This window comes from Salvelinus namaycush, chromosome 9 (genome assembly GCF_016432855.1).
Source record: "Salvelinus namaycush isolate Seneca chromosome 9, SaNama_1.0, whole genome shotgun sequence".
Lineage (NCBI taxonomy): Eukaryota > Metazoa > Chordata > Actinopteri > Salmoniformes > Salmonidae > Salvelinus > Salvelinus namaycush.
Window position 1 is genome coordinate 1,959,354 of NC_052315.1, and position 61,184 is coordinate 2,020,537.

Genomic DNA, 61,184 nt, shown 5'->3' on the forward strand with positions numbered 1-61,184 from the left:
CCATTAGGATGATAGATGTAATCTACTCCTCCATTAGGATGATAGATGTAATCTACTCCTCCATTAGGATGATAGATGTAATCTACTCCTCCATTAGGATGATAGATGTAATCTACACCTCCATTAGGATGATAGATGATAGATGTAATCTACTCCTCCATTAGGATGATAGATGTAATCTACTCCTCCATTAGGATGATAGATGTAATCTACTCCTCCATTAGGATGATAGATGTAATCTACTCCTCCATTAGGATGATATATGTAATCTACTCCTCCATTAGGATGATAGATGTAATCTACTCCTCCATTAGGATGATAGATGTAATCTACACCTCCATTAGGATGACAGATGTAATCTACTCCTCCATTAGGATGACAGATGTAATCTACTCCTCCATTAGGATGATAGATGATAGATGTAATCTACTCCTCCATTAGGATGATAGATGTAATCTACTCCTCCATTAGGATGATAGATGTAATCTACTCCTCCATTAGGATGATAGATGTAATCTACTCCTCCATTAGGATGACAGATGTAATCTACATTAGGATGATGTATAATCTGAGCTTCATTATTAGTATATGGTCTAGATGTTCTGAACTGCTAAGGAGAGTGGGGCGGCCGTGGCTTCGTGACAATCGCAAGAGCAGCTGCTCACCGATTTGACAGCTCCAATACCAAAACGTCTGCTACCAACGGTTAACGCTGATCTGATTTGAACCTATACACATACTGTTAGATGACACATACACTTTATAGTCATAGAGAGATGCTTTGAGTTTCTGTGGGGTGCTTCAATTTAATCATTTCCGATAATGTTGAAAACACCATTGGCGTGCAAGAGATTCATGTTTGAGAATAACATTAGCTACACAATCTGTCAAAAATGATTACCTAACCTCATCAATGTTAACTATACTGAACAGTAAAACTTACATGTTGTTTACCACTGTATGTAACTAACAGGCAGGTTAACCCTTTGTCGTTAAAGATGGGATCTCTGGGGCGATGAGAGTAACGGCCTGTACCCTCCTCTCTCCTGCCCCAGGAGCGCCATGGCCCCCCAGCCCCAGTATGGCTCCAGCTCCCCTCCTCCCCCCCACGGCAAGGTCAACAAGCTGCCCTCCGTCAGCCAACTCATCAACCCCCAGCAACGCAACACCCTCACCCCCTCCTCCATGGTCCAAGGCCTGACTGACAGTAAGTGTGTGCCTTACCCCTTTGTATAGAGAGATTCTGCTTGTCCTGTCTAGGCCCCCGTCCTGTCTAGGCCCCCGTCCTGTCTAGGCCCCCGTCCTGTCTAGGCCCCCGTCCTGTCTAGGCCCCCTGTCCTGTCTAGGCCCCCGTCCTGTCTAGGCCCCCGTCCTGTCTAGGCCCCTGTCCTGTCTAGGCCCCTGTCCTGTCTAGGCCCCCGTCCTGTCTAGGCCCCCGTCCTGTCTAGGCCCCTGTCCTGTCTAGGCCCCCGTCCTGTCTAGGCCCCCTGTCCTCCCTCCTTCCACTACCCCTGCTTGTTTTTCTCCCAGTCTTTGTGTCTGGGTCCTTGTCATAACTCCCCTGTCCCGCCAACTCCAGTACCACGTCCCCTCTGGGCCGATCGTGCGACACGCGTCAGGGAGGATAACGGTATCAGGCTGGGCACAAGTGGCGCTGGGGAGGGGTGTGTAGGTTGCCACTGTACAATTCTCAGCCCCCTGTCAGAATGCTTCCTCCCCTGGGTCAATGGGGCGGCAGCGTAGCCTAGCGGTAAGAGCGTTGGACTAGTAACCGAAAGGTTGCAAGCTCGAATCCCCGAGCTGACAAGGTACAAATCTGTCGTTCTGCCCCTGAACAAGACAGTTAACCCACTGTTCCTAGGCCGTCATTGAAAATAAGAATTTGTTCTTAACTGACTTGCCTAGTTAAATAAAGGTAAAATAAAAAAAACATTTAAAAATCCCTGAGGGACTCTGCTCCTCCATTCTGGGGCCTCTCTCCAGGGCTGCAGGTCCTGTTCTCAGGTCATATATTGTTGTTGGCGTTACCAGTTCACTGTTTTAGTAAGACAGTAGATGGCTGAGCATGTTCCCCTTCTCCTCCTTCACCTCATGTATTGTTGTCGAGATGCCCCCCCCTCGCGTCTATCTTATGTAGATAATACACAATCTCAGAGAACGTTAAGAGTTCTTACATTTGTCCAGCCTCATCCCTTAGGGCTGAAAAGACAGATTGTGGCTTTAAAGAGTACTGCTCACAGAAGCTTGTTTTCTGGAGTGACACTATGATGCTCACTGCCCCTAATCTACATAAATATGGTAACCATGGTGCTGGAGATACATTTGACATTTTAAAAACGTCAAATTGCCCCCCTTTAAGAGTCACTCACACTAGTCTATGTGACTCTGATGATTGGCCACATTGGCTAACAGTAGATTGCTTCCTTTTATAGAGATAAAACGATGATCTCTATGGTTTCTCTAGTGACTCCGATGATGGGCCACATGGCTATGAATGCTGACATGTCGGCCCTGAGCCCCGCACACATCCTGCAGCCCCAGTTACCCATGGTGCCCAGCTCCCACTGCACCCCACCGCCTCCCTACCCCATGGACAGCAGCATCTCCAGGTACCTAGCTAAACAACCACCAGTGGAGGCTGGTGAAGGAAGGACGACTTATAGTAATGGCAGTAATGGCTTATAGTATCCATCTCTGTTTGATAATGTTCCATTCATTCCATTACTATGAGCCCGTCCTCCGATTTAAAGTGGCACCAGCCACCACTGATAACCACCCGTCTGTTGATGCTCTTGGACAGTTGTGGGCACTATAAAGTCAGGACGAGACGCAATATTGACAGAAAAATTTCAACGCGGCTCTAAAGCGTCTCCTAGCGATAGTTTGTCACCAAAACCGCTCTAACATGTTCTAAATAAATGGAGTGTCTGCACCTGCTCTCTGAATTGTTGAACGTTCTTGCCTAACACAGTTATTACAAGAATGCTAAGGTGCTATTTTCACTACTAACCTGTTTCCCTTCTCTGTGTCCCAGCTTTCTTCTGCGGCTGGGCTGCGCAGCCTGCCTGGACTGTTTCACAGCACAGGGCCTGACCAACATCTACCAGATCGAGAACTATAACTTGGAGGTGAGGCCTTGCCTGTCGCACGCACCGCACCTGTGTGGTTAAACTCAGAGAGAAGGGTCAGCTGGCTTCAAGAGGCCTGAGCCTTCGTGTAAGGCAAGAAAAAAAAACATTTATGAAAAAGGAACGTTTTATCTGCAGTCATCTTGTCTATTTTTTGTATGCAATCAGAACTACTCATTTTTTTTGGGGCTGCCTGGCGCTGAGCCTAGCCTGAGAGCATTGTCTTCTGGGAGATGGTGTCATTAACACGTCAGCGTTGCCATGAACTATCATTGCAGACGGATTTATCGCGCTATCTGACGTAAGACAATGGTCTTTTTGGGCTGCCTGCTGGGGGCCCTGGGCCTAGCCTGAGAGAGAAGACTAAAACAAGGCTAAAGAGACTAACCCCCAGTGTGTGATGTCATCCCCGTCCACAGGACCTGTCCCGGCTGAAGATCCCGCAGGAGTTCCAGCACGTCATCTGGAAGGGCATAATGGAGCATCGGCAGAGCATGGAGTTCTCCCCTCCTCCCCACATCCTGCGTACCTCCAGCGGGGCCTCCACCGTCAGCGTAGGGTCCTCCGAGGCCCGCGGCGAGCGGGTCATCGACGCCGTGCGCTTCACCCTGCGCCAGACCATCTCCTTCCCTCCGCGTGACGACTGGTCCGACTTCTCCTTCGACCTGGACTCCCGACGCAACAAGCAGCAACGCATCAAGGAAGAGGGGGAATAGGAAAAACTCTCACTCTGGATGGAGTTTCAATCTAAGGTGCCCTGTTGACAAGCGCACTGCACCAATGGGTCTGTAAAAAGGCCATTTCCCTGACGTTCAGAGATCACTTTTACAGTAAACGCTGTGGATGTCGGCTCAAGCGCACATTATCATTAAAAGTGCAGTACGCTTGTCGGCAATGGGCCTTGGATTGAAGCCCCGCCTCTGTCTGTCATACACCTGTTGAAGCCCTTTCTCTGTGCCCTTCTGATGTCATACACCTGTTGACCAACCACACTCCCGTATCACGGTACAGAACTAGAAAATCTCTGCTTCAAAAGTTCTCTGGGTCCGTTTTCCTCAAAAGCATCTTAATAAGGCTAAGTTCATTGTTAGAACCCTCGTTTTGGAGCAGAACCAAAAAAAAAACATTGTTGGAAGTTGTTTACCGACCCACCTCAGACCAGCTAAGTGCGTCGTCATAAGACTCGAGTTATATCGCGAAGCGGGAAAACCAGACCCTGGTCCTTAGTTCAGATATCCTAAATAGCAAATAAAAATGCACTTATTTTATTTTATTGAAAAGCCAGCTAGAGGATGAGACAATTGTGTTTTTAGAAAAGATACATTTCATAATTGATATATATATTTTTTTTAATCAAATTTCTTGAGACAAAGCTCTTAAATGCTTTTGTGATTTGCTTTGATATTGTTTTAATACGTTTTATAATCCATTCCAATGTTAAAGCATGACTTGAGAGGAAACCTTTTGGGGGATTTGTTGTTGTTGTTGTTGTTGTTGTTGGGCCATAGAAGGTGTATGACCAGGATTCAATCCAAAGTGCGTTAGATGAGCTTCAAAATAAAGATAGAAAAATGTAGGTGCTTCTGTCTTGCTGTTGACCCACTTAGCAAACATCTGTCAACTGCTACCATTTCATAAATAATAATAATATACAATTATAAATGCACAAATATTGCAAAATACAACAAGATACTCATTGGACAGTTTATTAGGTACACCCATTTAGTACCAGGTCAGAACCCCTTTGCCTCCAGAACAGCCTGAATTCTTCAGGAAATTGATTATACAAGGTGTGGTGTTCAAACGTTGCTCAATTGGTATCAAGAGACCTACACGTGTGCCAGGAACACATTCCCCATACCTTCACACCACCAGCCTGTGCTGGGGGCGATGGGTTCACGCCAAATCCATCCGTGACAAGGACCAACGAGTTGTGCGTTCCGAGATGCCGTTCCGCACACCACTGTTGTACTGTGTCGTTAATTGTCTGTTAGCTTGCACGATTCTTGTCGTTCTCCTTCGACCTCTCATTTCGTCCACAGGTCTCCCGCTGACTGTATGTTTTGTTGCACCATTCTCGTTAAGCCCTAGATACTGTAATGCACGAAACACCCAGGAGATCGGACATTTCTGACATACTGGAAGTGGCGCGCGCGTGGCACCAATGATCATACCATGCTCAGTCACAACGAGCGACCTAACGTTCAATCGAACAGTACATGACTGCCTCAATGCCCGTCTGCCTGCTTTTATATACCGAGCCACAGCCACGTTACTCACCGTCTGTAGGAGCGAACCATTTTCGTGAACGGGGTGCTGTACCTAACAAACTGGCCACTGAGTACATTCATCAATATAACACTTCAGCTCCGCTATAAGCTTGCTGTTGCTTTGCCAATGTGACATTCTACCAGCTACAGTGTATATAGAGCCGAGGGGGGAAATTATTCTATTTTCACCTACTCTACCATATTAACCGATTATGCGTAAGTACAATAGCTTTGGTCCAATTAAATGTTACATTGTTGCTAGTGGTTGTACTAAACAATCCTCTATATACACACGTTGCTTTAGTTTACATTGTGAACCTAGCTAGCCAATATAGCTAGTAGTAGTAGCTTCTTGACTTAGTAAAATAATCAGTGGTGTGTGTGTGTGTATATAGTCGAGGTCATATGCAACCAAATTTAACTTTTATTTTCGTATTTCAATTCACATGATCTAATGAATGCGTGGGTCAACAATTGACGCAAAGCAAGCGCAACACGGGCAGAGAAGCAGCTTTCATTGATTTCAAAGCATTTTTCCTCAAATGCTGATGCTCAATATCGGACGCCCGATAGCTAATAGTAGCAGGGAGGTTACCATCCAGTAGTAATCTGGTTACATTGTTTAATTTGGTTTCATTATCTAGATCGCCAGTTGTCTCATTCATTCACCGTTGCTGATCAAGGACCGCTACTAGAGAAGCTAGTGTTGCTGATCAAGGACCGTTACTAAGGAAGCTAGTGTTGCTGATCAAGGACCGTTACTAGAGAAGCTAGTGTTGCTGATCAAGGACCGTTACTAGAGAAGCTAGTGTTGCTGATCAAGGACCGTTACTAGAGAAGCTAGTGTTGCTGATCAAGGACCGTTACTAGAGAAGCTAGTGTTGCTGATCAAGGACCGTTACTAGAGAAGCTAGTGTTGCTGATCAAGGACCGTTACTAGAGAAGCTAGTGTTGCTGATCAAGGACCGTTACTAGAGAAGCTAGTGTTGCTGATCAAGGACCGTTACTAAGGAAGCTAGTGTTTCTATGGGGCTACCAGCTACATTAGCTTGTAGGCTAGCGGACTTTTCATACGTTTTGTGAAAACATATGTACGACCTCCGAAAACATTACTGAATTGAATATGGTGCTTTTCCACCCGCTTACCTTCAATATAAAGATATATATATATATATTTATCACCGATAAATACACCGATACATGTATTTATCGGTGCTGTTGACCGATAATGGCAAACTTCTCAACTGCCGTAGTGCAAAGCCCACCAGAAGAAGTAACCTCACATAACAGGCGAGTGGAGGCCTCTAGTGGTCATATTGGTACTTTACCATATACTGCTAAACACGGGCCAACAAATGATGAATACTCATTACAGTTCGGCTCAAGCCTAAATTACCATTAAAAGTATAATGCTCTGCTCTTTACCGCGCCTTGGGTTGAATCCCGATCTGTTGCTCTAGACTGGACTGTCATGATTGCCTGCTGTTTTTAGTCCACGACACTGTTTTTACCTGCTGGTCATAAGCCGGTCTTGATTGTATACATTTCAAGATATTTTTTACTTCGTGTCAGAGAAAAGTGTTATTATATAATTTGTTTGGTTGGATTGGTTGATTATTTTTTTTACCACAGAACAAGTTATTGCCTTGTATTGTGCGCCTGTGTTAACCCTTCTGCTTCCAGGATTTTCAGAAACCTGGGGATTTTGCAACCCTATTGTTAGTTAAACCATTGTGTTTATAACTCTTGGGGGAAGTTACTGGAATAATTTTAGTTAAATCGTGTTTATAACTCTTGGGGAAATTACTGTAATTTTGCTACCCTAGTGTTGGTTAAACCATCGTGTTTATGACTGCTTACTGTATTTCTACGTGCATGAGAATGCATCATCACACAAACTTTTATCTGAAGTATTTACGTTACTCATTACGTAACTGAATTTAACAGCTCAACACGTTCATGACCCTTGAGGTGATATCAATAACGTTACAGATCTTGATATTGTCCAAAATAGCACCCTACGGTCGAAAGTAGTACACTGTATAGGGTGCCATTTGGGACGAATATTAATTGCCTGCTTGTTCTGCAGTCTGTAACGCGTTGTACAGTCTTTTGTATTTTGTGGGTCTGTTGAACATTTACTGGGCTATATTTCTGTATTACAAAACGATCCTTGAGATTTGTATTGTTGGATTTTTGGAACCACATTTTGTAAACAGTTTTTTTTTTGTTACGGATTAACTTGATGGCCCAAACTATTGAGATCATTGTATATACATTTGTATAGAGTTCTTTTCTAAAAACTAGATGCTGTTATGTATTTTTTACTAAAAATAACAAAAGGATTTGGCTTAGAATAGTGCATGGTTAAAAGCCATTATGGTACAAAAGGGGGTTAGGTTATTTGTATTCATTTAAATGAATACATCGAGGTCTCACAAGTGGTCTGTGTAGTGTTGCCATAAACATAGTTATATAATTTCAATATTAAAAAGTGTGATAACCACTGAATGAACATGCTATGAATGACCCCTAGTATGTCATTCTGTTGGTACATTGAAAGCAGAACCTAGGTACTGTAATCTGCTGTTCCACAATTTTTGTAAAATGAATTGTAAATATGTTGCAATGTACTTATTTTGATAAACAAAAAAATAAAATATCCCAAGTTATCAAATGCTGTTGGAGTTTGTAATATTTCATATTCATAGGGTCAGTCCCCCCCCATCCCCATTAGTGACACTAAAGAGTGCAGGTGGCCTTACATTAAGCACAATAGTCATTTCTTGGCAGTACTAAGTCAGCCTGTGTACAGTGTGTGGTCTTTGAGAGAAAGACAGACACGATTAACATAAGCAATAGGTTTATTATGTTTCCCCTGTGGCCAGGGGAGGTGCTAGTGGAGTGGCCAGGGGAGGTGCTAGTGGAGTGGCCAGGGGAGGTGCTAGTGGAGTGGCCAGGGGAGGTGCTAGTGGAGTGGCCAGGGGAGGTGCTAGTGGAGTGGCCAGGGGAGGTGCTAGTGGAGTGGCCAGGGGAGGTGCTAGTTGAGTGGCCAGGGGAGGTGCTAGTTGAGTGGCCAGGGGAGGTGTGGCCAGGGGAGGTGCTAGTTGAGTGGCCAGGGGAGGTGCGGCCAGGGGAGGTGTGGCCAGGGGAGGTGTTAGTGTAGTGGCCAGGGGAGGTGTGGCCAGGGGAGGTGCTAGTGTAGTGGCCAGGGGAGGTGTGGCCAGGGGAGGTGCTAGTTGAGTGGCCAGGGGAGGTGCTAGTTGAGTGGCCAGGGGAGGTGCGGCCAGGGGAGGTGTGGCCAGGGGAGGTGCTAGTGTAGTGGCCAGGGGAGGTGTGGCCAGGGGAGGTGCTAGTTGAGTGGCCAGGGGAGGTGCTAGTTGAGTGGCCAGGGGAGGTGCGGCCAGGGGAGGTGCTAGTGTAGTGGCCAGGGGAGGTGTGGCCAGGGGAGGTGCTAGTTGAGTGGCCAGGGGAGGTGCTAGTTGAGTGGCCAGGGGAGGTGCGGCCAGGGGAGGTGTTAGTGTAGTGGCCAGGGGAGGTGTGGCCAGGGGAGGTGCTAGTTGAGTGGCCAGGGGAGGTGCTAGTGGAGTGGCCAGGGGAGGTGCTAGTGGAGTGGCCAGGGGAGGTGCTAGTGGAGTGGCCAGGGGAGGTGCTAGTGGAGTGGCCAGGGGAGGTGTGGCCAGGGGAGGTGCTAGTGGAGTGGCCAGGGGAGGTGCTAGTGGAGTGGCCAGGGGAGGTGCTAGTGGAGTGGCCAGGGGAGGTGCTAGTGGAGTGGCCAGGGGAGGTGTGGCCAGGGGAGGTGCTAGTGGAGTGGCCAGGGGAGGTGCTAGTGGAGTGGCCAGGGGAGGTGCTAGTGGAGTGGCCAGGGGAGGTGCTAGTGGAGTGGCCAGGGGAGGTGTGGCCAGGGGAGGTGCTAGTGTAGTGGCCAGGGGAGGTGCGGCCAGGGGAGGTGCTAGTTGAGTGGCCAGGGGAGGTGCTAGTGGAGTGGCCAGGGGAGGTGCGGCCAGGGGAGGTGCTAGTGGAGTGGCCAGGGGAGGTGTGGCCAGGGGAGGTGCTAGTGTAGTGGCCAGGGGAGGTGCTAGTTGAGTGGCCAGGGGAGGTGCGGCCAGGGGAGGTGTGGCCAGGGGAGGTGCTAGTTGAGTGGCCAGGGGAGGTGCGGCCAGGGGAGGTGTGGCCAGGGGAGGTGCTAGTGGAGCTTCAACTAGTAAAAGAGGGGAAGAAACCTTGTGAAACCAGACTGTGTTGCAGATCAGGCAGATGTTAAAAAAAGGCTAGAACAAAGCTGTACGACATGGGAAATAAAAATTGGTCCTGAAGGAAAAGTAAAGTCTGGATTCTTTTATAATTTAATAAAACATCTGAGATTCATGAATGCAGCAAATTGATCCAGATTAATACAGAATATTTTTAATGACTGCCACTATTTACACACAAGATTGGATTGAGCTTTAAATCAATTCAGTTCGTTCAATGTATATATATTCAGTAAAAAAATTGTCAACGTTGTACCTTCTGTCCCACTGTAGACAGAGGGGCCTGTTCAATTGGGGAAAAACAAGGGAACAGTACCTGAATTTGTCTAATAAGAACACATTGTTTTCCATTGCAGAATGCTTTGCTACAGTGTGTCCCTACTGAACATCACCCAGGTATCTGACAGATTCCCTGTTCCTCCACCTCAGGACAGAGTGTAATAGGCCTGTGTTCAGTCTACCGGTCACTCAACCTGTCCACCTGGGTTCTGATAGGTTAGGGATACTAGAGTCACTTCGGCTTTCCACCTGGTTCAGTGTTAGGGATACTAGTGACTATGCGAGTCATTCTTCCTGTCCACTAGGTGGTCTGTCACGTCCCTCCGCCTGGTCTGTCACGTCCCTCCGCCTGGTCTGTCACGTCCCTCCGCCTGGTCTGTCACGTCCCTCCGCCTGGTCTGTCACGTCCCTCCGCCTGGTCTGTCACGTCCCTCCGCCTGGTCTGTCACGTCCCTCCGCCTGGTCTGTCACGTCCCTCCGCCTGGTCTGTCACGTCCCTCCGCCTGGTCTGTCACGTCCCTCCGCCTGGTCTGTCACGTCCCTCCGCCTGGTCTGTCACGTCCCTCCGCCTGGTCTGTCACGTCACTCCGCCTGGTCTGTCACGTCACTCCGCCTGGTCTGTCACGTCACTCCGCCTGGTCTGTCACGTCACTCCGCCTGGTCTGTCACGTCACTCCGCCTGGTCTGTCACGTCACTCCGCCTGGTCTGTCACGTCACTCCGCCTGGTCTGTCACGTCACTCCGCCTGGTCTGTCACGTCACTCCGCCTGGTCTGTCACATCACTCCACCTGGTCTGTCACATCACTCCACCTCTGCCATGTGTACCACCTCCATGGTCTGTATAACCTCCTGCTCCTCCATCTTCACCCCCCCAGGCAGTACACTCTGCTGAGACAGCACATAGTTCACCACCTGCATTATGCTCTGGTCCGACAAGGTCGCGACCCCGTCACCCTGAACGGCCTGAACCGCTTCTACCGCCTCCACAGTCTCCTCCGTGATCAGCACAGTCTCGATCTCCTCGGCCGGCGGCGGCTGGACGGGCCGGAGCTCGGGGGGGAGATCGGACGCCAAGATGGAGATGGCGTGTTCGACCTGAGTACCCTGGTTGTGAAACTGTAGAGTATCTTTCTCCAGCATGATCTTCCCCGGCAGAAGGTCGCCGTGGTACTTGGTCATGTGCTTCCGTAGGGAGCGGGCATCGATGTGGGCCTCCTGGCACTCGGGGCACACGTAAGGGCGCTCGCCGGTGTGGGTACGTACGTGTCTCTTCAGAGAGCGGGCGTCGGCCCAGGCTACGCCGCACGTCAGGCACTCGAAGGGTTTGACTCCTGAGAGAAGAGGACGTGTGTTAGAAGACAGGGAAACGCACAGCTCTACGTAGTAATCCTACAGACTCCTTATCCTCCAGCCAGCCAATCAACGCCTGTCTGTAGGGTGAGTGTATTTATTAACATTAGAAAGGCCTCGTTGGACCCCCCCCCCACCTTCCTGACAAAGACATCCGGTCAAATGAAGAAAACTAAATCAGTAGCCTGAACATCATGATAAGCACCAGGCGTGCTTGACAAATAGTGAAAATCAGCACAGATGCAATAATGGCATTATAATGAATACAAGTGTCGATATCACCAGCAGTCAAAAAATAGTCCGTTGTCAGTTATTGGCCGCGTGCTTACAGAATGGTGTTCGTCTTCATGAAGCGGCATCAGTTGGATCTCATTTAGCTGTTGTCATTTACAACAACAAACTGACATACCCTCCTAAAACTGGTTATAACTCAGCCTTTCTAGTGTTAAGGCCACATGCCTATTTCCATCTTTGGATTAAAAAAATAAACAAAAAAACATTTTCTGCTATTTAATATTTAAAAAAATTGATCTGGTTATTCTAAGCCAATCAGATGATGTCTCCATAACAGTGGTTATTCTAAGCCAATCAGATGATGTATCCATAACAGTGGTTATTCTAAGCCAATCAGATGATGTCTCCATAACAGTGGTTATTCTAAGCCAATCAGATGATGTATCCATAACAGTGGTTATTCTAAGCCAATCAGATGATGTATCCATAACAGTTGTTATTCTAAGCCAATCAGATGATGTATCCATAACAGTTGTTATTCTAAGCCAATCAGATGATGTATCCATAACAGTGGTTATTCTAAGCCAATCAGATGTTGTATTATTAAGTTGTATAAGTTCCCACTAGTGGCCAATTTCAAAGCTGCAAAGAAACAGTGTTGAGGCGACCCTCAGATACATACTTGTTTAGTACCTTCTCAGGTGAGTGATCATACTTTATGTAAAACAAAGAGATATATGCTCATGGGCATTAATTACCATTTCTTGCCGATTGAAAATGTTTTTGTTTTTTTTATGCTAGTGGTCGTGCCTGCTTGTCAGTCACACAGTAGCAACATCACTTAAAACAAGTTTCACAGCTTGCATTTTGTCTTATTAGTGTAAAAAGGAACATTTTATTGTTATACTCAATAGGACTAAATCACATCTATTTCAGGTGGGCTTAGACTTTGCTATTCCCTTTTTATCACCGTTCAAATTAAGGTCGGTTTACATTGAACCACATGGGGATAGTGTGTTGATATGCATAATATTAAATAAACACGGGCATAAATGTTCTGTTCAGATTTAAGTTGATTAAAACACACAAACTACAGTGATGCATCTAGCCACGGTGCCTTTACCAAGATGAGAAACCTCTGTACTGTCGTCAACACGTTTAGAGTGGACGGATAGCGGTTGACGCAGAGAGAGAGCGACGAGTAGCGGTTGACGCAGAGAGAGAGCGACGAGTAGCGGTTGACGCAGAGAGAGAGCGACGGGTAGCGGTTGACGCAGAGAGAGAGCGACGGGTAGCGGTTGACGCAGAGAGAGAGCGACGGGTAGCGGTTGACGCAGAGAGAGAGCGACAGGTAGCGGTTGACGCAGAGAGAGAGCGACAGATAGTGGTTGACGCAGAGAGAGAGCGACGGGTAGCGGTTGACGCAGAGAGAGAGCGACGAGTAGCGGTTGACGCAGAGAGAGAGCGACGGGTAGCGGTTGACGCAGAGAGAGAGCGACGGGTAGCGGTTGACGCAGAGAGAGAGCGACGGGTAGCGGTTGACGCAGAGAGAGAGCGACGGGTAGCGGTTGACGCAGAGAGAGAGCGACGGGTAGCGGTTGACGCAGAGAGAGCGACGGGTAGCGGTTGACGCAGAGAGAGAGCGACGGGTAGCGGTTGATGCAGAGAGAGCGACGGGTAGCGGTTGACGCAGAGAGAGAGCGACGGGTAGCGGTTGATGCAGAGAGAGAGCGACGGGTAGCGGTTGACGCAGAGAGAGAGCGACGAGTAGCGGTTGACGCAGAGAGAGAGCGACGGGTAGCGGTTGACGCAGAGAGAGAGCGACGAGTAGCGGTTGATGCAGAGAGAGAGCGACGGGTAGCGGTTGACGCAGAGAGAGAGCGACGAGTAGCGGTTGACGCAGAGAGAGAGCGACGGGTAGCGGTTGACGCAGAGAGAGAGCGACGAGTAGCGGTTGACGCAGAGAGAGAGCGACGAGTAGCGGTTGACGCAGAGAGAGAGCGACGGGTAGCGGTTGATGCAGAGAGAGAGCGACGGGTAGCGGTTGATGCAGAGAGAGAGCGACGGGTAGCGGTTGACGCAGAGAGAGAGCGACGGGTAGCGGTTGACGCAGAGAGAGAGCGACGGGTAGCGGTTGACGCAGAGAGAGAGCGACGAGTAGCGGTTGACGCAGAGAGAGAGCGACGGGTAGCGGTTGACGCAGAGAGAGAGCGACGGGTAGCGGTTGACGCAGAGAGAGAGCGACGGGTAGCGGTTGACGCAGAGAGAGAGCGACGGGTAGCGGTTGACGCAGAGAGAGCGACGGGTAGCGGTTGACGCAGAGAGAGCGACGGGTAGCGGTTGACGCAGAGAGAGAGCGACGGGTAGCGGTTGACGCAGAGAGAGAGCGACGAGTAGCGGTTGACGCAGAGAGAGAGCGACGGGTAGCGGTTGACGCAGAGAGAGAGCGACGGGTAGCGGTTGACGCAGAGAGAGAGCGACGGGTAGCGGTTGACGCAGAGAGAGAGCGACGGGTAGCGGTTGACGCAGAGAGAGAGCGACGGGTAGCGGTTGACGCAGAGAGAGAGCGACGAGTAGCGGTTGACGCAGAGAGAGAGCGACGGGTAGCGGTTGATGCAGAGAGAGAGCGACGAGTAGCGGTTGACGCAGAGAGAGAGCGACGGGTAGCGGTTGACGCAGAGAGAGAGCGACGGGTAGCGGTTGACGCAGAGAGAGCGCGACGGGTAGCGGTTGACGCAGAGAGAGAGCGACGGGTAGCGGTTGACGCAGAGAGAGCGACGGGTAGCGGTTGACGCAGAGAGAGCGACGGGTAGCGGTTGACGCAGAGAGAGCGACGGGTAGCGGTTGACGCAGAGAGAGAGCGACGGGTAGCGGTTGACGCAGAGAGAGAGCGACGGGTAGCGGTTGACGCAGAGAGAGAGCGACGGGTAGCGGTTGACGCAGAGAGAGAGCGACGGGTAGCGGTTGACGCAGAGAGAGAGCGACGGGTAGCGGTTGACGCAGAGAGAGAGCGACGGGTAGCGGTTGACGCAGAGAGAGAGCGACGGGTAGCGGTTGACGCAGAGAGAGAGCGACGGGTAGCGGTTGACGCAGAGAGAGAGCGACAGGTAGCGGTTGACGCAGAGAGAGAGCGACGGGTAGCGGTTGACGCAGAGAGAGAGCGACGGGTAGCGGTTGACGCAGAGAGAGCGACAGGTAGCGGTTGACGCAGAGAGAGAGCGACGGGTAGCGGTTGACGCAGAGAGAGAGCGACGGGTAGCGGTTGACGCAGAGAGAGAGCGACGGGTAGCGGTTGACGCAGAGAGAGAGCGACGGGTAGCGGTTGATGCAGAGAGAGAAGTGGTGGACAAAAACACAGACAAATGAGGGAGAAGAAGACTATTAGATGACTACTTCCGGGTTAGGGGCATTGTCATATTGTTGTCCTTCATTCATCCATGTGTAAAGGGAGATTTAAAACTGTCTGTCTTCATATTGTTGTCCTTCATTCATCCATGTGTAAAGGGAGATTTAAAACTGTCTGTCTTCATATTGTTGTCCTTCATTCATCCATGTGTAAAGGGAGATTTAAAACGGTCTGTCTTCATATTGTTGTCCTTCATTCATCCATGTGTAAAGGGAGATTTGAAACGGTCTTCAGACGGCTTTAGGAAGACAAGGTGAACAACTGAAGTAAAGCAAATGTGACAGAGCTTTCAGATGGCTAATGGCAAGTTGTGTGTTATGGTGTGTATGCACAGAGGGCCAATGTGCTGCAGGTTCTAACCATCAATAAGACACCTGATTCAACTAAATCATGTCTTGATTGAAGACTGATTAGTTGAATCAGATGTGTACCGATTGGCAAGAACAAAAAGTCTAAAGGTGTCCGCATGCTTCCCAGCCGAAACAGTTGGGTAGAGTTCGTGCACACTGTATACTATGACGACATTGTGACGTTTCTGTTTGTTTAGTGAGTTTGTTTTCCTTTGTTTAACGAGGCAAGTCAGTTAAGAACAAATTCTTATTTACAATGACGGCCTACCAAAAGGCAAAAAGGCCTCCTGCAGGGACGGGGGCTCGGATTAAAAATAAAAACAAATTAAATAAAAATATAGGACAAAACACGCATCATGACAAGACTACATAAAGAGAGACCTAAGACAACAACATGGTAACAACACATGACAACAACATGGTAGCAGCACAACATGACAACAACATGGTAGCAGCACAACATGACAACAACATGGTAGCAGCACAACATGACAACAACATGGTAGCAGCACAACATGACAACAACATGGTAGTAACACAACATGACAACAACATGGCAGCAACACAACATGACAACAACATGGTAGCAACACAACATGACAACAACATGGTAGCAGCACAACATGACAACAACATGGTAGTAACACAACATGACAACAACATGGCAGCAACACAACATGACAACAACATGGTAGCAACACAACATGACAACAACATGGTAGCAGCACAACATGACAACAACATGGTAGCAACACAACATGACAACAACATGGTAGCAACACAACATGACAACAACATGGTAGCAGCACAACATGACAACAACATGGTAGCAACACAACATGACAACAACATGGTAGCAGCACAACATGACAACAACATGGTAGCAGCACAACATGACAACAACATGGTAGCAACATGACAACAACATGGTAGCAGCACAACATGGCTGCAGCACAACATGGTAGCAACACAACATGACAACATGGTCGCAACACAACATGACAACATGGTCGCAACACAACATGACAACATGGTAGCAACACAACATAACAACAACATGGTAGCAACACAACATGACAACAACATGGTCGCAACACAACATAACAACAACATGGTAGCAACACAACATAACAACAACATGGTAGCAACACAACAACAACATGGTAGCAACACAACATGACAACAACATGGTAGCAACACAACATGACAACAACATGGTAGCAACACAACATGACAACAACATGGTAGCAACACAACATGACAACAACATGGTAGCAACACAACATGACAACAACATGGTAGCAACACAACATGACAACAACATGGTAGCAACACAACATGACAACAACATGGTAGCAACACAACATGACAACAACATGGTAGCAGCACAACATGACAACAACATGGTCGCAGCACAACATGACAACAACATGGTAGCAGCACAACATGACAACAACATGGTAGCAGCACAACATGGCTGCAGCACAACATGGTAGCAACACAACATGACAACAACATGGTAGCAACATGACAACAACATGGTAACAACACATGACAACCACATGGTAGCAACACATGACAACAACATGGTAACAACACATGACAACCACATGGTAGCAACACAACATGACAACAACATGGTAGCAACACAACATGACAACAACATGGTAGCATCACAACATGACAACAACATGGTAGCAACACAACATGACAACAACATGGTAACAACACATGACAACAACATGGTAACACCACATGACAACCACATGGTAGCAACACATGACAACAACATGGTAACAACACATGACAACCACATGGTAGCAACACAACATGACAACAACATGGTAGCATCACAACATGACAACAACATGGTAGCAACACAACATGACAACAACATGGTAGCAACACATGACAACAACATGGTAGCAACACAACATGACAACAACATGGTAGCAACACAACATGACAACAACATGGTCGCAACACAACATGACAACAACATGGTAGCAACACAACATGACAACAACATGGTAGCAACACAACAACATGGTAGCAACACAACAACAACATGGTAGCAACACAACATGACAACAACATGGTAGCAACACAACATGACAACAACATGGTAGCAACACAACATGACAACAACATGGTAGCAACACAACATGACAACAACATGGTAGCAGCACAACATGACAACAACATGGTAGCAACATGACAACAACATGGTAGCATCACAACATGACAACAACATGGTAGCAGCACAACATGACAACAACATGGTAGCAACATGTTGTTCGGATGTTCAGGCACACATTTTTTCTGGAGGCAGTCTACGCCGCTTCGTCAGTGATTGGTCAACAGTAAGGATTTTTCAATACAGTCTGTTTTGTCATGCAAAAAATATATATATTTGAAAAATTCTGCACCAAACATCATAGTTAATGTAAAATTGCGCGACTAAGATCTCGTCGGCAAAAACGTCAAAATCAATGACAGATTTCTTGAGCGATCTTAGATTCATTCTGACTATTTTGAGGAGGTGTATACTGGCTACGGAGTCTCAAAATGTACAAACAGTACTATTGCCGCTTTTTTCATGTTTTTCAAGTGAAGGTCTTTTAGAGGAAGTATGCGAGCACATGAGTTTGGTTCGGCACCAGTGTTAGCATGCTAACACCTTATGACCACATGAGTTTGGTTCGGCACCAGCGTTAGCATGCTAACACCTTATGACCACATGAGTTCGGTTCGGCACCAGCGTTAGCATGCTAACACCTTATGACCACGAGTTTGGTTCGGCACCAGCGTTAGCATGCTAACACCTTATGACCACATTAGTTTGGTTCGGCACCAGCGTTAGCATGCTAACACCTTATGACCACATTAGTTTGGTTCGGCACCAGCGTTAGCATGCTAACACCTTATGACCACATTAGTTCGGTTCGGCACCAGCGTTAGCATGCTAACACCTTATGACCACATTAGTTCGGTTCGGCACCAGCGTTAGCATGCTAACACCTTATGACCACATTAGTTCGGTTCGGCACCAGCGTTAGCATGCTAACACCTTATGACCACATTAGTTCGGTTCGGCACCAGCGTTAGCATGCTAACACCTTATGACCACATTAGTTCGGTTCGGCACCAGCGTTAGCATGCTAACACCTTATGACCACATTAGTTTGGTTCGGCACCAGCGTTAGCATGCTAACACCTTATGACCACATTAGTTCGGTTCGGCACCAGCGTTAGCATGCTAACACCTTATGACCACATTAGTTCGGTTCGGCACCAGCGTTAGCATGCTAACACCTTATGACCACATGAGTTCGGTTCGGCACCAGCGTTAGCATGCTAACACCTTATGACCACATGAGTTCGGTTCGGCACCAGCGTTAGCATGCTAACACCTTATGACCACATTAGTTCGGTTCGGCACCAGCGTTAGCATGCTAACACCTTATGACCACATGAGTTCGGTTCGGCACCAGCGTTAGCATGCTAACACCTTATGACCACATGAGTTCGGTTCGGCACCAGCGTTAGCATGCTAACACCTTATGACCACATGAGTTCGGTTCGGCACCAGCGTTAGCATGCTAACACCTTATGACCACATGAGTTCGGTTCGGCACCAGCGTTAGCATGCTAACACCTTATGACCACATGAGTTCGGTTCGGCACCAGCGTTAGCATGCTAACACCTTATGACCACATTAGTTTGGTTCGGCACCAGCGTTAGCATGCTAACACCTTATGACCACATGAGTTCGGTTCGGCACCAGCGTTAGCATGCTAACACCTTATGACCACATTAGTTTGGTTCGGCACCAGCGTTAGCATGCTAACACCTTATGACCACATGAGTTCGGTTCGGCACCAGCGTTAGCATGCTAACACCTTATGACCACATTAGTTTGGTTCGGCACCAGCGTTAGCATGCTAACACCTTATGACCACATTAGTTTGGTTCGGCACCAGCGTTAGCATGCTAACACCTTATGACCACATGAGTTCGGTTCGGCACCAGCGTTAGCATGCTAACACCTTATGACCACATTAGTTTGGTTCGGCACCAGCGTTAGCATGCTAACACCTTATGACCACATTAGTTTGGTTCGGCACCAGCGTTAGCATGCTAACACCTTATGACCAGTTTGGTTCGGCACCAGCGTTAGCATGCTAACACCTTATGACCACATGAGTTCGGTTCGGCACCAGCGTTAGCATGCTAACACCTTATGACCACATTAGTTCGGTTCGGCACCAGCGTTAGCATGCTAACACCTTATGACCACATTAGTTTGGTTCGGCACCAGCGTTAGCATGCTAACACCTTATGACCACATTAGTTCGGTTCGGCACCAGCGTTAGCATGCTAACACCTTATGACCACATGAGTTCGGTTCGGCACCAGCGTTAGCATGCTAACACCTTATGACCACATTAGTTTGGTTCGGCACCAGCGTTAGCATGCTAACACCTTATGACCACATTAGTTTGGTTCGGCACCAGCGTTAGCATGCTAACACCTTATGACCACATTAGTTTGGTTCGGCACCAGCGTTAGCATGCTAACACCTTATGACCACATTAGTTTGGTTCGGCACCAGCGTTAGCATGCTAACACCTTATGACCACATTAGTTTGGTTCGGCACCAGCGTTAGCATGCTAACAACTTATGACCACATTGATCTCTGTGGATATGATTGGACATCCCCTCGTTATGAGAGCTACTTTAATGATAAATAGTAATGATCAGTTTATTTTAATAACTTTAGGGGAGATTAATAGAATCTAATTATACATAGGAAATGTCAGTTTGTATGTTTAATATTTGGAAATTAAATTAAAAATTGAATATTTAAGAACTGGGATTATATGGAACACCCATGGGCTTTTAACAGTACATCAGGTATCCATTAAGCCCAGTCTGGACTTTTCACATATTTGATCAAATATTTGTATGTCTTATAAAAAAATAAATAACAAAGTCATAAAACTTTGAAATTAATCTTTCATTTTATCGACACTTTTGACAAAAATTAGGCAAGTATATGTTAGAAATGTCTAAACTTAGATTTGTGGGCTTAAGTACACTTTACCCTATATCATCAAGGAGTAGTCCGTTTTACTTTTAGAGTACACTTTACCCTATATCATCGAGGAGTAGTCCGTTTTACTGTTCGAGAGAGACCATTTAGAGTACACTTTACCCTATATCATCAAGGAGTAGTCCGTTTTACTGTTCGAGAGAGACCATTTAGAGTACACTTTACCCTATATCATCAAGGAGTAGTCCGTTTTACTGTTCGAGAGAGACCATTTAGAGTACACTTTACCCTATATCATCGAGGAGTAGTCCGTTTTACTGTTCGAGAGAGACCATTTAGAGTACACTTTACCCTATATCATCGAGGAGTAGTCCGTTTTACTGTTCGAGAGAGACCATTTAGAGTACACTTTACCCTATATCATCAAGGAGTAGTCCGTTTTACTGTTCGAGTCCATTTAGAGTACACTTTACCCTATATCATCGAGGAGTAGTCCGTTTTACTGTTCGAGAGAGACCATTTAGAGTACACTTTACCCTATATCATCGAGGAGTAGTCCGTTTTACTGTTCGAGAGAGACCATTTAGAGTACACTTTACCCTATATCATCAAGGAGTAGTCCGTTTTACTGTTCGAGAGAGACCATTTAGAGTACACTTTACCCTATATCATCGATGAGTAGTCCGTTTTACTGTTCGAGAGAGACCATTTAGAGTACACTTTACCCTATATCATCGAGGAGTAGTCCGTTTTACTGTTCGAGAGAGACCATTTAGAGTACACTTTACCCTATATCATCAAGGAGTAGTCCGTTTTACTGTTCGAGTCCATTTAGAGTACACTTTACCCTATATCATCGAGGAGTAGTCCGTTTTACTGTTCGAGAGAGACCATTTAGAGTACACTTTACCCTATATCATCGAGGAGTAGTCCGTTTTACTGTTCGAGAGAGACCATTTAGAGTACACTTTACCCTATATCATCGAGGAGTAGTCCGTTTTACTGTTCGAGAGAGACCATTTAGAGTACACTTTACCCTATATCATCAAGGAGTAGTCCGTTTTACTGTTCGAGTCCATTTAGAGCAAGTTAAACAGTGCGGTTCACGTGTTAGATGTTGCCCGCATAGTAATTCCATGTATAGCTCCTCCAGCTACGAACTTGAGAGAGCTTACATTTCTCCAGCCCCATCCCCCAGGTTTATAGTAAACCAAGTGACATTAGGCCGAAGACATATTGTGGCTTTAAGTGTGTGTGTGTGTCTCACCCTGGTGGTTGTTCATGTGTCGTCTGTACTCTCTGAGCTGGGTGAACTTCCTGCCACAGTGTTCACACTCTCTCTCTAGGTTCTGCTTTACTCTGCCCTTCTTGCCGTGCGTGGCCTTCTTCACGTGTCTCCTGAACAGAGCCTTCTCAAAGAACTCCTTACCACAGACATTACACCTACAGGACAAAGGATTAACAATCACATATCATCTAGGAAATACTTTTTACATCAACAATTGTCACAAAGTGCTTTAATCATCCCTCCCTCGTTTAATCATCCCTCCCTCCCTCGTTTAATCCTCCCTCCCTCGTTTAATCCTCCCTCCCTCGTTTAATCAACCCTCCCTCGTTTAATCATCCCTCCATCGTTTAATCATCCCTCCATCGTTTAATCATCCCTCCATCGTTTAATCATCCCTCCATCCCTCCCTCATTAGAAAGAGACAAAATAAAGAACATATCTGAAAACTAATTAGTATGAAGATGTTTGTGTATGAATGTATGCCGTTTCCTGTTTGAACGTAAACTAAATGTGTCAGCTTTTGAAAACCCTGTTGTCAAGGCTGTGAACGTATTAGTGGTATCCTAACGTAGCAGGCTAAAAGAAACGCCTGAGCAAGATGCCCCGTATATTCTGGTCCTGACGAGAAAGAAAGAAAAGAGAGGGGGAGGTTCTCTTCTGCACTGTTCAACCAATCCAGTAAATATGGAGGAGGAGTTAAGATGGAGTGTCGCCTTGGTAACGGTTAATGTAGGTGTTTCTTGTATTGACTCTGCCAAAATAGTACACAGTCACTCTCCTTCTATATAACATGAAAACAGCCTAACCAATTCTTGTGTCTTGAAGTCGCCTAGGCTAGCGCTAGTCAACTTCTTTCACCCGGCTGGTGTGCGACCGCGGCAAAGTTGGTTTGACTTGGATAGCCCATCTCTGGGGCTAGATAGGGACCGCCTATAAATCTTTTAGTTGTCTCATTAAAATGCGTTCAATATTTGTATATGAATTTCTACAATTTCTAATTGGTTTGACGTTTTTAAATATATAAAAATATTGTCCCATGTACATTGTGTAATTTACTGATGGTTCCTAACTAGCCCCATAGGGATATCCAATGTCAAACCAAATTGACCATCAGGGCATTACAGTCAGGTTCCCTTGCAGCTGCGCTCCAAATTGACGATTACTTGCATGCTGCCAGCTGTGGGCAGGTTCGAGGCAAACTGTGACGGTTCCCTTCATTCTGTGACGGTTCCCTTCATTCTGTGACGGTTCCCTTCATTCTGTGACGGTACCCTTCATTCTGTGACGGTACCCTTCATTCTGTGACGGTTCCCTTCATTCTGTGACGGTACCCTTCATTCTGTGACGGTACCCTTCATTCTGTGACGGTTCCCTTCATTCTGTGACGGTTCCCTTCATTCTGTGACGGTTCCCTTCATTCTGTGACGGTTCCCTTCATTCTGTGACGGTTCCCTTCATTCTGTGACGGTACCCTTCATTCTGTGACGGTTCCCTTCATTCTGTGACGGTTCCCTTCATTCTGTGACGGTACCCTTCATTCTGTGACGGTACCCTTCATTCTGTGACGGTTCCCTTCATTCTGTGACGGTTCCCTTCATTCTGTGACGGTTCCCTTCATTCTGTGACGGTACCCTTCATTCTGTGACGGTTCCCTTCATTCTGTGACGGTTCCCTTCATTCTGTGACGGTTCCCTTCATTCTGTGACGGTACCCTTCATTCTGTGACGGTTCCCTTCATTCTGTGACGGTTCCCTTCATTCTGTGACGGTTCCCTTCATTCTGTGACGGTACCCTTCATTCTGTGACAATTTTTTTCCCTATCATCTCACAAATCTCTTTTGACCAAAATTACCCTATTTACACTGTAGTCAATTTCTCAAAACGAGAAGTTGCTTTTTAGGGGCAGTCGCTGCCAAAACAGGTTATATCCAAGTTGAGTCCTCCACGCCGTCCAACTACCCATCAAACATTCAAAGCGTCAATACAAATACTAAGCTCAAATCCTATTACACCAACTCTGACCCTCGTCGGATGTGGCAGGGCTTGCAAACTATCACTGCTGCGAGCTTCCCAGTGACGCAAGCTTACCAGTTAAGCTAAATGCCTTCTATGCTCGCTTCGAGGCAAGCAACACTGAACCATGCGAGAGAGCACCAGCTGTTCCGGACGACTGTGATCACGCTCTCCATAGCAGATGTGAGTAAGACCTTTAAAAACAGGTTAACATTCACAAACCAATTACCAGGACGCGTACTCAGAGCATGTGCTGACCAGCTGGAAAGTGTCTTCACTGACATTTTCAACCTCTCCCTGTCCGAGTCTGTAATACCAACATGTTTCAGGCAGACCACCATAGTCCCTATGCCCAAGAACGCCAAGGTAACCTGTCTAAATGACTATCGCCCCGTAGCATTCACATCTGTAGCCATGAAATGCTTTGAAAAGGCAGGTCATGGCTCAAACACCATTATCCCAGACAGCCTGAACCCACACCAATTCACATACCGCCCCAACAGAGCCACAGATGACACAATATCTATTGCACTCCACACTGTTCTTTCCCAATTGGACAAAAGGATCACCGACGTGACAATGCTGTTCATTGACTACACCTCAGCATTCACCACCCTAGTGCCCTACAAGGTCATCACTAAGCTAAGGACCCTGGGACACCTCCCTCTGCAACTGGATCCTGGCCTTCCTGACGGGACACCCCCAGGTGGTGAGGGGATCTATTGTTGTCATGGTCCAAAACACACCAAGACAGTCGTGAAGAAGGCACGACAATGCCTCTCCCCCTCAGGAGGCTGAAAAGATTTGGCATGGGTCCTCAGATCCTCAAAATGTTCTACAGCTGCAGCATCGAGAGCATCCTGACTGGTTGCATCACCGCTCGGTATGGTGACTGCAAGGCGCTTCAGAGGGTAGTGCGTACAGCCCAGTACATCATCGAGCGCCCTGCCATCCAGGAACTCTATACCAACCGGTGTCAGAGGAAGGCCCCACGTCATAGACTGTTCTCTCTGCTATCGCACAGCAAACGGTAACGATGTCTGGAACCAACAGGATCCTGAACAGCTTCTACCCCCAAGCCATAAGACTGCTAAATAGCTAGTTAAATAGTTAACCAAATAGCTACCTGGACTATCTGCATCGACCCTTTTAACTTACTATCGTTTACCATGTTATAGTTCACCACCTGTCACTTCAGTCCTAGTTATATGTGCGTACCTACCTCAATTAGCTCGTACCCTGGCAGATCGACTTGGTACCGCTTGTATATCGTTACTTACTGTGTATTTATTATTACGTGTTTTACTTTTCTATTATTTATTTATTTCTCTCTGCATTGTTGGGAAGAGCCTGTAAGTAAGTATTTCACTGTTAAACCACACCGGTTGTTTACCAATGTGACGATGTGATGAATAGAATTAGATTTCTATGGTGGTGACTTACTTGTAAGGCTCTGCCACACTGTGGGACTTCACATGGGAATACCAGTCCTTCTTCCAGCTGTAACACTTCCCACATACCTGATAGAATACAATAATCCAATACAGCTGTAACACTTCCCACAGACCTGATAGAATATAACAAACACAGCTGTAACACTTCCCACATACCTGATAGAATATAACACCAAACACAATACAGCTGTAACACTTCCCACATACCTGATAGAATATAACAAACACAGCTGTAACACTTCCCACATACCTGATAGAATACAATATAACCCAACACAGCTGTAACACTTCCCACATACCTGATAGAATACAATATAACCCAATACAGCTGTAACACTTCCCACATACCTGATAGAATACAATATAACCCAATACAGCTGTAACACTTCCCACATACCTGATAGAATACAATATAACCCAATACAGCTGTAACACTTCCCACATACCTGATAGAATACAATATAACCCAATACAGCTGTAACACTTCCCACATACCTGATAGAATACAATATAACCCAATACAGCTGTAACACTTCCCACATACCTGATAGAATACAATATAACCCAATACAGCTGTAACACTTCCCACATACCTGATAGAATACAATATAACCCAATACAGCTGTAACACTTCCCACATACCGGATAGAACACAATATAACCCAATACAGCTGTAACACTTCCCACATACCTGATAGAACACAATATAACCCAACACAGCTGTAACACTTCCCACATACCTGATAGAACACAATATAACCCAATACAGCTGTAACACTTCCCACATACCTGATAGAATACAATATAACCCAATACAGCTGTAACACTTCCCACATACCTGATAGAACACAATATAACACCAAACACAGCTGTAACACTTCCCACATACCTGATAGAACACAATATAACCCAATACAGCTGTAACACTTCCCACATACCTGATAGAACACAATATAACCCAATACAGCTGTAACACTTCCCACATACCTGATAGAATACAATATAACCCAACACAGCTGTAACACTTCCCACATACCTGATAGAATATAACAAACACAGCTGTAACACTTCCCACATACCTGATAGAATACAATATAACCCAACACAGCTGTAACACTTCCCACATACCTGATAGAATACAATATAACCCAACACAGCTGTAACACTTCCCACATACCTGATAGAATACAATATAACCCAATACAGCTGTAACACTTCCCACATACCTGATAGAATACAATATAACCCAATACAGCTGTAACACTTCCCACATACCTGATAGAATACAATATAACCCAATACAGCTGTAACACTTCCCACATACCTGATAGAATACAATATAACCCAATACAGCTGTAACACTTCCCACATACCTGATAGAATACAATATAACCCAATACAGCTGTAACACTTCCCACATACCTGATAGAATACAATATAACCCAATACAGCTGTAACACTTCCCACATACCTGATAGAATACAATATAACCCAATACAGCTGTAACACTTCCCACATACCGGATAGAACACAATATAACCCAATACAGCTGTAACACTTCCCACATACCTGATAGAACACAATATAACCCAACACAGCTGTAACACTTCCCACATACCTGATAGAACACAATATAACCCAATACAGCTGTAACACTTCCCACATACCTGATAGAATACAATATAACCCAATACAGCTGTAACACTTCCCACATACCTGATAGAACACAATATAACACCAAACACAGCTGTAACACTTCCCACATACCTGATAGAACACAATATAACCCAATACAGCTGTAACACTTCCCACATACCTGATAGAACACAATATAACCCAATACAGCTGTAACACTTCCCACATACCTGATAGAATACAATATAACCCAACACAGCTGTAACACTTCCCACATACCTGATAGAATATAACAAACACAGCTGTAACACTTCCCACATACCTGATAGAATACAATATAACCCAACACAGCTGTAACACTTCCCACATACCTGATAGAATACAATATAACCCAACACAGCTGTAACACTTCCCACATACCTGATAGAATACAATATAACCCAATACAGCTGTAACACTTCCCACATACCTGATAGAATACAATATAACCCAATACAGCTGTAACACTTCCCACATACCTGATAGAATACAATATAACCCAATACAGCTGTAACACTTCCCACATACCTGATAGAATACAATATAACCCAATACAGCTGTAACACTTCCCACATACCTGATAGAATACAATATAACCCAATACAGCTGTAACACTTCCCACATACCTGATAGAATACAATATAACCCAATACAGCTGTAACACTTCCCACATACCTGATAGAATACAATATAACCCAATACAGCTGTAACACTTCCCACATACCGGATAGAACACAATATAACCCAATACAGCTGTAACACTTCCCACATACCTGATAGAACACAATATAACCCAACACAGCTGTAACACTTCCCACATACCTGATAGAACACAATATAACCCAATACAGCTGTAACACTTCCCACATACCTGATAGAATACAATATAACCCAATACAGCTGTAACACTTCCCACATACCTGATAGAACACAATATAACACCAAACACAGCTGTAACACTTCCCACATACCTGATAGAACACAATATAACCCAATACAGCTGTAACACTTCCCACATACCTGATAGAACACAATATAACCCAATACAGCTGTAACACTTCCCACATACCTGATAGAATACAATATAACCCAACACAGCTGTAACACTTCCCACATACCTGATAGAATATAACAAACACAGCTGTAACACTTCCCACATACCTGATAGAATACAATATAACCCAACACAGCTGTAACACTTCCCACATACCTGATAGAATACAATATAACCCAACACAGCTGTAACACTTCCCACATACCTGATAGAATACAATATAACCCAATACAGCTGTAACACTTCCCACATACCTGATAGAATACAATATAACCCAATACAGCTGTAACACTTCCCACATACCTGATAGAATACAATATAACCCAATACAGCTGTAACACTTCCCACATACCTGATAGAATACAATATAACCCAATACAGCTGTAACACTTCCCACATACCTGATAGAATACAATATAACCCAATACAGCTGTAACACTTCCCACATACCGGATAGAACACAATATAACCCAACACAGCTGTAACACTTCCCACATACCTGATAGAATACAATATAACCCAATACAGCTGTAACACTTCCCACATACCTGATAGAATACAATATAACCCAATACAGCTGTAACACTTCCCACATACCTGATAGAATACAATATAACCCAATACAGCTGTAACACTTCCCACATACCTGATAGAATACAATATAACCCAATACAGCTGTAACACTTCCCACATACCTGATAGAATACAATATAACCCAATACAGCTGTAACACTTCCCACATACCTGATAGAATACAATATAACCCAATACAGCTGTAACACTTCCCACATACCGGATAGAACACAATATAACCCAATACAGCTGTAACACTTCCCACATACCTGATAGAACACAATATAACCCAACACAGCTGTAACACTTCCCACATACCTGATAGAACACAATATAACCCAATACAGCTGTAACACTTCCCACATACCTGATAGAATACAATATAACCCAATACAGCTGTAACACTTCCCACATACCTGATAGAACACAATATAACACCAAACACAGCTGTAACACTTCCCACATACCTGATAGAACACAATATAACCCAATACAGCTGTAACACTTCCCACATACCTGATAGAACACAATATAACCCAATACAGCTGTAACACTTCCCACATACCTGATAGAATATAACACTTCCCACATACCTGATAGAATACAATATAACCCAATACAGCTGTAACACTTCCCACATACCTGATAGAATACAATATAACCCAATACAGCTGTAACACTTCCCACATACCTGATAGAATATAACACCAAACACAATACAGCTGTAACACTTCCCACATACCTGATAGAACACAATATAACCCAACACAGCTGTAACACTTCCCACATACCTGATAGAATACAATATAACCCAATACAGCTGTAACACTTACCACATACCGGGTAGAACACAATATAACCCAATACAGCTGTAACACTTCCCACATACCTGATAGAATACAATATAACCCAATACAGCTGTAACACTTCCCACATACCTGATAGAATACAATATAACCCAATACAGCTGTAACACTTCCCACATACCTGATAGAATACAATATAACCCAATACAGCTGTAACACTTCCCACATACCTGATAGAATATAACACCAAACCCAATACAGCTGTAACACTTCCCACATACCTGATAGAACACAATATAACCCAATACAGCTGTAACACTTCCCACATACCTGATAGAATATAACACCAAACACAACACAGCTGTAACACTTCCCACATACCTGATAGAATACAATATAACCCAACACAGCTGTAACACTTCCCACATACCTGATAGAATACAATATAACCCAATACAGCTGTAACACTTCCCACATACCGGGTAGAACACAATATAACCCAATACAGCTGTAACACTTCCCACATACCTGATAGAACACAATATAACCCAATACAGCTGTAACACTTCCCACATACCTGATAGAATACAATATAACCCAATACAGCTGTAACACTTCCCACATACCTGATAGAATACAATATAACCCAATACAGCTGTAACACTTCCCACATACCTGATAGAACACAATATAACCCAATACAGCTGTAACACTTCCCACATACCTGATAGAACACAATATAACACAACCGTAACACTTCCCACATACCTGATAGAATATAACACCAAACACAATACAGCTGTAACACTTCCCACATACCTGATAGAATACAATATAACCCAATACAGCTGTAACACTTCCCACATACCTGATAGAATACAATATAACCCAATACAGCTGTAACACTTCCCACATACCTGATAGAACACAATATAACCCAATACAGCTGTAACACTTCCCACATACCTGATAGAACACAATATAACACAACCGTAACACTTCCCACATACCTGATAGAATATAACACCAAACACAATACAGCTGTAACACTTCCCACATACCTGATAGAATACAATATAACCCAATACAGCTGTAACACTTCCCACATACCTGATAGAATACAATATAACCCAATACAGCTGTAACACTTCCCACATACCTGATAGAATATAACACCAAACACAGCTGATAGAATATAACACCATTATTATTCATATTATTATTTCCCACCTGACACTGGAAGGGTTTGAGTCCCAGGTGTTTGTTCATGTGCTGCTGCAGGTCTTTGGCCTCAAAGAAACTCTTATCACAGCTGGAGGAGGGATACAGACCAGTCAGGACAGGCACTACATCACATACTGTATATACACACACACACACACATACACACACACAAAACATTAGGAACACCACCATAATGTTGAGTTGCACCCCCTTTTGCCCTCAGAACAGCCTCAATTCGTTGAGGCATGGACTCTACAAGGTGTTGAAAGCGTTCCACAGGGATGTGGAACGCCATGTTGACTCCAATGCTTCCCCACAGTTGGCTGCTAGTGGATCTCTACTCCAAATAGATCGTTCCATCTCATTGGACTGGGATCTGGCGACTGGGCTGAGATCCGGCAACTGGGCTGAGATCCGGCAACTGGGCTGAGATCCGGCAACTGGGCTGAGATCCGGCAACTGGGCTGAGATCCGGCAACTGGGCAGGCCACTGCAGTAAGCTGAATTCATGCTTGTGGAACCATTCCTGGACAATCCTAGCCTTGTGGCATGGGGCAAATCAATTCCCTGATGGATACACCGCTGACATGAAGGGAGGTATATGATTGGCAATGATGTTCAGATATCCTATGGCATTCAAGGGGCCCAATGTGTGCCAAGAAAAAAACACCCCACACGAGGGGTGTCCCCACCCATCTACCCCCACCCTGTAGGCTATAGGATCTATAGGTACCTCCACCATGTAGGTTATAGGATCTATAGGTACCCCCACCCTGTAGGCTATAGGATCTATAGGTACCCCCACCCTGTAGGCTATAGGATCTATAGGTACCCCCACCCTGTAGGCTATAGGATCTATAGGTACCTCCACCCTGTAGGCTATAGGATCTATAGGTACCTCCAACCTGTAGGCTATAGGATCTATAGGTACCCCCACCCTGTAGGCTATAGGATCTATAGGTACCTCCACCCTGTAGGCTATAGGATCTATAGGTACCTCCACCCTGTAGGCTATAGGATCTATAGGTACCCCCACCCTGTAGGCTATAGGATCTATAGGTACCTCCACCCTGTAGGCTATAGGATCTATAGGTACCCCCACCCTGTAGGCTATAGGATCTATAGGTACCCCCACCGTGTAGGCTATAGGATCTATAGGTACCCCCACCCTGTAGGCTATAGGATCTATAGGTACCTCCACCCTGTAGGCTATAGGATCTATAGGTACCCCCACCCTGTAGGCTATAGGATCTATAGGTACCTCCACCCTGTAGGCTATAGGATCTATAGGTACCCCCACCCTGTAGGCTATAGGATCTATAGGTACCCCCACCCTGTAGGCTATAGGATCTATAGGTACCCCCACCCTGTAGGCTATAGGATCTATAGGTACCTCCACCCTGTAGGCTATAGGATCTATAGGTACCCCCAACCTGTAGGCTATAGGATCTATAGGTACCCCCACCCTGTAGACTATAGGATCTATAGGTACCTCCACCCTGTAGGCTATAGGATCTATAGGTACCTCCACCCTGTAGGCTATAGGATCTATAGGTACCTCCACCCTGTAGGCTATAAGATCTATAGGTACCCCCACCCTGTAGGCTATAGGATCTATAGGTACCTCCACCCTGTAGGCTATAGGATCTATAGGTACCCCCACCCTGTAGGCTATAGGATCTATAGGTACCTCCACCCTGTAGGCTATAGGATCTATAGGTACCCCCACCCTGTAGGCTATAGGATCTATAGGTACCCCCACCCTGTAGGCTATAGGATCTATAGGTACCTCCACCCTGTAGGCTATAGGATCTATAGGTACCCCCACCCTGTAGGCTATAGGATCTATAGGTACCTCCACCCTGTAGGCTATAGTATCTATAGGTACCCCCACCCTGTAGGTTATAGGATCTATAGGTACCTCCACCCTGTAGGCTATAGGATCTATAGGTACCCCCACCCTGTAGGCTATAGGTACCCCCACCCTGTAGGCTATAGGATCTATAGGTACCTCCACCCTGTAGGCTATAGGATCTATAGGTACCCCCACCACGTAGGCTATAGGATCTATAGGTACCTCCACCCTGTAGGCTATAGGATCTATAGGTACCCCCACCGTGTAGACTATAGGATCTATAGGTACCTCCACCCTGTAGGCTATAGGATCTATAGGTACCTCCACCCTGTAGGCTATAAGATCTATAGGTACCCCCACCCTGTAGGCTATAGGATCTATAGGTACCTCCACCCTGTAGGCTATAGGATCTATAGGTACCCCCACCCTGTAGGCTATAGGATCTATAGGTACCCCCACCCTGTAGGCTATAGGTACCCCCACCCTGTAGGCTATAGGATCTATAGGTACCCCCACCCTGTAGACTGTAGGATCTATAGGTACCCCCACCCTGTAGGCTATAGGATCTATAGGTACCTCCACCCTGTAGGCTATAGGATCTATAGGTACCTCCACCCTGTAGGCTATAGGATCTATAGGTACCCCCACCCTGTAGGCTATAGGATCTATAGGTACCCCCACCCTGTAAATACGATTGTTTTAAATCCCATAGCCTGTTTGAAGGCAGTGGGTGTGGCCAACAGGCTACCAAATAGATGATTGTAGAGTTGTGAATGTCAGTGAAAGAGGCCCAGCAAGGCATATCGCAGTATTTCAAACTTCAAATGCAGGAAAAAATAGTTTGGAAATCAATTGGCTATTGCTTCAAAGAGAAGACAATGAAAAGACTAATCTGTCTTTTACTTTTTAATTCTCAACTTAATTCAGCGAATATTATTATTGGCACCAGCAGCGCATGAGCCATATCATTGGGTCAGTACCATAACCCTCGTCTTTATCATTGGGTCAGTACCATAACCCTCGTCTTTATCATTGGGTCAGTACCATACCCCTCGTCTTTATCATTGGGTCAGTACCATAACCCTCGTCTTTATCATTGGGTCAGTACCATACCCCTCGTCTTTATCATTGGGTCAGTACCATAACCCTCGTCTTTATCATTGGGTCAGTACCATACCCCTCGTCTTTATCATTGGGTCAGTACCATACCCCTCGTCTTTATCATTGGGTCAGTACCATACCCCTCGTCTTTATCATTGGGTCAGTACCATACCCCTCGTCTTTATCATTGGGTCAGTACCATACCCCTCGTCTTTATCATTGGGTCAGTACCATACCCCTCGTCTTTATCATTGGGTCAGTACCATACCCCTCGTCTTTATCATTGGGTCAGTACCATACCCCTCGTCTTTATCATTGGGTCAGTACCATACCCCTCGTCTTTATCATTGGGTCAGTACCATACCCCTCGTCTTTATCATTGGGTCAGTACCATACCCCTCGTCTTTATCATTGGGTCAGTACCATACCCCTCGTCTTTATCATTGGGTCAGTACCATACCCCTCGTCTTTATCATTGGGTCAGTACCATACCCCTCGTCTTTATCATTGGGTCAGTACCATACCCCTCGTCTTTATCATTGGGTCAGTACCATACCCCTCGTCTTTATCATTGGGTCAGTACCATACCCCTCGTCTTTATCATTGGGTCAGTACCATATGCCCCGTCTTTACCATTGGGTCAGTACCATATGCCCCGTCTTTACCATTGGGTCAGTACCATATGCCCCGTCTTTACCATTGGGTCAGTACCATATGCCCCGTCTTTACCATTGGGTCAGTACCATATGCCCCGTCTTTACCATTGGGTCAGTACCATATGCCCCGTCTTTACCATTGGGTCAGTACCATATGCCCCGTCTTTACCATTGGGTCAGTACCATATGCCCCGTCTTTACCATTGGGTCAGTACCATATGCCCAGTCTTTACCATTGGGTCAGTACCATATACCCCGTCTTTACCATTGGGTCAGTACCATATGCCCAGTCTTTACCATTGGGTCAGTGCCATATGCCCCGTCTTTACCATTGGGTCAGTGCCATATGCCCCGTCTTTACCATTGGGTCAGTGCCATATGCCCCGTCTTTACCATTGGGTCAGTACCATATGCCCCGTCTTTACCATTGGGTCAGTACCATATGCCCAGTCTTTACCATTGGGTCAGTACCATATGCCCAGTCTTTACCATTGGGTCAGTACCATATGCCCAGTCTTTACCATTGGGTCAGTACCATATGCCCAGTCTTTACCATTGGGTCAGTACCATATGCCCCGTCTTTACCATTGGGTCAGTGCCATATGCCCAGTCTTTACCATTGGGTCAGTACCATATGCCCAGTCTTTATCTTAATTTACACTGATTGAAGTGGATTTAACAAGAAACATCAATAAGGGATCAGAGCTTTCACCTGGATTCACCTGGTCAGTCTGTCATGGAAAGAGCAGGTGTTCCTAATGTTTTGTACATAGCTACACAGACAATATTGCTCACACACCTAATACAGCAGGAATGAGCATACACACAGACATGACATCACAAAACCTCTCTGACACACACACACGAAAAGACAAAACTCACCCACTCAGAAAAAAACTACTTAATCCAAATGAACGTATGAGAATGAGGAGAGAAGCAGGTCCTTACTGACTACAGGGGAACCCTCGTACGTCAGGTCTGGGCTGGTGTCTCTTTAAGTGTTTACTCAGACCGGACGCTCGGTGGAACGACCTCCCACACTGGGTACAGAGATACTTAGATTCACCTGGAAGACATTTAACAGAGATACTTAGATTCACCTGGAAGACATTTAACAGAGATACTTAGATTCACCTGGAAGACATTTAACAGAGATACTTAGATTCACCTGGAAGACATTTAACAGACCTACTTAGATTCACCAAACCAAGGACTTCTGTATTGAGTGAACAGTATAGTATGACACCCCTTATCATCAGAGAGCAATGTGTTCCTATGGACTGAGGACTAATACACTATTGTGCCAACCCCGACATACCATACTGGCTCTTTCTAGCAAATATGGTGGGATGCCTAGTCAGGCCAACGCAGGCATCTCAACAGCTCCATAGTGTGAATACTGGTGTCTGAGGATAATGTTGTATTGTGCCTGTGTGAATACTGGTGTCTGAGGATAATGTTGTATTGTGCCTGTGTGAATACTGGTGTCTGAGGATAATGTTGTATTGTGCCTGTGTGAATACTGGTGTCTGAGGATAATGTTGTATTGTGCCTGTGTGAATACTGGTGTCTGAGGATAATGTTGTATTGTGCCTGTGTGAATACTGGTGTCTGAGGATAATGCTGTATTGTACCTCCTGTGTGAATACTGGTGTCTGAGGATAATGCTGTATTGTACCTCCTGTGTGAATACTGGTGTCTGAGGATAATGTTGTATTGTACCTGTGTGAATACTGGTGTCTGAGGATAATGTTGTATTGTACCTGTGTGAATACTGGTGTCTGAGGATAATGTTGTATTGTACCTGTGTGAATACTGGTGTCTGAGGATAATGTTGTATTGTACCTGTGTGAATACTGGTGTCTGAGGATAATGTTGTATTGTACCTGTGTGAATACTGGTGTCTGAGGATAATGTTGTATTGTACCTGTGTGAATACTGGTGTCTGAGGATAATGTTGTATTGTGGCTGTGTGAATACTGGTGTCTGAGGATAATGTTGTATTGTACCTGTGTGAATACTGGTGTCTGAGGATAATGTTGTATTGTACCTGTGTGAATACTGGTGTGTTCCTCCAGACTTCTCTTACTAACGAAGGACTTGTCACAGAGCAGACAGTGGAACTGTTTAGCAGCGTCATGTAGAGCTCTGTGCATCTTCAGGCTGTGTTTATGAGCAAAGGTCTTCCCACAGACCTTGCAGGAGTGGGGCCGCACCCCTGTGGGAACAACAATCATTATAATAAACAATATTAAGGCCAGGATTCAATACCAACACCGGGTAATAGGCACTACTGCTTTATTGACATTAAGGATTCACCACCCGGCGCGGGTGATAGACTCACCACCCGGCGCGGGTGATAGACTCACCACCCGGCGCGGGTGATAGACTCACCACCCGGCGCGGGTGATAGACTCACCACCCGGCGCGGGTGATAGACTCACCACCCGGCGCGGGTGATAGACTCACCACCCGGCGCGGGTGATAGATTCACCACCCGGCGCGGGTGATAGACTCACCACCCGGCGCGGGTGATAGACTCACCACCCGGCGCGGGTGATAGACACACCACCCGGCGCGGGTGATAGACTCACCACCCGGCGCGGGTGATAGACTCACCACCCGGCGCGGGTGATAGACACACCACCCGGCGCGGGTGATAGACACACCACCCGGCGCGGGTAATAGGCACTACTGCTTTAAAGAGGCAACTTCAAATTGAGGTGATATATGCAGTGTTTTCCTGTGAATAGAATTTCTGTGATTGCAGGAACATTGCCTTCAAAAAAGCCAGAAGCCAACAACCCGCCATAGGATTGAATCCCTGAAAATCAGTAATAATAAAAAGGCCAGGTCAACGCAGAATTCTACATTTCTCACACAGTTAAAAATATATTGAACTATCTTGCTGCATTGCGTAAACGCAGATCTAAAACGTTTCTTATTGTCAATTTCTGCTCGACTTCAGACTAAATTTGTACTTCAGGTTGCGTTTCTCCAATCAGACGAGAAACCTTTGCTCTTGTCGTCAGACCAATCAAATTCCCGAATTCACAAACGGGCATTGGATCAGCAGACGGCGCTCTGACCGATAGCAGAGAGGAAGAGACGATAGTAAAACTACCGGAGAAAAGTAACGAAGTTAAAATGCAAGATTAAGTTTAAAGCAAAACATTAGGAAATTAAGCTGGCTGCATTCGTTTGATAGTAAACATAAGAAATCTGATGGTCATCCATCATCTTTGTGATAAAAACGAAAGTTTTTCTCCACTAATCAACAAAATATTATTGCATTTCAACATTAAAAATACACATGAAATGGTTTAAAAACAGATTTTCTTTGACGGTCTATGTTTTGAAAATGTTGATTTTCGGAAAGCTTACCGTGACCCCTGATAACAACAACAGATTAGATTTATACAGGTGCTTTACCCACCTGAGAGCTGGGAGAAACTTACCCGTGTGGTTCAGCATGTGGATCCTCAGAGAATACAGCTTAGGAAGAGTCTTTCCACAGATGTCACAGACAAACTCTCTCTTGGTGCGTCCCTTGGCCCTGACGTCCCCCTCGAGGCCCTCTTCACCGTGGGGCTGGGGGACCCTGACCAGGGTGGGCCTCTGGCTCTTCTGGTGCTTGTGTCGGGTCAGATGGGCCCTCAGAGAGGCCGCGTACTGGAACTCCTTGTTACATAACTAGAGAAAGAAGGATTGTAGTCAGCATTGCAGTCTAGAATCAGCCACGGGACACATTTTTGGTCGGAGCGGATGGTCGGGGAAGGGGGGGGGGGTGATCCAGAACATAATTACACATAATTTGTAAACTGCAAATTTAACGCAAAAAAAGCCCAAAACTGATATATCACTAAAACATAATAATTTCAAACCTTGCTTACATTTGTATACGATCACAAACCCTGAGTGCCCTGACGAATTGAGGCTGTTCTGAGGGCAAAAGGGGGTGGAAGGTTTCAACTCAATATTAGGAAGGGGTCTGGCTAACATTACATAGATAACATTATCAACAAAGTCCTGTTTCCAACGTGAATGAAAGACAACCTGGGGTAAATATGTGATGGGGTGCAGTTACTGTAAATATGTCATTGAGAGCTCCATGGTCTAAACGGACCAATGACTGCCCTCCGTAATATTACAGTGCTGTTCACCGGGCGCCGAAGACGTGGATGTCGATTAAGGCAGCCCCCCCCCCCCCCCACACACACACCTTTCTGATTGAGGGGTGGGGTTAAATGAGGAAGACACATTTCAGTTGAAGGCACTCAGTTGTACAACTGACTAGGTATCCCCCCTTTCCCTCCGTAATGTTACATCTCATTACAGTCTCTCTCTCTCTATATCACACCTGGGAAAACTTTGGAACACATTTCCTAAATTAAAATCACTTGGAGCTGATTGATTTTATATATATATATAATATCTATATATATAAAATCTATATGAGAGATTGTATATATATATATATACCTTTGATCAAAAAAGATACATTTGTATATATTTTAAATCTCTCTATATACACTGCTCAAAAAAATAAAGGGAACACTTAAACAACACAATGTAACTCCAAGTCAATCACACTTCTGTGAAATCAAACTGTTCACTTAGGAAGCAACACTGATTGACAATAAATTTCACATGCTGTTGTGCAAATGGAATAGACAAAAGGTGGAAATTATAGGCAATTAGCAAGACACCCCCAAAAAAGGAGTGATTCTGCAGGTGGTGACCACAGACCACTTCTCAGTTCCTATGCTTCCTGGCTGATGTTTTGGTCACTTTTGAATGCTGGCGGTGCTCTCACTCTAGTGGTAGCATGAGACGGAGTCTACAACCCACACAAGTGGCTCAGGTAGTGCAGTTCATCCAGGATGGCACATCAATGCGAGCTGTGGCAAAAAGGTTTGCTGTGTCTGTCAGCGTAGTGTCCAGAGCATGGAGGCGCTACCAGGAGACAGGCCAGTACATCAGGAGACGTGGAGGAGGCCGTAGGAGGGCAACAACCCAGCAGCAGGACCGCTACCTCCGCCTTTGTGCAAGGAGGTGCAATGCCAGCGCCCTGCAAAATGACCTCCAGCAGGCCACAAATGTGCATGTGTCTGCTCAAACGGTCAGAAACAGACTCCATGAGGGTGGTATGAGGGCCCGACGTCCACAGGTGGCATTTGGCATTTGCCAGAGAACACCAAGATTGGCAAATTCGCCACTGGCGCCCTGTGCTCTTCACAGATGAAAGCAGGTTCACACTGAGCACATGAGCACATGTGACAGAGTCTGGAGACGCCGTGGAGAACATTCTGCTGCCTGCAACATCCTCCAGCATGACCGGTTTGGCGATGGGTCAGTCATGGTGTGGGGTGGCATTTCTTTGTGGGGCCGCACAGCCCTCCATGTGCTCGCCAGAGGTAGCCTGACTGCCATTAGGTACCGAGATGAGATCCTCAGACCCCTTGTGAGACCATATGCTGACACATGCACATTTGTGGCCTGCTGGAGGTCATTTTGCAGGGCTCTGGCAGTGCACCTCCTTGCACAAAGGCGGAGGTAGCGGTCCTGCTGCTGGGTTGTTGCCCTCCTACGGCCTCCTCCACGTCTCCTGATGTACTGGCCTGTCTCCTGGTAGCGCCTCCATGCTCTGGACACTACGCTGACAGACACAGCAAACCTTTTTGCCACAGCTCGCATTGATGTGCCATCCTGGATGAACTGCACTACCTGAGCCACTTGTGTGGGTTGTAGACTCCGTCTCATGCTACCACTAGAGTGAGAGCACCGCCAGCATTCAAAAGTGACCAAAACATCAGCCAGGAAGCATAGGAACTGAGAAGTGGTCTGTGGTCACCACCTGCAGAATCACTCCTTTTTTGGGGGTGTCTTGCTAATTGCCTATAATTTCCACCTTTTGTCTATTCCATTTGCACAACAGCATGTGAAATTTATTGTCAATCAGTGTTGCTTCCTAAGTGGACAGTTTGATTTCACAGAAGTGGGATTGACTTGGAGTTACATTGTGTTGTTTAAGTGTTCCCTTTATTTTTTTGAGCAGTGTATATAGATACACATTTTAAATATAAAAGTTTTTTTGATTATATAAATAAACACCTTTTTTTCCTGCTCAGAAAACTTGGGTGGCCAAATAAAATCCCCCGCAGGCCGCCAGTAGGGGAACCCTGCCATACACGGCCATGATAGATCATTCATATGACAACACTATAACTTCTCTGTTCACTCTGAAATACACCACCTCTAAAGAAAAACAGGACCACTGGCTGCCAGTCAAACATGACTCAGACCACAGTGTCTCCCGACCCCTCCTGTCTCAGCCTCACAGACACAGACCTATTTAGAGGTACGTACACTACTACATCTGGAGAACAGTGTTGTTGGTACGTACACTACTACATCTGGAGAACAGTGTTGTTGGTACGTACACTACTACATCTGGAGAACAGTGTTGTTGGTACGTACACTACTACATCTGGAGAACAGTGTTGTTGGTACGTACACTACTACATCTAGAGAACAGTGTTGTTGGTACGTACACTACTACATCTAGAGAACAGTGTTGTTGGTACGTACACTACTACATCTAGAGAACAGTGTTGTTGCTACGTACACTACTACATCTAGAGAACAGTGTTGTTGGTACGTACACTACTACATCTAGAGAACAGTGTTGTTGGTACGTACACTACTACATCTAGAGAACAGTGTTGTTGGTACTACACTACTACATCTAGAGAACAGTGTTGTTGGTACGTACACTACTACACCTAGAGAACAGTGTTGTTGGTACGTACACTACTACATCTAGAGAACAGTGTTGTTGGTACTACACTACTACATCTGGAGAACAGTGTTGTTGGTACGTACACTACTACACCTAGAGAACAGTGTTGTTGGTACGTACACTACTACATCTGGAGAACAGTGTTGTTGGTACGTACACTACTACACCTAGAGAACAGTGTTGTTGGTACGTACACTACTACACCTAGAGAACAGTGTTGTTGGTACGTACACTACTACACCTGGAGAACAGTGTTGTTGGTACGCACACTACTACATCTGGAGAACAGTGTTGTTGGTACGTACACTACTACATCTGGAGAACAGTGTTGTTGGTACGTACACTACTACATCTGGAGAACAGTGTTGTCGGTACGTACACTACTACACCTAGAGAACAGTGTTGTTGGTACGTACACTACTACATCTGGAGAACAGTGTTGTCGGTACGTACACTACTACATCTAGAGAACAGTGTTGTTGGTACTACACTACTACATCTGGAGAACAGTGTTGTTGGTACGTACACTACTACACTACTACATCTAGAGAACAGTGTTGTTGGTACGTACACTACTACACCTAGAGAACAGTGTTGTTGGTACGTACACTACTACACCTGGAGAACAGTGTTGTTGGTACGTACACTACTACATCTGGAGAACAGTGTTGTTGGTACGTACACTACTACACCTGGAGAACAGTGTTGTTGGTACGTACACTACTACATCTGGAGAACAGTGTTGTTGGTACGTACACTACTACATCTAGAGAACAGTGTTGTTGGTACGTACACTACTACATCTAGAGAACAGTGTTGTTGGTACGTACACTACTACACCTAGAGAACAGTGTTGTTGGTACGTACACTACTACACCTGGAGAACAGTGTTGTTGGTACGTACACTACTACATCTGGAGAACAGTGTTGTTGGTACGTACACTACTACACCTGGAGAACAGTGTTGTTGGTACGTACACTACTACATCTGGAGAACAGTGTTGTTGGTACGTACACTACTACATCTAGAGAACAGTGTTGTTGGTACGTACACTACTACACCTGGAGAACAGTGTTGTTGGTACGTACACTACTACACCTGGAGAACAGTGTTGTTGGTACGTACACTACTACATCTAGAGAACAGTGTTGTTGGTACGTACACTACTACATCTAGAGAACAGTGTTGTCGGTACGTACACTACTACATCTAGAGAACAGTGTTGTTGGTACGTACACTACACTTGTATCCTCTGGTCTTCTCGTGTTTGAGTGTGTGCATGATGAGAGCGTAGCGTCGGTGAAACGACAGGCCACACTCTGAACAGGTGTGTTCTCCCTCCACCTCACTCCCTCCATCTGGCTGGGCGGGGCTTTGACCCGGCTCTGGCCCCTCCCCCACAGGCTGCTCTGTGATAGGTGCTCCGTCTACAATGCCGTCTGGTGATAGGACGCCCTCAGTCTCTGTCTGGACAACATTCTCCATCCCAGCCACCGCAGCTTCCATCTCTTCAACTAGTCTCTTGGCGGGTCTACCCCTCTTCTTGAGGGTGTTGGGGTTTGGAAAAGAGATACAGAACAGTTAGGATGGGTAACACACACTACCAGTCAAAAGTTAAGTTTGGACACACCTACTCATTCAAGGGTTTTTCTTACTTTTTTACTATTTTCTACATTGTAGAATAATAGTGAAGACATCAGAACTATTAAATAACACATATGGAATCATGTAGTAACCAAAAAAGTGTTGAACCAATCAAAATATATTTTATATTTCAGATTCTTCAAAGTAGCCACCCTTTGCCTTGATGACAGCTGTGGCCACTCTTGGCATTCTCTCAACCAGCTTCATGATGCAGTCACCTGGAATGCCTTTTAATTAACAGATGTGACTTGTTAAAAGTTAATTTGTGGAATTTATTTCCTTCTCAATGCGTTTGAGCCAATCAGTTGTGTTGTGACAAGGTAGGGGGGTATATAGAAGATAGCCCTATTTGGTAAAATACAAAGTCCATATTATGGCAAGAACAGCTCAAATAAGCAAAGAGAAACGACAGTCCATCATTACTTTAAGACATGAAGGTCAGTCAATACGGAACACTTCAAGAACTTTGAACGTTTCTTCAGGTGCAGTCACAAACCATCAAGCGCTATGATGAAACTGTCTCTCATGAGGACCGCCACAGGAAAGGAAGACCCAGAGTTACCTCTGCTGCAGAGGATAAGTTCATCAGAGTTACCAGATTCAGAATAATAATAATTAGAGACTTGCTTGGGCCAAGAAACACGAGCAATGGACATTAGACCGGCGGAAATCTGTCCTTTGGTATGATGAGTTCAAATGTGAGCATGTGTGGTTCCCACCATGAAGCATGGAGGAGGTGGTGTGGGGGTTCTATGCTGGTGACACTGTCTGTGATTTATTTAGTATTTAAGGCACACTGAACCACCATGGCTACCACAGCATTCTGCAGCGATACGCCATCCCATCTGGTTTGCCCTTAGAGGGACTATCATTTATTTTTCAACAGGACAATGACCCAACACACCTCCAGGCTGTTTAAGGGCTAATTGACCAAGGAGCGTGATGGGGTGCTGATCAGATGACCTGGCCTCCACAATCACCCGACCTCAACCCAGTTGAGATGGTTTGGGATGAGTTGGACCGCAGAGTGAAGGAAAAGCAGCCAACAAGTGCTCAGCATATGTGGGAACTCCTTCAAGACTGTTGGAAAAGCATTCCTCATGAAGCTGGTTGAGAGAATGCCAAGAGTGTGCAAAGCTGTCATCAAGGCAAAGGGTGGCTACTGTTGAAGAATCTCAAATATAAAATACACTTTTTTGGTTACTACATGATTCCATATGTGTTATTTCATAGTTTTGATGTCTTCACTATTATTCTACAATGTAGAAAATAGTAAAAATAAAGAAAAACCCTGGAATGAGTTGGTGTGTTCATACTTTTGATTGAAATTTGTATTTATTTATTTATTTATATATATATCTCACACACAGAGAGAGACATACACAAGTGCAAAGACTGCTCTGCAAGACTCATGTATTATCCATGCATGAATCTATAGTGACTGTGACTCCGTTCAGGTGTTTGTCTATAGCCTACCTTGGGGGTGCTGGGACGCTGTGGGGTCTGAGCTCCCTTCTTGTCCTCTCTGTCCTCCTCCAGCCCCATGTGTAGCCTGACGTACCCCCCCTCCCCCATGGAGCGCTGTCGTAGTCGTCTCTTATAGGGGTCATGGCTCCTCTGAACCTCCTCTGCAGGAGTAGAGACCGGCTCTGGCACCACCTCCTCCTCGACAGGAGACTCTGGCTCCTCGATCACCTCCTGCTTCACCTTGGCAGGACGTCCTCTCTTCCTCTTAGGGGGTTGGGGAGCAGCGGGAGGCTGTGGCTCGGCCTGGGGTGCTGAATCCACCGTCTGGTGCGCTGACGTCTCCTCCTCCTGGGGCGTTGGGTCCTCCTGGACTACAGGTGGCGCTACAGCCAGACGGACCACCTCAGTAGGGGCCACCTTCCCTGGGTCCACGCTGATGAGGAAGGCCCCTGGTTCCATGGAGAGGGAGTCCCCATCCCCCTCATCCCCTTCATCATGCTGCTGCTGCTCCAGGGCCAGACAGGCTGACACCACGGCCAGGGACTCACTGGCTCCGGCCTGGCCGCTGTGGGTCACCACTGTCATGGTCTCTGCCTCTCCAGTAGGGGAGAAGAGGGTGACAGACTCGCCTACCCGGGCCTGGCCGCTGTGGGTGACCACCGTCATGGTCTCTGCCTCTCCAGTAGGGGAGAAGAGGGTGACGGACTCGCCTACCCGGGCCTGGCCGCTGTGGGTGACTAGAGTCACCGTCTCTGACCCAGCCTCCCCAACCACGGTCATAGTCTCCTCTGGTTCACCTCCCAGAGCCTGGGTGACTACAGATGTCAGATCCCCTCTGAAGGCCTCTGCTGTGTGGGCCAAGGAGTCCAGGTCATCCCCTGCTCCAGCTAGCCCAGTATGAGTCACCACGGCATGGCCGTCGCTCCCGATGGTCATAATGTAGGCCCCGGGGTCTTCATTCGGGGCCTGTTGGGGTGCAGGCTGGCTGGACACCACCGTGTGGCCGTCGCTCCCGATGGTCATAATGTAGCTCCCGGGTTCTTCATTCGGGGCCTGTTGGGGTGCAGGCTGGCTGGACACCACCGTGTGGATGTCTCCTTGCTGGTAGACCATCATCTTCTGCTCCTCTACCTTCTTGTGGACGGACTCACAGATCTGAAGGACCTCGGCCATCAGAAGGTGTCGGGCCAGCGTGGCAACGTCGGCCATCACACAGAAGTTGAAGCAGAGGTTAGAGGTGTACGCAAACTCTAGCAGGGGGAGGAAACTGACCTTGCTGAAACCTGAGGAGAGAGAAAGAGAGAGAGACAGAGAGAGAGACAGAGAGGTTATTCCTCTGACCAAACCACCTCAGTAAGATGATGATTACAGGGAAACGTATTACTCAGACATCATCCAACCGTTTTATAACTCAGGATCTATACGGTTTTCCTGTTGTTCTGATAACTACTCTTGACAGACTTGTACCCCGATTCTTCATCCGGTGGTGTGGAGTCGATGAGATGAAAAGGTCTATTGGAGTCATTTAGCACATTTCCTCACCCAGCCCAACTTCTACATGAACCACAGCAGCCAGCAGGGGGCAGCACCTTCTCCATGTCTCACCTGAGAGGTCGACCACCGCTTCGTGACACGGCTCCCTTCTCTATAAACAGCTCATTAAAGTAGTCGCTGCAGGGGCCAGCACCTTCTCCATGACTCACCTGAGAGGTCGACCACCGCTTCGTGACACGGCTCCCTTCTCTATAAACAGCTCATTAAAGTAGTCGCTGCAGGGGGCCAGCACCTTCTCCATGTCTCACCTGAGAGGTCGACCACCGCTTCCTGACTGGACACGGCTCCCTTCTCTATAAACAGCTCATTAAAGTAGTCGCTGCAGGGGGCCAGCACCTTCTCCATGTCTCACCTGAGAGGTCGACCACCGCTTCGTGACTGGACACGGCTCCCTTCTCTATAAACAGCTCATTAAAGTAGTCGCTGCAGGGGGCCAGCACCTTCTCCATGACTCACCTGAGAGGTCGACCACCGCTTCGTGACACGGCTCCCTTCTCTATAAACAGCTCATTAAAGTAGTCGCTGCAGGGGGCCAGCACCTTCTCCATGTCTCACCTGAGAGGTCGACCACCGCTTCCTGACTGGACACGGCTCCCTTCTCTATAAACAGCTCATTAAAGTAGTCGCTGCAGGGGGCAGCACCTTCTCCATGTCTCACCTGAGAGGTCGACCACCGCTTCCTGACTGGACACGGCTCCCTTCTCTATAAACAGCTCATTAAAGTAGTCCCTGCAGGCGGCCAGCACCTTCTCCATGACTCACCTGAGAGGTCGACCACCGCTTCATGACTGGACACGGCTCCCTTCTCTATAAACAGCTCATTAAAGTAGTCGCTGCAGGGGCCAGCACCTTCTCCATGACTCACCTGAGAGGTCGACCACCGCTTCCTGACTTGACACGGCTCCCTTCTCTATAAACAGCTCATTAAAGTAGTCGCTGCAGGGGGCCAGCACCTTCTCCATGTCTCACCTGAGAGGTCGACCACTGCTTCGTGACACGGCTCCCTTCTCTATAAACAGCTCATTAAAGTAGTCGCTGCAGGGGGCCAGCACCTTCTCCATGTCTCACCTGAGAGGTCGACCACCGCTTCCTGACTGGACACGGCTCCCTTCTCTATAAACAGCTCATTAAAGTAGTCGCTGCAGGCGGCCAGCACCTTCTCCATGACTCACCTGAGAGGTCGACCACCGCTTCCTGACTGGACACGGCTCCCTTCTCTATAAACAGCTCATTAAAGTAGTCGCTGCAGGGGGCCAGCACCTTCTCCATGTCTCACCTGAGAGGTCGACCACCGCTTCCTGACTGGACACGGCTCCCTTCTCTATAAACAGCTCATTAAAGTAGTCGCTGCAGGGGGCCAGCACCTTCTCCATGACTCACCTGAGAGGTCGACCACCGCTTCCTGACTGGACACGGCTCCCTTCTCTATAAACAGCTCATTAAAGTAGTCGCTGCAGGGGGCCAGCACCTTCTCCATGACTCACCTGAGAGGTCGACCACCGCTTCCTGACTGGACACGGCTCCCTTCTCTATAAACAGCTCATTAAAGTAGTCGCTGCAGGTGGCCAGCACCTTCTCCATGTCTCACCTGAGAGGTCGACCACCGCTTCATGACTGGACACGGCTCCCTTCTCTATAAACAGCTCATTAAAGTAGTCGCTGCAGGGGCCAGCACCTTCTCCATGACTCACCTGAGAGGTCGACCACCGCTTCCTGACTGGACACGGCTCCCTTCTCTATAAACAGCTCATTAAAGTAGTCGCTGCAGGTGGCCAGCACCTTCTCCATGTCTCACCTGAGAGGTCGACCACCGCTTCATGACTGGACACGGCTCCCTTCTCTATAAACAGCTCATTAAAGTAGTCGCTGCAGGGGGCCAGCACCTTCTCCATGTCTCACCTGAGAGGTCGACCACCGCTTCCTGACACGGCTCCCTTCTCTATAAACAGCTCATTAAAGTAGTCGCTGCAGGGGGCCAGCACCTTCTCCATGTCTCACCTGAGAGGTCGACCACCGCTTCCTGACTGGACACGGCTCCCTTCTCTATAAACAGCTCATTAAAGTAGTCGCTGCAGGGGGCCAGCACCTTCTCCATGACTCACCTGAGAGGTCGACCACCGCTTCCTGACTGGACACGGCTCCCTTCTCTATAAACAGCTCATTAAAGTAGTCGCTGCAGGTGGCCAGCACCTTCTCCATGTCTCACCTGAGAGGTCGACCACCGCTTCATGACTGGACACGGCTCCCTTCTCTATAAACAGCTCATTAAAGTAGTCGCTGCAGGGGGCCAGCACCTTCTCCATGTCTCACCTGAGAGGTCGACCACCGCTTCCTGACACGGCTCCCTTCTCTATAAACAGCTCATTAAAGTAGTCGCTGCAGGGGGCCAGCACCTTCTCCATGTCTCACCTGAGAGGTCGACCACCGCTTCCTGACTGGACACGGCTCCCTTCTCTATAAACAGCTCATTAAAGTAGTCGCTGCAGGGGGCCAGCACCTTCTCCATGACTCACCTGAGAGGTCGACCACCGCTTCCTGACTGGACACGGCTCCCTTCTCTATAAACAGCTCATTAAAGTAGTCGCTGCAGGGGCAGCACCTTCTCCATGTCTCACCTGAGAGGTCGACCACCGCTTCCTGACTGGACACGGCTCCCTTCTCTATAAACAGCTCATTAAAGTAGTCGCTGCAGGTGGCCAGCACCTTCTCCATGTCTCACCTGAGAGGTCGACCACCGCTTCCTGACTGGACACGGCTCCCTTCTCTATAAACAGCTCATTAAAGTAGTCGCTGCAGGGGGCCAGCACCTTCTCCATGTCTCACCTGAGAGGTCGACCACCGCTTCCTGACACGGCTCCCTTCTCTATAAACAGCTCATTAAAGTAGTCGCTGCAGGGGGCCAGCACCTTCTCCATGTCTCACCTGAGAGGTCGACCACCGCTTCCTGACTGGACACGGCTCCCTTCTCTATAAACAGCTCATTAAAGTAGTCGCTGCAGGGGGCCAGCACCTTCTCCATGTCTCACCTGAGAGGTCGACCACCGCTTCCTGACTGGACACGGCTCCCTTCTCTATAAACAGCTCATTAAAGTAGTCGCTGCAGGGGGCCAGCACCTTCTCCATGACTCACCTGAGAGGTCGACCACCGCTTCCTGACTGGACACGGCTCCCTTCTCTATAAACAGCTCATTAAAGTAGTCGCTGCAGGGGGCCAGCACCTTCTCCATGACTCACCTGAGAGGTCGACCACCGCTTCGTGACACGGCTCCCTTCTCTATAAACAGCTCATTAAAGTAGTCGCTGCAGGGGGCCAGCACCTTCTCCATGACTCACCTGAGAGGTCGACCACCGCTTCCTGACTGGACACGGCTCCCTTCTCTATAAACAGCTCATTAAAGTAGTCGCTGCAGGGGGCCAGCACCTTCTCCATGTCTCACCTGAGAGGTCGACCACCGCTTCCTGACTGGACACGGCTCCCTTCTCTATAAACAGCTCATTAAAGTAGTCGCTGCAGGGGGCCAGCACCTTCTCCATGACTCACCTGAGAGGTCGACCACCGCTTCCTGACTGGACACGGCTCCCTTCTCTATAAACAGCTCATTAAAGTAGTCGCTGCAGGGGGCCAGCACCTTCTCCATGACTCACCTGAGAGGTCGACCACCGCTTCCTGACTGGACACGGCTCCCTTCTCTATAAACAGCTCATTAAAGTAGTCGCTGCAGGGGGCCAGCACCTTCTCCATGTCTCACCTGAGAGGTCGACCACCGCTTCCTGACTGGACACGGCTCCCTTCTCTATAAACAGCTCATTAAAGTAGTCGCTGCAGGGGGCCAGCACCTTCTCCATGACTCACCTGAGAGGTCGACCACCGCTTCGTGACACGGCTCCCTTCTCTATAAACAGCTCATTAAAGTAGTCGCTGCAGGGGGCCAGCACCTTCTCCATGACTCACCTGAGAGGTCGACCACCGCTTCGTGACACGGCTCCCTTCTCTATAAACAGCTCATTAAAGTAGTCGCTGCAGGGGGCCAGCACCTTCTCCATGACTCACCTGAGAGGTCGACCACCGCTTCCTGACTGGACACGGCTCCCTTCTCTATAAACAGCTCATTAAAGTAGTCGCTGCAGGGGGCCAGCACCTTCTCCATGTCTCACCTGAGAGGTCGACCACCGCTTCCTGACTGGACACGGCTCCCTTCTCTATAAACAGCTCATTAAAGTAGTCGCTGCAGGGGGCAGCACCTTCTCCATGACTCACCTGAGAGGTCGACCACCGCTTCATGACACGGCTCCCTTCTCTATAAACAGCTCATTAAAGTAGTCGCTGCAGGGGGCCAGCACCTTCTCCATGTCTCACCTGAGAGGTCGACCACCGCTTCCTGACTGGACACGGCTCCCTTCTCTATAAACAGCTCATTAAAGTAGTCGCTGCAGGTGGCCAGCACCTTCTCCATGTCTCACCTGAGAGGTCGACCACCGCTTCGTGACACGGCTCCCTTCTCTATAAACAGCTCATTAAAGTAGTCGCTGCAGGGGGCCAGCACCTTCTCCATGACTCACCTGAGAGGTCGACCACCGCTTCCTGACTGGACACGGCTCCCTTCTCTATAAACAGCTCATTAAAGTAGTCGCTGCAGGTGGCCAGCACCTTCTCCATGTCTCACCTGAGAGGTCGACCACCGCTTCGTGACACGGCTCCCTTCTCTATAAACAGCTCATTAAAGTAGTCGCTGCAGGGGGCCAGCACCTTCTCCATGACTCACCTGAGAGGTCGACCACCGCTTCCTGACTGGACACGGCTCCCTTCTCTATAAACAGCTCATTAAAGTAGTCGCTGCAGGGGGCCAGCACCTTCTCCAAGTCTCACCTGAGAGGTCGACCACCGCTTCCTGACTGGACACGGCTCCCTTCTCTATAAACAGCTCATTAAAGTAGTCGCTGCAGGGGGCCAGCACCTTCTCCATGTCTCACCTGAGAGGTCGACCACCGCTTCATGACTGGACACGGCTCCCTTCTCTATAAACAGCTCATTAAAGTAGTCGCTGCAGGGGGCCAGCACCTTCTCCATGACTCACCATGAGAGGTCGACCACCGCTTCGTGACTACGGCTCCCTTCTCTATAAACAGCTCATTAAAGTAAGTCCGCTGCAGGGGGCCAGCACCTTCTCCATGTCTCACCTGAGAGGTCGACCACCGCTTCCTGACTGAGACAAACGGCTCCCTTCTCTATAAACAGCTCATTAAAGTAGTCCAGCTGCAGGGGGCCAGCACCTTCTCCATGTCTCACCTGAGAGGTCGACCACCGCTTCCTGACTGGACACGGCTCCCTTCTCTATAAACAGCTCATTAAAGTAGTCGCTTGCAGGGGGGCCAGCACCTTCTCCAGTCTCACCTGAGAGGGTGCGACCAGCCGCTTCCATGACTGGGACACGGCTCCCTTCTCTATAACAGCTCATTAAAAGTAGTCCCTGCAGGGGGCCAGCACCTTCTCCATGTCTCACCTGAGAGGTCGACCACCGCTTCGTGAACACGGCTCCCTTCTCTATAAACAGCTCATTAAGTAGTCGCTGCAGGGGCCAGCACCTTCTCCATGTCTCACCTGAGAGGTCGCCACCGCTTCCTGACTGACAACGGCTCCCTTCTCTATAAACAGCTCATTAAAGTAGTCGCTGCAGGGGGCCAGCACCTTCTCCATGTCTCACCTGAGAGTGTCGAGCCACCGCTTTCGTGACGACGGCTCCCTTCTCTATAACAGCTCATTAAAGTAGTCGCTGCAGGGGGCCAGCACCTGCGTGGTCAGGGAGGGTCCATGACTCACCTTAGAGGATTCGACCACCGCTTCCTGACTGGAAACAACGCTCCCTTCCCTATAAACAGCTCATTAAGTAGTCCGCTGGACAGGGGCCAGCACCTTCTCCATGTCTCACCTGAGATGTCGACCACCCGCTTCCTGACTGGACACGGCTCCCTTCTATATAAACAGCTCATTAAAGTAGTCGCTGCATGGGCCAGCACCTTTCTCCATGACTCCTGAGAGGTCGACCACCGCTCATGCGTACACGGCTTCCCTTCTCTATAAACAGCTCATTAAAGTAGTCGCTGCAGGGGGCCAACACCTTCTCCATGACTCACCTGAGAGGTTCGGACCACCGCTTCCGGATGACACGGCTCCCTTCTCTATAAACACTCATTAAAGTAGTCGTGCTGCAGTGGGGCCAGCACCTTCTCCATGCTCACCTGAGAGGTCGACCACCGCTGCTGACTGGACACGGCTCCCTTCTCTATAAACAGCTCATTAAAGTAGTCGCTGCTGGGGCCAGCACCTTCTCCTGTTGCTCACCTGAGAGGTCGACCACCGCTTCCGTGACACGGCTCCCTTCTCTATAAACAGCTCATTAAAGTAGTCGCTGCAGGGGCAGGGGAGACACTTCTCCATGCTCACCTGAGAGGTTCGACCACCGCTTCACATGACCGGCTCCCTTATCTATAAACAGCTCATTAAGTAGTTTCGCTGCAGGGGCCACACCTTCCTCCATGTCTCACCTGAGAGTCGACCACCGCTTCCTGACTGGACACGGCTTCCCTTCTCTATAAACACTCATTAAAGTAGTGCGCTGCAGGTGGCCAGCACCTTCTCCAGTCTCCTCACCTGAGAGGTCGACCACCGCTTCTGACTGGACACGGCTCCCTTTCCTATAAACAGCTCATTAAAGTAGTCGCGTGCAGGGGGCCAGCACCTTCTCCATGACTCACCTGAGAGGTCGACCCACCGCTTTCCTGACTGGACACGGCTCCCCTTCTCTATAAACACTCATAAAGTTTCGCTGCAGGCCAGCACCTTCTCCATGTCTCACCTGAGAGGTCGACCACCGCTTCGTGGACACGGCTCCTTCTCTATAAACGCTCATTAAGTAGTCGCTGCAGGGGGCCAGCACCTTCTCCATGACTCACCTGAGAGGTCGACCCCCGCTTCCTGACTGGACACGGCTCCCTTCTCTATAAACAGCTCATTAAAGTAGTCGCTGCAGGGGGCCAGCACCTTCTCCAGTCCTCACCTGAAGGTCGACCACCGCTTCCTGACTGGACACGGCTCCCTTCTCTATAAACAGCTCATTAAAGTAGTCGCTGCAGGGGCCAGCCCTTCTCCATGTCTCACCTGAAGGTCGACCACCGCTTCTGACTGGACACGGCTCCCTTCTCTATAAACAGCTCATTAAAGTAGTCGCTGCAGGGGGCCAGCACCTTCTCCATGACTACCTGAGAGGTCGACCCACCGCTTCTGACACGGCTCCTTTCTCTATAACCACTCATTAAAGTTCCGCTGCAGGGGGCAGCACCTCTCCATGTCCTCACCTGAGAGGTCGACCACCGCTTCCTGACTGGACACGGCTCCCTTCTCTATAAACAGCTCATTAAAGTAGTCGCTGCAGGGGGCCAGCCCTTCTCCATGTCTCACCTGAAAGGTCGAACCACCGCTTCCTGACTGGACACGGCTCCCTTCTCTATAACAGCTCATTAAAGTAGTCGCTGCAGGGGGCCAGCACCTTCTCCAAGTCTCACCTGAGAGGTCGACCACCGCTTCTGACTGGACACGGCTCCCTTCTCTATAACAGCTCATTAAGTAGTCCCTGCAGGGGCCAGCACCTTCTCCATGTCTCCACCTGAGAGGTCGACCACGTCCTTCGTGACACGGTCCCTTCTCTATAACAGCTCATAGTAGTTCGCTGCAGGGGCCACACCTTCTCCATGTCCTCACCTGAGAGGTCGACCACCGCTTCCTGACTGGACACGGCTCCCTTCTCTATAAACAGCTCATTAAAGTAGTCGCTGCAGGGGGCCAGCACCTTCTCCATGTCTCACCTAGAGGGTCGACCACCGCTTCTGACTGACACGGCTCCCTTCTCTATAAACAGCTCATTAAAGTAGTCGTGCAGGGGGCCAGCACCTCTCCATGCTCACCTGAGAGGTCGACCAACCGCTTCCTGACTGGACACGGCTTCCCTTCTCTATAAACAGCTCATTAAAGTAGTCGCTGCAGGGGGCCAGCACCTCTCCATGTCTCACCTGAGAGGTCGACCACCGCTTCATGCGGACACGGCTCCCTTCTCTATAAACAGCTCATTAAGGTAGTCGCTGCAGGGGCACCGCACCTTCCCAGTCTCACCTGAGGGTCGACCGACCGCTTCCTGACGGACACTGCTCCCTTCTCTATAAAACAGCTCATTAAAGTAGTCGCTGCAGGGGGCCAGCACCTCTCCATGACTCACCTGAGAGTCGACCACCGCTTCCTGACTGACAACGGCTCCCTTCTCTATAACAGCTCATTAAAGTAGTCGCTGGCAGGGGCCAGCACCTTCTCCATGACTCACCTGAGAGGTCGACCACCGCTTCGTGCACGGGGCTCCCTTCTCTATAAACAGGCTCATTAAAGTAGTCGTGCAGGGGCAGCACCTTCTCCATGACTCACCTGAAGGTCGCACCACCGCTTCCTGACTGACACGGCTCCCTTCTCTATAAACAGCTCATCTAAAAGTCATCTGCAGGGGGCAAGCACCTTCTCCTTGTCTCACCTGAGAGGTCGACCACCGCTTCCTGACTGGACACGGCTCCCTTCTCATAAACAGCTCATTAGTAGTCGCTGCAGGGGCCAGCACCTTCTCCATGACTCACCTGAGAGGTCGACCACCGCTTCATGACTGGACACGGCTCCCTTCTCTATAAACAGCTCATTAAAGTAGTCGCTGCGGGGGGCCAGCACCTTCTCCATGTCCACCTGAGAGGTCGACCACCGCTTCGTGACACGGCTCCCTTCTCTATAAACAGCTCATTAAAGTAGTCGCTGCAGGTGGCCAGCACCTTTCTCCTATCTCACCTGAGAGGTCGACCACCGCTTCGGACTGGACAACGCGCCCCTTCATCTAAGAAACACTCTCATTAAAGTAGTAGTCCGCTGCAGGGGGCAGCACTTCTCCATGCTCACCTGAGAGGTCCGACCACCGCTTCCTGACTGGACGGCGTCCCTTCTCTATAAACAAGCTCATTAAAGTAGTCGCTGCAGGGTGGCCAGCACCTTCTCCATGTCTCACCTAGAGGGTCGACCTACCGGCTTCCTGCTGGACACCTGACTCCCTTCTTCTAGTAACACTCATTAAAGTTAAGTCTCTGCAGGGGCCAGCACCTTCTCCAATTACTCCCCTGAGAGGTCGACCACCGCTTCTGACTGGACACGGCTCCCTTCTCTATAAACACTCATTAAAGTAGTCCGCTGCAGGGGCCACAACTTCTCCATGCTCCACCTGAGAGGTCGACCACCGTTAGTCATGACTGGACACGGCTCCCTTCTCTATAACAGCTCATTAAAGTAGTCCCTGCAGGGGCCAGCACCTCTCCATGACTCCGCTGAGAGGTCGAACCCCGCTTCCTGCTGGCACGGCTACCTTCTCTATAACACGCTCATTGAAGTAGTCGCTGCAGGGGCCAGCGCACCTTCTCCAGTCCTCACCTGAGAGGTCGACCACCGCTTCGTGACACGGCTCCCTCTCTTAAACAGCTCATTAATTAGTCGCTGCAGGGGGCCAGCACCTTCTCCATGACTCACCTGAGAGGGTCGACCACCGCTGTCGTGACACGGCTCCTTCTCTATAAACAGCTCATTAAAGTAGTCGCTGCAGGGGCAGCACCTTCTCCATGTCTCACCTGAGAGTCGACCACCGCTTCCTGACTGCAGACACGGCTCCCTTCTCTATAAACAGCTCATTAAAGTAGTCGCTGCAGGGGGCCAGCACCTTCTCCATGTCTCCCCAGAGGTCGACCACCGCTTCCTGACTGGACAGCTCCCTTCTCTATAAACAGCCTCATTAAGTAGTCGCTGCAGGGGCCAGCACCTTCTCCATGACTCACCTGAGGGTCGACCACCGCTTCCTGACACGGCTCCCCTTCTCTATAAACACTCATTAAAGTAGTCGCTGCAGGGGGCCAGCACCTTCTCCTGTCTCCCTAAGAGGTCGACCACCGTTCTGACTGGACACGGCTCCCTTCTCTATAAACAGCTAATTAAAGTAGTCGCTGCAGGGCCCAGCACCTTCTCCATGTCTCACCTGAGAGGTCGACCCACCGCTTCTGACTGGACACGGCTCCCTTCTCTATAAACAGCTCATTAAAGTAGTCGCTGCAGGGGCCACACCTTCTCCATGTACTCACCTAGAGGTCGACCACCGCTTCCTGACTGGACAGGCTCCCTTCTCTATAAACAGCTCATTAAAGTAGTCGCTGCAGGTGGCCGGGCCCTTCTCCATGCTCACACTGAAGGTCGCCACCGCTTCCTGATGGACACGGCTCCCTCTCTATAAACAGCTCATTAAAGTAGTCGCTGCAGGGGCCAGCACCTTCTCCATGACTCACCTGGAGGTCGACCACCGCTTCCTGACACACGGCTCCCTGCTCTATAAACGCTCATTAAAGTAGTCGCTGCAGGGGCCAGCACCTCTCCATGACTCACCTGAGAGGTCGACCACCGCTTCCTGACTGACACGGCTCCCTTCTCATAAACAAGCTCATTAAGTAGTCCCTGCGGAGGGCCAGCACCTTCTCCATGCTCACCTGAGAGGTCACCACCGCTTCGAATGACACGGCTCCCTTCTCTATAAACAGCTCATTAAAGTAGTCGCTGCAGGGGCCAGCACCTTCTCCATGTCTCATCTGAGAGGTCGACCACCGCTTCCTGATGGACACGGCTCCCTTCTCTATAAACAACTCATTAAAGTAGTCGCTGCAGGAGCCAGCACCTTCTCCATGACTCACCTGAGAGGTCGACCACCGCTTACTGGACACGCTCCCTTCTCTATAACAGCTCATTAAAGTAGTCGCTGCGGGGGCACAGCACCTTCTCCATGACTCACCTGAGAGGTCGACCACCGCTTCTGACACGGCTCCCTTCTCTATAAACAGCTCATTAAAGTAGCTCGCTGCAGGGGGCCAGCACCTTCTCCATGTCTCACCTGAGAGGTCGACCACCGCTTCTGAATGGAACACGGCTCCCTTCTCTATAACAGCTCATTAAAGTAGTCGCTGCAGGGGGCAGCACCTTCTCCATGCTCACCTGAGAGGTCGACCACCGCTTCGTGGACACGGCTCCCTTCTCTATAAACAGCTCATTAAAGTAGTCGCTGCAGGGGGCCAGCACCTTCTCCATGCTCACTGAGAGGTCGACCACCGCTGTGCGTGACACGGCTCCCTTCTCTATAAACAGCTCTTAAAGTAGTCGCTGCAGGGGGCCAGCACCTTCTCCATGTCTCACCTGAGAGGTCGACCACGCTTCCTGACTGGACACGGCTCCCTTCTCTATAAACAGCTCATTAAAGTAGTCCGCTGGCGGGGGCCAGCACCTCTCCATGACTCACCTGAGAGGGTCGACCACCGCTTCCTGACACGGCTCCCTTCTCTATAAACACTCATTAAAGTATCGCTGCAGCGGCCAGCACTTCTCCATGACTCACCTGAGAGGTCGACCACCGCTTCCTGACTGGACACGGCTCCTTCTCTATAAACAGCTCATTAAGTAGTCGCTGCAGGGGGCCAGCACCTTCTCCAATTCTCACCTGAGAGGTCGACCACCGCTTCCTGACTGGACACGGCTCCCTTCTCTTATAACAGCTCATTAAAGTAGTCGCTGCAGGGGCCAGCACCTTCTCATGTCTCACCTGAGAGGTCGACCACCGCTTCTGAACACGGCTCCCTTCTCTATAAACAGACTCATTAAAGTAGTCGCTGCAGGGGGCCAGCACCTTCTCCATGTCTCCCTGAGAGGTCGACCACCGCTTTCTGACTGGACACGGCTCCCTTCTCTATAAACAGCTCATTAAAGTAGTCGCTGCAGGGGGCCAGCACCTTCTCCATGCTCACCTGAGAGGGTCGCCCACCGCTTCCTGACTGGACACGGCTCCCTTCTCTATAAACAGCTCATTAAAGTAGTCGCTGCAGGGGGCCAGCACCTCTCCATGATCACCTGAGAGGTCGACCACCGCTTCCGTGACACGGCTCCCTTCTCTATAACAGCTCATTAAAGTAGTCGCTGCAGGGGGCCAGCACCTTCTCCATGTCTCACCTGAGAGGTCGACCACCGCTTCCTGACTGGACAACGGCTCCCTTCTCTATAAACAGCTCATTAAAGTAGTCGCTGCAGGGGCCAGCACCTTCTCCATGACTCACCTGAGAGGTCGACCACCGCTTCCTGACTGGACACGGCTCCCTTCTCTATAAACAGCTCATAAAGTAGTCGCTGCAGGGGCCAGCACCTTCTCCATGTCTCACCTGTAGAGGTCGACCACCGCTTCTGACTGGACACGGGCTCCCTTCTCTATAAACAGCTCATTAAAGTAGTCGCTGCAGGGGGCCAGCACCTTCTCCATGACTCACCTGAGAGGTCGACCACCGCTTCGTGACACGGCTCCTTCTCTATAACACAGCTCATTAAGTAGTCGCTGCAGGGGGCAGCACCTCTCCAATGACTCACCTGAGAGGTCGACCACCGCTTCCTGACTGACACGGCTCCCTTCTCTATAAACAGCTCATTAAAGTAGTCGCTGCAGGGGGCCACACCTTCCATGTCTCACCTGAGAGGGTCGACCACCGCTCCTGACTGACACGGCTCCCTTCTCTATAAACAGCTCATTAAAGTAGTCGCTGCAGGGGGCCAGCACCTTCTCCATGTCTCACCTGAGAGGTCGCAACCGCTTCCTGACTGGACACGGCTCCCTTCTCTAAAACAGCTCATTAAAGTAGTCGCTGCAGGGGGCCAGCACCTTCTCCAGTCTCACCTGAGAGGGTCGACCACCGCTTCCTGACTGGACACGGCTCCCTTCTCTATAAACAGCTCATTAAAGTAGTCGCTGCAGGGGCCAGCACCTTCTCCATGCTCACCTGAGAGGTCGACCACCGCTTCCTACTGACACGGCTCCCTTCTCTATAAACAGCTCATTAAAGTAGTCGCTGCAGGGGGCCAGCACCTTCTCCATGCTCACCTGAGAGGTCGACCACCGCTTCGTGACACGGCTCCCTTCTCTATAAACAGCTCATTAAAGTAGTCGCTGCAGGGGGCCAGCACCTTCTCCATGACTCACCTGAGAGGTCGACCACCGCTTCCTGACTGCAACGGCTCCCTTCTCTATAAACAGCTCATTAAAGTAGTCGCTGCAGGGGGCCAGCACCTTCTCCATGTCTCACCTGAGAGGTCGACCACCGCTTTTGACGGAACGGCTCCCCTTCTCTATAAACAGCTCATTAAAGTAGTCGCTGCAGGGGGCCAGCACCTTCTCCATGTCCTCCCTGAGAGGTCGACCACCGCTTTTGACTGGACACGGCTCCCTTCTCTATAAACAGCTCATTAAAGTAGTCGCTGCAGGGGGCCAGCACCTTCTCCATGTCTCACTGAGAGGTCGCCCCGCTTCCTAGATGGACACGGCTCCCTTCTCTATAAACAGCTCATTAAAGTAGTCGCTGCAGGGGCCAGCACCTTCTCCATGACTCACCTGAGAGGTCGACCACCGCTTCCTGACGACACGGCTCCCTTCTCTATAAACAGCTCATTAAAGTAGTCGCTGCAGGGGCAGCACCTTCTCCATGTACTCACCTGAGAGGTCGACCACGCTTCCTGACTGGACACGGCTCCTTCTCTATAAACAGCTCATTAAAGTAGTCGCTGCAGGGGCCAGCACCTTCTCCATGTTCACCTGAAGGTCGACCACCGCTTCTGCTGGACACGGCTCCCTTCTCTATAAACAGCTCATTAAAGTAGTCGCTGCAGGTGGCCAGCACCTTCTCCATGACTCACCTGAGGGTCGACCACGCGCTCCGACTGGACACGGCTCCCTTCTCTATAAACAGCTCATTAAAGTAGTCGCTGCAGGGGGCCAGCACCTTCTCCCTGCTCACCTGAGAGTCGACCACCGCTTCCTGACTGGACACGGCTCCCTTCTCTATAAACAGCTCATTAAAGTAGTCGCTGCAGGGGGCCAGCACCTTCTCCATGCTCACCTGAGAGGTCGACCACCGCTTCCTGACACACGGCTCCCTTCTCTATAAACAGCTCAATAAGTAGTCCTGCAGGGGCGCAGCACCTCTCCATGTCTCACACTGAGAGGTCGACCACCGCTTCGTGACACGGCTCCCTCTCTATAAACAGCTCATTAAAGTAGTCGCTGCAGGGGGCCAGCACCTTCTCCATGTCTCACCTGAGAGGTCGACCACCCTTCCTGACTGGACACGGCTCCCTTCTCTATAAACAGCTCTTAAAGTAGTCGCTGCAGGGGGCCAGCACCTTCTCATGCTCACCTGAGAGGTCGACCACCGCTTCCGACTGGACACGGCTCCCTTCTCTATAAACAGCTCATTAAAGTAGTCGCTGCAGGGGCCAGCACCTTCTCCATGCACTCACCGAGAGGTCGACCACCGCTTCCTGACTGGACACGGCTCCTCTCTATAAACAGCTCATTAAAGTAGTCGCTGCAGGGGGCCAGCACCTTCTCCATGACTCACCTGAGAGGTCGACCACCGCTTCCTGACGACACGGCTCCCTTCTCTATAAACAGCTCATTAAAGTAGTCGCTGCAGGGGGCCAGCACCTTCTCCATGCTCACCTGAGAGGTCGACCACCGCTTCTGACTGACACGGCTCCCTTTCTATAAACAGCTCATTAAGTAGTCGCTGCAGGGGGCCGCACCTTCTCCATGCTCACCTGAGAGGTCGAACCACCGCTTCGTGACACGGCTCCCTTCTCTATTAACCAGCTCATTAAAGTAGTCGCTGCAGGGGGCCAGCACCTTCTCCAGTCTCACCTGAGAGGTCGACCACCGCTTCCGTGACACGGCTCCCTTCTCTATAAACAGCTCATTAAGTAGTCGCTGCAGGGGCCAGCACCTCTCCATGTCCACCTGAGAGGTCGACCACCGCTTCTGACTGGACCGGCTCCCTTCTCTATAAACAGCTCATTAAAGTAGTCGCTGCAGGGGGCCAGCACCTTCTCCATGCTCACCTGAGAGGTCGACCACCGCTTCCTGACTGGACACGGCTCCCTTCTCTATAAACAGCTCATTAAAGTAGTCGCTGCAGGGGCCGCAACCTTCTCCATGACTCACCGAGAGGTCGACCACCGCTTCTGACTGAACGGCTCCCTTCTCTATAAACAGCTCATTAAAGTAGTCGCTGCAGGGGGCCAGCACCTTCTCCATGACTCACCTAGAGGTCGACCCACCGCTTCCGATGACACGGCTCCCTTCTCTATAAACAGCTCATTAAAGTAGTCGCTGCAGGGGCCAGCACCTTCTCCATGCTCACCTGAGAGAGGTCGACCACCGCTTCGGGACACGGCTCCCTTCTCTATAAACAGCTCATTAAAGTAGTCGCTGCAGGGTGGCCGAGCACCTTCTCCATGTCTCACCTGAGAGGTCGACCACCGCTTCTGTGACCACGGCTCCTTCTCTATAAAACAGCTCATTAAAGTAGTCGCTGCAGGGGGCCAGCACCTCTCCATGTCCACCTGAGAGTCTAGCCACCGCGTTCTGACTGGACACGGCTCCTTTCTCTATAAACAGCTCATTTAAAGTAGTCCGCTGCACGGGGGCCAGCCCTTCTCCATGATCCTCACCTGAGAGGTCGACCGCCTTCCTGACCTGATTTCGTGTTCGGAAATGGGG

General features: G+C 48.5%; 2 protein-coding genes across 2 annotated transcripts in view; one reads left to right on the top strand and one right to left on the bottom strand.

Moving 5' to 3' along the window:
• tp63 (tumor protein p63) overlaps positions 1-3,844 on the top strand; it is a 61,650-nt gene extending 57,806 nt beyond the window's left edge. The window contains exons 11-14 of the mRNA XM_039000741.1: positions 1,056-1,207; positions 2,465-2,609; positions 3,035-3,128; positions 3,548-3,844. Of these exons, the coding sequence (XP_038856669.1) occupies positions 1,056-1,207; positions 2,465-2,609; positions 3,035-3,128; positions 3,548-3,844 (688 nt within the window). The remainder of the gene's footprint in view (positions 1-1,055; positions 1,208-2,464; positions 2,610-3,034; positions 3,129-3,547) is intronic.
• A 5,939-nt stretch (positions 3,845-9,783) lies between these two features.
• Positions 9,784-47,783, bottom strand: LOC120053591 (zinc finger and BTB domain-containing protein 11-like; the record flags this gene model as incomplete). Its single annotated transcript, XM_039000726.1, has 10 exons — positions 9,784-11,262; positions 21,597-21,772; positions 25,074-25,150; positions 30,422-30,503; positions 34,976-35,093; positions 36,078-36,245; positions 37,486-37,720; positions 42,067-42,372; positions 43,951-45,224; positions 47,702-47,783. Coding segments are annotated over 10 exons (3,048 nt in total), but the record flags the coding sequence as incomplete, so codon positions are not given.
• Positions 47,784-61,184: the final 13,401 nt, after the last annotated feature.